We start from the raw sequence: 72089 nt of genomic DNA, 5'->3' as shown, positions 1-72089 counted from the left end.
GAATCAAGGATTGTTATGTGTAAATATTATGATCTATTCCAATGTTAACCATTTCATAAAAAACCTTGAACATGATGTTGATTTTTGCACAGCTTGATATTAGTACATTATATAGCTTGTAGTTAGCTTTCATAAAGCTTCAAATATGTTCATGCATTCTAACAATTCTAAGTAATCTTTAAACCTTCCAACCCTAAGCCAACAATCATAATATCTCATATATTCAAAAATATCTATTGAAGAAACAAGCAGCAACAAGTCTTTCAATTTTATGTAAGAATTTGCTGAATTACCATGAGATTTATACTGACTACCCGACCTTTTCATACTTCCTACTAATGCTACATGATTGACATCTGGTCTATTTCTTGTAGTACTTGAATTTTGTTTAGCCAAATTTTTGCTCTAAAAGCTTTTATTGATTTTCCTTTCATTATTGATGTTCCCCTTGCTTTAAAACTTGTAATATTTGAAATATAGTTGTATTTATTTCCTCAATTTGCATTATTCAACCATACATCCGCTGTAGCATTCACTCTTTTTATACATAAGGTTTCAAAATTATCTTAGTTTGTCCCTTTGATGTTTTTCTTTTTTCACTGATATTAAAACAAAAGGTTTCAAATCAAATATGATTCATCCCTTTAATGCTTTTGTTCGTGATTGTCCTCTACTGCTTCATGATTTAATTGAAAGGTTTTATACTTGTAATTGATGTACATCCCTTTAACAATCTCCTCAAATCTTTAGTCGGCTACTTTGGTTCAACCAAAAGATCCCATACTTGTAATTTATCCCCAAGATCTTCACCCCTACATGTGATGTAACCTAATCTCATCAAAGAATAATTCAGAAATTGACACAAGATAGGTGTTTCAGAATACCATAACTCTTCATTAAAAATTTCATAACTCTACTCTGCTTCTTCAATGAAAACAAACACCTACTTATTAAAATTCTAAAAATTACCATATTTGGCAATTTTTGGGAAAAAAAATATTTTTTTCCATTTTTGGTAATTTTAAAAACTCATCCTATGAATCTCAATTTTCCTAGGAAAAGCCCCCAAATAAGGCAAGATGAATTGCCAACTAATCAACAAAATAAAAAATACGATTTTAGATTTATGACAAACAACTTTCTAAAAAAATGGGAAAAAAACACAAAAAGCCAAATTCAGAGGTCAATATGAGATTTCAGGCTCCTAAAAAAATGTTGCAAAGGCCACCTATTGAGCTGAGCTCATTGGCAATCCAAATAACTCCTTCTAATGCAACTGCCTCTAAAATTTCAGCCAAAACCCACATCTGAGTCAAAAGTTATGACCCCCAAAAGTAAATTTTGACCAAAACCCACATCTAAGTCAACAACATTGACCCTCAGATGCCCCTGCATCATTCTCCCTTGCTTGAAAATAATGCAACTCCTACAAGTTTTGGTCCTCAAACTACTTCCATTTAGGCTCATCTAGCTTCTACAAATCCCATTCCATAATCCAGGTACTATCTATCAGTGCCAACCCTTCCCACTACATGAGATATTTGTTGTAGGCACCATAGCGAGTTTGAATAGTCTTCTTGTCTAGAATCTGTGCAACCTTTTCTCTTTTTTTGATGGGTATGGTGTGTGTCCAGTCTACCACATCCTTTTTTTCAACAGAGGTATCATCACCATGGAAAGTATACAAATCAAAAATATTAAACACAGGAGATATATCAAGACCACTGGGGAGCTCTACCTCATTAGCATTATCATTAATCTTCTTCAAAATCTTGCAAGGACCAATTTTCTTATATTTCAATTTATGATAAGTCCTAGTAGGAAACCTCTCCTTTCTAAGATAAACCATCACTAGATCCCCTACACTAAAGACCTAATACCTTCGAGTAGCATCTGTAGAAGCTTTGTACTACTCATTGCTATCCTGCAACTTATGTCTTACATCTTCTTGCAACTAGTAGAGTTGCTTTGCAAAGGCTTCTCTATCATCACTGACTCTGTCACCCAATAGAAGCTGCACCAAATTGAGAATACCCTGAGGGTTACGTCCATAAATAATTTGAAATGATGACTTACCAGTTGACCTATTCACTGAGCTATTATAAGAAAATTATGTCTAAGGTAATGCCAAATCCCATTGTCTGGGCTTCTCTCCAGCAATACATCGCAACAGATTACCCAAACTATGATTGACAACTTCTGTTTGTCCATCAGTTTGTGGATGGTAAGCACTACTAAATTGTAATTTTGTTCCCATTTTCTTCCATAAGGTCCTTCAGAAATGACTCAAGAACTTAGTATCTCGATCAGAGGTAATTATTTTTGGAACCCCATGCAATCTGACTATTTCAAAAAAGAATAACTTGGCCACCCTAGTAGCATCACTGGTTTTCTTACAAGCAATGAAATGAACCATTTTTGAGAATCTGTCCACAACTACAAAGATAGAGTCATTACCTCACTATGTATGTGGCAATCCCAATACAAAATCCATACTCAAGTCTATCCACTTTCCTATTATAATGGCATGTACAATCCAATGTTCTGTGAGAACCCTTTGGCTACTTGACAAATTTGACACCTCTCCACAAACTTGGTGATATCTCGCTTCATTTTTGGCCAATAGTATTCATCTGCCACTAAAGCTATTGTTTTATCCTTCCCAAAATGCCTAGCCATACCAGTGCTATGAAATTCTTGAATAATATTTTCCTGCATTGAGCCTATAGGAACACACATCTACTTCCCCTTGAATAAGTAACCATCTTGCATTAGATACTCACCTTGAATGGTGTCTATGTGCCTAGATACTGGATTCTTCATCTAATAAAAAACTTCCCAAAAGTCACTATCAGATTCATACAAGCCTTTGATTGCATTGAAGCCAACTGCCTTTGTTTTCATGATGGTCAGAAGAACAACTCACTTTCTCAAGGCATCTGCAACTTGATTATGTTTCCTTGATTTATGCTTTAGAACAAAGGTAAACCGTTGTAGGAAAGAGACCCAAATTGCATGCCTAGTGTTCAATTTCTTATGTGTGTTCAAGTATTTCAGAGCAATATGGTCTGTAAACAACACAAATTCTTTGGCTACTAGATAATGCTTCCAGTGCCTCAAAGCTTATACAATTGCATAGAATTCTATATCATATGTAGAATATTTCTTTTGCACATCATTAAATTTTTCACTAAAAAAGGCAATGGGCTTACCTTCTTGGCCGAGTATAGCACCAATACCCACATGTGCGACATCACAATCCACTTCAAACACTTCGTCAAAATTTGGTAGTGCTAGTATTGGAGCTTCAATGACCTTCTTCTTTAGTTATTGGAAACTCTCTTCAACCTCTTTGGTCCATGAAAACTCCTAACCCTTAGTGTAGTCTGTCATAGCTGCTACAATTCTACCCAAATTACAAATGAACTTTCTATAGAAAGTAGCCAAGGCATGAAATCTTCTCACCTTGGTGATACTACGTAGACTACGCCATTCAAGAATGGCTTGAACTTTCTCTAGATCCATCTTGACACCATCTGCAGAAATGACAAATCCTAGAAAAACTAAGCTTGCTTGCATGAACCTACACTTCTTCAAATTAGCACAGAGCTTTTCTCTTCTCAACACCCCTAATATGATCCTTAGGTGTTGCAGATGTTCTTCCCTTCCCTTACTTAAAAAATGTATATCATCAAAATAAACTACTACAAACTTACCAATGTAGGGACACAACACAATGTTCATGAGTCTCATAAAAGTACTAGGTGCATTGGATAAACCAAAACACATAACTTTCCATTCATACAAGCCATCCCTAGTTTTGAAAGTTGCTTTCCATTCATCCCTCTCTCAGATGTGAATATGATGGTACCCACTTCATAGATCAATCTTAGAGAAATACATCACTCTAGCAAAAACATCCATCATGTCATCCAAATGTGGGATAGGAAAATGATACCTGATGGTTATTATATTGATGGCTCGACTGTCTATGCACATCCTCCACATTCCATCTTTCTTTGGAGTTAATAATGTTGGGACAACATAGAGGCTCATGCTTTCATGTACTAAGCCCTTTTGTATGAGCTTAGTCACCTATTTGTCCAATTTTGCATGTTGTGTCAGACTCATTCTATATGCTTCTTGATTGGGGAGACTTGCTCTTGGAATAAGATCAATATGACGTTGGATATCTCATTTTATGGGAAGTCTATCAAGTAACTCTTATGGAATAACATCTGAATATTCTTCAAATACTGTAGCTGCTTTTGGTGGTATAGTCAAGTCTTCCTCTTTTCCCTTTTGTACTACCAATGCATAACAACACCCTGTCACTTTCATCTCCTTGACAAGTTCCTTTTTAGACAACATACTTTCAATTTTTCTATCACCCTCGAGAGGTAATAAGACTACCTTAGATCCATCCTTCCAGAAGGTGTAAGTATTCTTTTCCCCATTATGAATAACCTTTCTATCATACTACCAGGGACGACCCAAGAGGACATGACATGCATCCATTGGAATCGCATCACACCATAGCTCATCTTTGTAGACCTTCCCTATGGAAAATTTAACAAGGAACCTCTTATCTATTGTGACTTCACTTCCCTTTTTAAACCATGCAATCTGATAAGGATGACGGTGCTTTTCACACTAGACATTTAGTTTATCCAACATTTCTTTAGAAACCATATTCTCACAACTGCCTCCATCAACATTTACTTGACATACCTTTCCTCTTGAGGTACACCTTGTATGAAATATGTTGGTCCTAAGCCATGAATCATCAATGCCTTTCTCCTCTACATTCTCCTTGGCTAGAATAATCATTGTCCTTCTCATCATGAGACTTTCTCCCATATCTAGAGATGCTTCTTGTTTAGATTCATTGTTAGCCTAAGCTAGGTTCACTCTAGATGGCCCTCCTTGATTTCTATCCTACATGTTGAAATTGGAACACTCAAAAAGCCCTGTGGCCTTCTTCTTCGCACCTAAAACAAGTAAGAGGCCTTCTCTAGTTTTCGTAGCCTCTTCCGCTTTTGTAGCCTTGACCTTGCTGAAACCCCCTTCCTCTTTCTTTTCCTCTCCTAGCCATCTTACTGCTTTGATACCAAATGATGTAGCTCGATCTCATCAAAGAATAATTCAGAAATTGACACAAGATAGATGTTTCAGAATACCATAACTCTTCATTAAAACTTTTGCAACTCTACTCTACCTCTTCAATGAAAACAAACATCTACTTATTACAATTATGAAAATTACCATATTTAGCAAATTTTTGGGAAAAATAATTTTCCTATTTTTAGTAATTTTAAAAACTCATCCTACGAATCCCAATTTTCCCAAGAAAAGCCCCCAACTAAGGCAAGTGAATTACCAATTAATCAATGAAATCAAAAATATGATTTCAAATTTATTACAAAACAACTTTCTAAAAAAATTGGAAAAAACACAAAAAGCCAAATTCGGAGGTCAAGATGAGATTTTAGGCTCCTAGAAAAATGTCGAAATGACCATCTATCAAGCTGAGCTCATTGACAATCCAAATAACTTATTCTAATGCAACTGCCTGTAAAATTTTAGCCAAAATCCACATCTGAGTCAAAAGTTATGACCTACGGAAGTAAATCTCGACCAAAACCCACATCTGAGTCAACAACCTTGACCCTCGAATGCCCCTGCATCAACATGACTCAGTTGAAAGGCTTCATGTATGTATCTTATGCATTATCCTTCAACAACCTTAAACTTCATACCTATATCTGCACATGAAACGAACTTATTAGCATAGAATTGGCTTTGCTTTTAGATATTTCTCTTGCCTTTGCATCTTTTAATGCTTTTATTTGAATAATCATGTTGTAGGAACACTAAGTAGTGTAGAGATCATTGGAATGGTTTCCATTGCTTAGTTCGTTGATATGACCCTCCTCTTTACATTTTGCAAGTCTATTCCTAGATTGAGATGTGAGCTCAAATATTCTTCAACATGCAGATCAACGATCATTCCATTTAGGCAATGGAGGCTCTTCCCCTTATTTCTCTAGTACTTTTATGTTTATGCAATGTGTTTATTCATATATTATATTAGGAGTTGCCACGACTTGTGTGGTATTTGAATGCATTGTATAAAGTACTATCTAAAATTTGAAATTTTTGTACCTTCTCAAAATAGTTCTGAAATATATTTCAATAAAGTGTATTATTTTGGTACTTGTATGTATCTTGAATAAAAAATGATCAATTTCTATTGTTTATTGATTTTTGTACTTTACATTCTGCATCCAAACCATTCTGTAATATGTATGATCAACACCTTAAAACACATAACACAGTATATTTAAGCAGACTTAACATAGCAATTTAGGAGGTAGGCTAAATTGGTAATAGTAACATAACAATCATAAATTGCTAAATAAAAAGTATGCTTTAATTTTAATTTTTGTAAGTAAGATTAAATAATTAAATATTTTCTTTTGTTATTAAATAATTAAAAAAATAAATAAATTTATCTTTTATAAATAAACTATAAAATAAATAAACATAAAGAAATTACAATTTAAATATTATTAGAATAAAATCAATCGAAAATTATTAAAAATAAATTATTTAAAATGTCAAAGATAAAATGTTTAAATAATATACCGAAATGTGGAAGATGATTAAAATGCCATTATTGAATAAAATAATAATATATAAAACTTAAGTTTTGTTAATTGCAATAACTTATCTTTGAAACATATTTTTATTGCCTTGACTTTCACATCTCTCTAATTATAAAGTAATGGTCATTTTTAACTTACTTTTCACAAGTGCCCATCCCACTATTTTGAAACATCTAATTTGTTAGCAAGAATATTAGTCCTATATCTATTTTAATTATATTTGAAGATTTCAATGTAAAACATTACTTTGTGTGAGTAAGGTTAGTTGAAATGTGGTATTTTGCGAGATAGGTGACGTGCCTTGTTATGCCTCAACTTTGCATTCACATGGCTACAAAGGAAAGAAATGAGTCTAGTCTCATTACATGGTCATTACACATATTCAATATATTTTGGAGTCTTCATTACACTGTTTGCCTTTTGAACATAGGCTTGCTAGATTTGTTTCTAATTTAATGATATTGTTGATCAGGAAAATAAGGTAATGAATATGATTCAGGAGTACCATATGCCTCCGTAAAAATGCATGGGTAAGATGGAACTCAAAACAATTTACCTTTTTTTTGGATCCTAAATATTATTTGAGTACTATCAGAAGATTTAAATAATTTATCATTTCATATAATAATATCCAAATCTACAAAGATATATTTAGTCATTAAGGTGTTCCCATTTCAAATTCAGAGGAAGCCCTTCAAACAAAGAAATACACAAATAGTTAATGATCTGATTGCATTGTAAGACTCCATGTGAATGAAACTCACAAATGGAACCAATTTGTCTATTCATGACTGCCCATCTAGCATGTGGCAATCTAAGCTATAAAGTATTACTTGGTCATTTAAACTAAGAAATTAAGAACAAAAAGTATCACTCATCATAACAAAAGTATCGACTATAATATTAGTTTGTAAGCAACATAACTATATATATGTGCAAGTCATTTATTCATAATTCTATATCTAGGCTTATAACTTTTATGTATTAAATGATGTTTATCAATACAAAGTGCATGGGATTGTATGTGGCTCAAAAGCATTTTTGACAACTAGTTGTTGTAAAAATACAATCTTTAAACTGGCTTGTAATAAAGAAGGTCAAATGTTGCTTTTGTAGACATTATAGATGATGTCAAATGAAGCAATATGTATAGTTATGCTTGCACTGAAACAAATTACATTATATTTAAATTGCTCTGTTCAATAGAGGGAATTGGGTATTACAAGGTAACGTGAAAAGATCGAGAGGAGGGGTGCTTATATTTTATACACCAGCAGAAAAATCCTACAAACTCTTGTACCTCAAGCTAGCATGTCAGCTAGTTAGAGGACCTAAAATCTTGTATACTTATAATGAGACCCTATCATTTACTCATAATAAAAACTTGTAACAATGCAAAATTAATTTGAATAACTTAAAAGGCATCATATAATTGATTTCTCCATAGTATATATGGTGCCATGGTCTCTATTTGGAATGAAAAAATAAAAAATAAAAAAATAAAATTATATATATATATAGTGCCCCTTTGAACACCTACCAAAACAAAGAATAATGTGAGACAAAATTTGTTTCATTACACTAATGTAATTTAAAAGAAAATGATTCTTAATATATTTGGTAGCAAGTCTATTCTGAGACCTATTATGCCTAATGTATTCAATTTTGCTTCAATTGATAAATCTATTTCTTATTATATTATGGTTTTGAGCCCTCGAGTTATTTATGACAACACTTCACATGGTTCTCACTCTTCTCCAACTCCACCACTTCTTCTTCTTTTTCATAGTTTCACTATCATGCTTGACGTTTCACTATCATGCTTGACGTTTCACTATAATGGGGCTTATGAAGTATTCAATTGTAGAAATTACACATTGGATTTTCCATTTGGAACATACGATAATGGCTACAATGACCCTCCGCTTCAGCTAGGGTGTGATAATGCAACCAAGAGGCCTTTAATTACTATTGGGGACTTTCAATACTACCTACTAGAGCCTCACAATTACTCAACAATTTGAGAAAGATGCATACAATTTCTCAAAGATTGTCTATGATCAGGTACATAGTTCCAAACATTTCCATATTTTAGGAGTGTACACAAATGTGACACTAGGAAAAATATGCAATACTATTGAACTATCGTATGGACTAGTATTAACTAGTTTTATGTGTAAACGAACATCAATACTTTAATGGCATCAATGCCTGCACTATAATTTGGGTGGTTCCAAAAACAATCCAACTTTGACATAACCCATTAAAATATTTAGAGAGAACAATATAGTAAAAGGAAATAATGGCATAATTCTTTAGATCCTGAGAGCTAAAATTGTTTTCTAGTACCTTAAATTTAATTTATCAAGGAATATGATCATAGCCTCACAGATAAAAAATGATTTTTTAAAATGCAGACTTGTGGTAAGGTAGAAAGTTCTAGAATTCTCATAGCCCTGTTGCAGGGTAGAAACTTCGAGAATTCTCATCTGATGACCTGTAAAAGGGCAGAAACTTCTAGAATAACATGGGCGCAAATGTATTGTTCTTGTTTTGATGTTTATAATTTTATATTTTTCTGGAAGCAATTTCTTTTTTCTCATTATTCAAGCCAATAAAAAATCATTAAAAGCATATTTTTAAATAATTAAAATTAAATATTAAATGTTAACTATTGTATTGGGCTCCAACAAATTTAATACTCAATTTCTATTGGTTTGTTGACTTGGCCAAATTAAAAAAGTTGGATTAAACAGTTAAGGGGGGTGACGTTTTATGTCAAAGATAATAGAATTATGTTTGGAGAATGATTTAAATAACTTGTGTAGTATGAGAAAAAGAGAAATGCATATAAAGTAGATCCAACAAATCATTTTTTGATTGAAATGAATGCAAGATCCAATGAACCATAAAAAATAGAATGTATGAGAAGTACATATACAATGATGTAAATGCCATGCAAAATAGATCTAGCCAAGAAGATCCAAATACTTCTAATACGAAAAAGACTAGATACACAAAGAAGCAATCTCACTCCACAAAGAGGATATTATCAAAATAAGTAGCATATTTTAATATATTTATTATTCTCTTGAATTTAAGATCATCTAATTTATATTGTAAAATTAGCTTAAATGAACATATACTTTTATTTGTTAAAATTATTCTACCATCAATCATATTAAATAAGGAATATCTTGCTACCAATAAAAGAGTTAGTTTAAATAGTCTCCCACTTAACTCCGTGAACTACACAAATGTACAATTAACCTCCCACAACTCTTTGCCTACCCATTGTACACCAATTTGCAATTGCTAGCATTTATTAGTTCCTTCCTGGATTCAACTCACTTTCCCAATTAAATTGACCAATTAAATGATAGAATTTAAAGACTTAAATGCAATTTCAAATGTTTATATCTTTTTATTATTTTTCATGATTTTGTAAATTACAATTTTCGGCTTATACTTATTTTGATAGGGAGAAAATTTAATTTCCCTCAACAAAAATGCAATATGTATGTCATGTCATTAATGACAGTTTTATGTCATGAATTAAAAACAACTTTATCTTTTTATAATTACCACAAATTAATTAGATTTTTTACAACATATAAAAAGACGTCATTTCATTTCATTAATGACAACTTTATGTCATTCATTAATAACAACTTTATCTATTGGATTGATTAGATTTCATTTTAGAAATATTATTTTGATTTATGTATTTTTACAATATTAAAATTAATTTATTATGCCGAAGGCATACTATACTAAAAAAAACAACTTAGGATTATTGATCAATGGTTGAAAGTCTATAACACGACTTGCAAGACGATTGAAATGATCTAGTCCATAGATTAGTTCTCTATCATTTTGGTGGGGTCTATTTGTTACGAGCTATTTCCATCCCAATTTTCCTTCCATATGTGACATGATTGATAAGTTCTCCACTTTACGCTTCCACCATATATGCATTCATTGAATATGATTTGGAGACCCATTATCCCAACTACCCATTTTTAGCGATAGTTCAATCTTTGTTTTAATTCATTTTTAATTATAGTGGGGTTTAAAGTGACATTATATGAGGAAACTGGAATGACAAGGAGAGGATTAGGTAGTTTGTATTCATCAATCACCTCTTCTCTTAAGGCTTTGTGTTCTTAATGTTGGTGGTAAAGATTCTTGGACTTGCAGTTGTGTGTCCATGCTAGACAAGGAGGTCCCCACTACTTAAGAGAGATTCAACGTAGGAGAATTCACCATTCTGAACATAACAAAGAAATACAAAACTTACCCAATCTACAACTTCGTGAGATGCCAACAAAGAATGGAGTTGCTAAGCAAGGCCAAGACCCAGAGTCTTAGAAAAGACATCAAGAAAGTGTATAGGGTGATTCGTTCAACAAGGTAGTAGTGAAATATTTACACTACAGACACAAAATCCTTTACATCATTTGCATGGTCTCTGGTAGGACATTGAATCTATACCAACTTCTGTCGAGGGCATCGATGTAAATATATTGCAAAATGTGAATACAACAAGGTCTATTGCGCTCATTGCTATATGATTTAATCTTGCATTTGAGCTCTTTGTGAGTTCCCAAGAGTCAAAAGGATGTCTTGCTTCAAGAGTAAATACCATGGTGAGTACTTCAATTTCTGCTCATAAATTTAGTTGCTATTTCATAATGAGTTTCAACCAATAAGGCATGATAACACTTGATTCATTGAGTTTCTAACGACCTTTGTTATCATTGATGTTTTCTACTTTTAATTTTAATGGCATTTCGAGGTTCTATCCGGGTAAGAGGATCAATTTTAAGGTTTAGGGAAATATTCATTACGAGTAGTGTGATTGAATCACAGAAAGGCTAATGTTTTTAAGAAAACTTTAGTGGCTATTGTAGATTTAGATGCTCAAGTCTTGATTGACCAAGGATTTTTTTGAATCTAAGTTGCGAGATATATTAAAAGAGTTGAAAAGAGTCCAAGGTCAAGGATGTGGTTTAGTGTTTGTGATGATAATGATTTTATCTAGATTGTGCTAATCTCTTTGGGTTGAAATGTCTGCGGCTCTAGATTTTGTCGATTTCATTTTTCCTCTTTTTGGCCTTTCTAACTAATGTATATTGGACCTACATAATATTTTTTTGTTTATATTACAAGTATCAGTCATGCATTCCTCTTACACGCATTAAGAGAAATATATTTATTTAATTAAAAAAAACTTATAGTATACATAATTATAATTTTTGTCTAAAAAATAGTTGACAATTTTTAAAAAAATTGAATTGGGCATAATTGATCAAATTGTTGGCAATGTTTCTATGAGACAGGGATATTATTTTAATTGTGAATGACATTTCTTGTTCTATAGTTAGCTAGAAAAAATATTTTTAGTTCATATTAAGTTTATATAAAATAGATATTAATAAATTCGTTAATGGAATGATTTTATAGAATTGTTCAAAGATGTTTCCCATATTTAGTAATTTAATAGACTCTTTATGCTAGTAAGCTTCGATTGAAATTTATGGAAAATTTTATTTTATTTGTTATAAAAACATATATTAAGGGGAGACGGTATTTACTGTCCCTAAGAGATAAGTTAGTGAGTTAAGAGTCTATATAGAAGGAACATGGATTCTTTTAATTTAATCTACCTAAGATCAAGATGGAGAAAAGCTCTCTACCTGCCTGAGTGTGTGAAGGTTATAAAGAATGTTAAAATTAGAAGGAACTTTATGTATATCTCAATTAAGCTTATGACAAAAACAATGTAAATTAATGTATTTTTTGAAAAAGTAAGAGTAACATGAATGTAAGAATGTTAACTAAATAAAATATGATCAAGTTGGAGTTTTAGAAGTCTAAAAAGAAAACTATTGTTAGCTATACATTTAAAGAGTGGGAGCAATGTTTAGGTGTATTGGGAAAAAGTAATATGATGATATTAATGAGTATTGTGCATCCTTGAAATTGAAATTGTAGTTTCTTAATTGTCAATACATTTCATCTCAAAAGTATACTAAAATTTAGTTTGTGAAACTATTTTAATGTGATTTAGTCATATTATTGTTTAATTTGATTTTTCACAAACATAGTCTAATTTATTAGTTCCTACCTTATATAAGGTAGGGAACTAATATTTCCATTTGCCCTCCTCATTAATTTATGCCAAACAAATGCAGGATATTTTTCAAAGTTTTATAAAGTTTGATTTAAAAATTAATTATTAAATACTTATTCTAGTTTTTTGATTGGTTATGTGGCAATTTCCTGGGGTTTATTCTGAATTTTGCAAGCAAAAAATCTGAAAATTAGGAGACGATTGTATGAGGAAGTTTCTAGAATATGGGGCCGTCATCCATTACAAACAATAACTTTTACCGAAGAAAGTGAAGAGAATGGACAGAGGTTACAGGGAGTGGCGTTTGTGCTGCAAATTTGAAGGCTTCAATGATACATTTGCATCTTGGCAAAAGGCCAACATTATCTGTCATTTCCTAAAATTGTCCATCTGCAGATCACTTTGCCAACTCTTTTATTTTATTTATTATTTGTTATTTGTTCGAGGCATCTATAATGGTCTTCTAAAAAAAATGAGGAGTATTTATGTTTGATATTGATACTTTGTTATTTTATTTTGTTTTAATATTTATCTAAGATTAAATATAAATTAAACAATAAATAATACTCACCTTATAAAACTATTTAAGTAATGCAAATATTCACATATGAATGCAAATGACAAAATTTTTCTTGTCTATTTTTTTTAATAATATGATATTATAACTTATACAATATAAATAAGTAGTTAAAAATTTTCTTACAGTAAATACCTATTTAAATTTATATTATTATTTATTAATATCAAATATCAATTCTAACTAAAAATTAATATAAAAATATTTTAATGAAAACATAACAAATAGTAAGTAAAGAATAAAAATACACATATATCTATAGAATCTATGTCTTAATAACGAGTTCATTATATTTTAATTTAATTTTGATAGAGAATTTTCTATATTTTTGCAACCAAAACTTCCATTACTCAAGAGATCACATACAAATTAATTAAATGATTTAGACTTCATTTTACGTATAAATTATCAATAGTCCAAAGGCAGGGACTCAAGCTCTCCCAAGAGCTCTTGTTAATATTGAGTTCCTTTTTATGTATGCAAAGAGATCCAGCTCATGTTTTGATGAAAGTGAAGTACACAAGTATTTTTAAGAACTTATTGAAACTTTTTAAAAACTAGTGTGTTATGATTAATGCCAAACTTTGTTGATACATATTGCAACTATTTTAAAACAATATATTATATATATTGTGATATTGCTATCAGGGTTTAACTCAATGAGTTTGACTCAAAATCACACAAATAGCAATATCACAATTTGACTTATGTGGAAATTATCTCCTACTTATCAATATATATTGTCAATTTTATGACATGGTCTCACATTATTTTCACATTTAACCTACTTTAAGAAAATTTAGGCAAAAATGAATTAGTGGCCTTGTAAAGCTTTTTGGCTCAATTGATTACAACACTCGCCTTAATTGCTGCTGCAAAGAGCAGCCATGGCAGACATCAATGTCGACTGGAAGAAAACTGCACTCCTTGTCATTGATATGCAGGTGTGATTTCATTTGCAGAGAATCCGTTTTAAAAATTTCAATCTCTAACTTATCTGGGCTTAATATTTGGAAGCTTTGTAATTGGGCTTGAATGACAATGTGTTCTGTAGAACGACTTTATCTTATCAGGAGGTCCCATGTACATTCCTATGGGGGCCTCAGTCGTCCCTGCTATAAAGGAAGCTGTTACTTTTGCCAGGGAGAAAGGGGCTCTCATTGTATGGGTAAGACATTTTGTCACTGTTTCAACCCTTATTTTATAATTTATACCTCATTCTATTTTTCTTGGGTATAGGCTTAATCACATATTCCTATGCTTCCATGAGCGGTATAAAGTTTGCCAAAAATATATAATTGTTTTTAACCCTTCATACTTAGATGAAAATGAGGACCACGTGTGGAAAATGACTAGATTGGAAATGTGCACACGTTGGGGTAGACTTGTTAGGCTTATGTAGCTATATATGGTATGGTTATTTGTAATAAAGTATGGTTATTTGTAATAATATTAAGGCTTGGTCATCTCCGGGTACGACGTATAATTGTCAAAAGTGTGATGGACTGCGTGATGTGTTCGTAGAGCTCCATGTCTAGATTGTTAGAGTTCAATATTGGGGTCTGTCCTGTGCAGTTGAAATCTGATCACATGTATCTCCTTTTTAAATTTGACAAGATTACAAATGGTATACATTAGAGTGACGAACCAAAAATTGCACAAGAGAGTCCATTCTCATTGTAGGAGTTTTATGAATCTAAGAAAATCGGAAGCTCTTTTCTGGTGCACTCCAACAATATTTTTTATTAGCAAGAAACAGTATAGAAGGTAAAGAAAACAGGGGATTATATTTGCAGCAGTATGATAATACCTTTAATCCACAATTCTTTAAAGGTGTATAGGAGATCCTGACTTATGAAGGGAGTCTTAAACGCTTCCTTGAATCACCCTTGGTATGTCAAAGAATGCAAAGTGCATCCCGTGAAGAGAGAGACAAAGTTTAATAACATGAAAAGTATAAAAAGCTGATAAAATATTAAAAGGAAAGTTATGTAATTTCAAGGAGAAAGAAATTAATTTCTTTGGGGAAACAAAGCATAAAGGTTTTTGGTGGGAACTAACAAATAGAAAACAATATCATGGACACTTACTGGTTGGAAGTGTTGAAGTTGATGAAAGATCAATCCCACAACTGCCAAGAGTCACCTGCATGCAAACACCTGCCACAGAAAGAGAGAAGCAAAAGCTATGGAGGTTGGAACTCCCAGATCCATAGATGAGACATTTTTGATGAGCAAAAAGAGAGATTGCTATTATCAAAAGTGAATGAATAAAATTACAAAGAGATCAGTCCATATAAAAGGAGATCAAAACCCTAACAGAGTAAAACCTAGGTTGCATGATAATAATTAATAAAAGAATTAATTATTATATGCCTAAAGTTTAGCTTAAGTAATTTAGAAATAATAAGTGACTTAATAATTAAATCAAAATGATTTAATTAATAAAGCAATATCTTATTACTCTAACAAGAAGCTCTATTATGAATGAATACAAGAGAAAAGTGGCCCTCCCATAACTGGTACTACATTTTAGCTACTTATCACTGGAGGATATCAAACAAAGCAGAAAGGATTAGTCAAGTGGCAAAGCTCAAGACATTGATTGGTTGCAAGCATAATTTTTAAAATGGGGTGTTAAGACCTTGACTCCACACATTAAAAGAATATTTAATAATGTCACTATAGAGTTGAAAATGGCATACCCCCATTTGCAATTTAGGCCACACTTTTGTAATTGCTTTAGTGTCAATTCCTCTAGCATGTGTAGGTCTAGTTCAGCCTTGCATCATCCTTTTCCCTCCTAAGATGCTCAAACTCCTTGTCAAAAACTATCTTTCAATGTCAACTTCTCATTAACCGTGCATTGTCCTTGCTAGCTATCGTGTTTGAGTTTGATTTGTTTGAACACTAATGCACCATGCAGACACCGCCTACATCTCAACATTCAAATATCAGTCCCGTGCATGCTTTCCACCTAGCACTTGCTTTTCTTAGTGAGTCTTCTAAAACCACCTGGAAGCCTCCTTTTCCCTCTTCTTGCCTTTAAATTTACCTCTTTGCTTCATTCAAGGGATAGGCTGTCTCTTTCTCTCTCTGGAAGGTCTCTCTCCACAATCTCAAATGTGATCTTGCATTTTGCTTTTACAACTCTCTTGCTCTCTCATTCCGTACAACAATCTCATGTAACAACATAGCTCTTTTGGCTTTCTCAAGCCTATTTGGCAATACCTTTCCTCTTTCTTGGGTCTGTGATCATCTTGGGATTCATGGCACCCCTTATCCATCATTTATCTTGTGCAATAGGGGCTTTCCTGCCTTAATTGAGGTTTGTTTCTATTGCTTGTCTTGTGTAATTGGAGTTTTCCTCTGCTAAGTAGGGTTTGTTTGTATTACATTATCATTTATCATTTATATTTTAATCTATGTGCCTAGCTACTGTGGAGGTGGAAACACCAAAACAGGGACTTGAGTAAGGATAGTCTTTGAACAATTCCAAACAATTTTCCCTCTCTTACATGTGTAAGTTCATTGGAAGCATTCAAGCGCATGAGAGTTTGCTTATATTTAATTTATTTCATTTCCATTCATTTTTGTTATTTAATATATATTTCATCGTATTTCTAACTTCTACATTTTGTTGGTTAATTTGAAGTACAAACTTGGGCTGTCATCATATTCTGGGTGTTTTTTGTTTGATTTGTACAAGACTACTATAGATCTTTGTGGCAGACATCAGTGGACTGCACTGATGTTTCTGGCCAAGGTGGCTAGGTTTAGATTGAGGACTCTTTGTTGTCTAGTCCTCCCACTTCTTCAACTAAAATATTTCTTCTTTATCTATAATATGATATTTCCTCTAGTTTATCTAGTTTGGAGATATTTGAATGTATGTTTTGAATTTGGCTCTCAAGGGAATCTAGTATTCCTTTGATGTGGTCAAATTTACACTATTGCATTGTCGTGAACACCCCATAATTTTTAAAGAATTCTATATCATTCCTATGGGTAGTTCTTATCCCCGTAAAAAAGGAGAATCAAAGGGTTCACTTGAGCACCTCATGAGCACCACATGGGATTCATGAAGATTCATTTTTTGTTTTAAGTTGTTTATATTTTAATAAGGTTCTAAGGATCATTACATGCCAATTTGTAAGGATTTGAATCCATTTGGTAAGGCAAACAAGCCACTTAGTCTTGTTTAGGCCAATTTGGTCAACTTTGGTCAAAGACCATTACCATTAGGAGCATAGGGAAATGATAAATTTGGACTTTGTGGATGTTAAGTGTCATGTATGACCTTTTTGCAATGTAATTTGGTTGATATGAAGTAGGTAGGTACAAAGTTGTCAAAATTGCAAAAATTGCTCAAAAAGTTGCTTGATAAATTATTAGCAATTTTTACACAAATTACCTCCCAACAACCAAAATGGTTCAAAATTTGGTTAGTGTTGGTTGAGGAAGTCGAAATATGCTTATTTATGTTTAAGAGGTCAAGTTATGAAGTGTTGTTGAAGATTTTGGTTTTGGAGCAATTAAAAACTACTTTCATTTCCTAGCAATTTCACTGTTTATTGCATTACACAATCTTGTACTGTTTCAATGATTGATTTGCTGCACATGGATGTTTAGAGCATTGAGTTAGCTTTCAGGTGCAAGTGGTTTGAGGTTGATCGATTTAGTTTTGAGGTAGATATTGCTGTTTTTGTGTAGACAGTCCTTAAACCCTCGTCTATGGGTTTTTTATAAAAATAATGTTGATATCTTGACTTTCCACCATAGGAAAATTCGGAAAGTTAGGGCCTTGAATGTACTTTAATGTGCATTTGGTTTTAGACTAGGTGATGGAGGTAGATGGGAGAAAAGAGAATTGTTAAATCAAGCATCTTAGTACAACTGGTCACTGGTAAGAAGGAAACTTGGTTGCAAAAGTGCCATTTGGTGGACTAAGCACAATCTAATAGCAGATTTGATGCTTTGGAATGTGTGCACACTCAACACAAGCATTGGTTTCAGGAGATCAATCCTTTTTCTAGAAGTTGCTTTGTAAAATTGACCTAACTCACCAATTAGTTGTGTGGTAGCAGGCAACATTTGAGATCCTTAATGCGGAGACCGAAAACCCAATTTGGGATATGTTGTGAGGGGGCTAAGGGTACTTGAAACTGCAATTTATTTATATACTTGTTTGGAAAGTTTAGGAGTTGTTAGTGAAAAACTCCTCAAGTAGGGCTAGTAGCAAACTAGGTCTCTATAGGGCAAGTACCCCTCAAAGGTGTGGTGAAAACAGAAGGGTGGATGCTTTTGTTGTATTCGATCTCTAGAGTCCAGGGATGATGCTTGCACATGTCTAGTCCATCTTCTACAATAAAGATGTGTCATAGCCTTGTGAGTCAAATAAATGATTTGGTGATGATGGTGTCTTAAGGGGACAATTGATGTGAGAAGTTGTATTAGAGGGTTGTTGTAGTTGTGCAAATTGGTCAGAAGGAGTTGTGATGAGTTGATTAGGGTTCCTTGAAGGATAGTTGTTTTGGGAAACAAGATTGCCTTGGTAGGAGCAATATTGTGGTTTGTGGGTGGGAACCCTACCTTCCTTGTGGGCTCTAAATCACTTTTCTTGAAAGATGAGAAGAAATTTTAGTAAGTTAAAATGTTGAAAGTCCCAGACTACCTTGCTTGTTAAGGTTTAGGGACTTGGAGGAAGTCAAATGAAGTGTGGTATTGGCTTGGCCAACATGAGAAGTGAACTTTAGGGTATCCCATTAGAAGTGAGTAAAACAAAACCCTCATTAGTGGGGAGAAGGCCTTTTGGAACCATATCATTAGCTTGAAGCGATTCCTTGCTCACTGCTTTAACCTCTTAATGCTACGAAATGAAAGTCTATTGCTCAAGTGTTGTTCTCTTGTACAACCCCTTTCAAACATTTTAACAAATTCCATTTTTTTTCAAACTGGGATCTTAACTAAATTGTAAAAAAACAACTCATATTATTGGATTTATAAATTTTTATAATCTGACTTGAAATTTCAATCATAATCGATTGAATTTCACAAAATATGATGATGAAATAATCTTCCACACTGTAGAAACCTTTTTACATTCATAATATTTAAAATTTCAAATAACAATAAATTACAAATAATTTTATAGATTTCTTACCAGTCCAATGATAGAAGCTAAGTCTTGAGTTTGGCTTTACAATTTACAAAATCGAGAATATGTAGCAATTTGAAGCCTCGTCTAAGGTATCATGGTATGGCACTTGATGGAATAGAGTTGTGGTGTGATCTCCAACCTTTATATTTCATGGCCTTGTTCCTCCTTAACAAATTCATGACATCCTTTATTGTCTTGTACAACTCTAATAAATAATATGATCTTTATAGAAATGAATGAATAATTATCAATGTCCATGACGCTAAGAATAATCTATGGAACAACCAGCCTTGACATTTTTGTTTTTTACATCTCAAGCATTTTCCTATTCAAGGCGATGATGAGCTCCTCAAACTTTTGAACGGTTCACTTGTTGAATCAACTATACCAAGAAACAACTCTCAAGATATTGGTATGTTTTCCCCTGGTGTCCCTGAAGGCATCACACTCCATAATAAAGAGTTTTTGTTTTTTTTTTGTACCCGAATAGTGCAAAAGATATACACCCTTTCTTTCTATGCTTCTTTAGTTTTTTTCATTTGTCTAATCTCACATTGGTGTTGACCAGATTTAGTTCTTAATTAAGTAATAAGAACTTGGCTCTCCATGGAATACTAGCCCTTGTATATGCTTTTTGTTGATGATCACATGTACGGTTAAACTCCTCAAGTTTATATTTATTTTTTCTCCTTGTGTTTTACCCAATATATGCTTGCAGAACTTATCCATAACAAAAGTCTTCATCTCTTTTCTATTTGCAGGGCATGCATTCAAGGAGATATTTCATTTGTTGTTTTGTTTCGTCCATGTCTTCTTTCTTTTGCTCGTGATTTTATTGAGAACAACTTTAGGCCATCTACCTACTTCGATTTGTTCAATTCTTTTTATATATCTAATGAGACACTTCATAGCAATTACTTCAATAAGAGCTGTCCCTGTTTCACTCAGCATAATTTCACAAGGATCCAAACATTTTTATTTTGAACACGCTTGTGATCAAGCACTCTTGAATTTTCTTGAGTTGTTTTCATATCGTTTCCAAGTTGTTACTAGGACACAATTGCACCACCAGAAGTACTAGGCTAAAGAAAGTTATATTAGTTTTCAAATATCACAACTCAACCCCATTCCATCTATTTTGAAGAGTATATAATGCTTTACATCGTCCCAAAGTTCTCTTCTTTCTACAGTCCTCCCAACTAATTTGCTTGTTGAAGTTAATTCTTTGGTATTTGTACCCAATTACTTCTTCTAGAGTATTATCTCTAAAGTAAACTTTATGGTGCTTTTGCTTTCTTCTATTGGAGAAAGTAATGATTTTGATCTTGTTGGTATAGGCGTGCATTTGTATTGCTCTAGATTTTTTTTAAAGGGAATGTAAGTACTCTTGCAACCTATGTGATGATTGAACAATCAAAATAAGGTCATATGCACATAAAACAAGCTTTTCACAAACTCTTCCAAATAAACATGTAATGACCTCTTTTTTGTCAAGGCCATGCAATTGATGAAGTTAGCTCATCGTAGCGACCCTCGTGAGTTGATAAGGTGTTTTGGGGGTCCCAGTTGTGGATTTACTATTTTTAGTAAGTCTATTTTTGGCAGTTGCTTTTTTTGGCAGTGCGGTGGGTGGCTTTGGCAGTTGGTCGTCACCTACAGTAAATAAGGTCAATAATTGCATGAGCTCCTATATATTCAATAATTATCAAGTTGCATTATTATAATGATATTTATATTATTATAATAATAACATTAACAAATATTTCTAAAAAGTATGTTGGAAAGTTTCAAGTGTTGAGTTCTTTGGGGAAACTTCCACAATTTGTGAAGTGGAGTTTTTTAGGAAACTTTGGCCAATGAAAGATTATAAATGAGAGTTCATTTCATTGGGAAAAACATGCTTGAATATATATTTGCTTTTGTTGCCTTTGTGGCTTTTTTCTGAGTTTTCTAAATAGTGTGCCCTTGCTGAAGTATAAGGATTTGGTTCTGAGTTGTGTATTGATTCCACAGCTGAGGTATCGTGGATCAAGTTCTAAGTACTTTACCAATTCTCCTTATTGTGCTCACTGTATCTAGGGAGAGATTCGTTCTATGGTGTGATTTGAAGGAAGATTATTTGCTGGATTTTGTATTGGATTTGCTGTGAGAAGTTTCTGTGAAACTTCCGAGAATTGCTTTGAGTATTGTTGCAACTGGTTGCTGAGGTATAACTAATTGCAGAATCTCTTATTGTTCTACTGTGCCTTGGTGATTGGTTATTTTGAGACACTGATTGATTTGTAGAGGAAGTCGAAGAGTATCTTTACATACTGTGAGACTGCAAATTGATGTTCGAAATTGATCGGGAAATATGCTGTTGCTTCCCACTAGTGGCGTTGGGTATTCTTGTTTGCATTTGTCAATTACTACAGGGCTGGGTGGCATTTTATATTGAGTCTGCAATTAATAACAAGCCGTAAGGGATTTTCTTTATCAGTTGTGGGTGAATTTGCAAGACAGGTGACCATCATTTTGTACCTGTGATCTACTTATTGGATGTGCCATCCCCCTATTCAGATCAGCATCCAGTTGCTACCACCTGCGATTTGACTTTAAGGAAAGAATATTGCATAGTTGGCATTAACGTGGAGCAAAGAGGTGACTGAATATTTCTTTCGAAATTGTATTCTGCAAATTTGAAGATCAGATCGAGAATCTGGAGTGGAGAACATTGCCATTCAGTTTGAAAGATCAATTACATTGCCCTTACAAATTAGGTTTCAAGTGCTGCATTTTTTGCTACCAGTATTTCATGCAATAAAATAAAGCAATCGTTTTCGCTTTCAAATAAATAAAACATTGTTCAGTTGCATCAGCATTTGGATAGAGATAAATTCAGAATTCAGTAGATTGGCTTGTCCTTCATCATGGTTATCTAAATAATTGCCTCTATCTTATTAATTTTTTGGGTGTGGTACTTTGGAATTGAGAAAATTGTGAATTGACAAACATTTGGAGTTCCTTAATATTGTTTGCTAAGTGTTTGACTAAATGCCAAATCTCTGATTAGTAAGGGAAGTTGATGTTTGTTAAAGCCATAATCGATAGGGGTTTTTACAAGACACCATCTTTGCCATGCAAATTAAGCATTTTTCAAGTTTGTCAATATAAAAATTGGAAAGAGCAAGGGATAGGGACACCCTTGCTTGATCTCAATGTCACTCCTAAAACTCTCTGGTATTTTTGCCAAAGTTTTGGTTTTGATTATAACCTCTTCATAGAGAATATGGACAATTGCCCTACAATGCATAGGAATGCCAAGTTCTTCCATTCTACACCATCACTTATCCCTGGGGACTCTGCTGAAAGCTTTTTTGAAGTCAATAAAATAACAAAATGCTTTTACGCCTTTCTCTCAAAAAGTTTCAATGGTGTTTTTCAAAATAATTCCCTGATCAACCAATGCGTACTTAGGTCTTGTTCTGTCGTTTGGTTTTCTTTTCATTTCACCTACTTGCTGATTCTGTTTTCATCCATATTGCCAAAATATTTTGCAAACATAGGTTGATCATTATGGTCCTCTAATTGGAATGATTATTGATGTCACCACCACTGAAAAGAAGTATTGCTAGGCTAATTGTCTGATCCCTCTCAAACCCTTGTTGAAAGACGTTGAATATTCTCATGAATATTCTCATAATGAATGGTGTGAGAGTTCTCATCTGCCATTTCAGATAATCCACTTGGTGTTCAATAAAGTCCTTTTCTTTTCATACCCCCTATTTCTTACCAGTCTCAACCTCTTCGAAGGTGAAAATCTTTGACGTTGTGTTGATCTGGGGGAAGGTGGGTCAATAGCTGATTCTTGCGCATCAAGTTGTCGTGCATATTCAAACCATTGATTAACAATATTATTATTCTCAAATTGTTTCTTCTTGGTTGATGTTCCTTCCCAAAATGGCCCGAGTTTACTTTTTCCAAGGTAGATTAGCTCGTCTTCCCTTGCGTTCATGATTTCAACTTTCTTCTTTCTTAAAATCTGCTTGTACAGCTTAATATTTTTCTTCTTCTTGCCTGACTTTTCCAAAGTTGACTTGGAATTTTGCATTCCTCATTCAACCAATAGTGATTTGGTTTTGATTTCTTATTTTTTGCTCTTTTGCACTTCCCAAGTGCTACTTGAATGATATTTGTTAACTCATGATTGTTAAGGCCTTGAAAACGAGTTTTCTCCTAAATTAACCTCTTTAGCATTGCGTTGAAGATAATCTTTTTTTTTTTTGTGTCAAAAGAATTCTGCCCTTTGAAGTTGGTTACTGAAGACATTTTCTCCCACGTTCATTTTATTTCTAAGATAAGCTTTACATCAATTGGGCTATTCCAGATGTTTTAAATCCCAAATATTTTCATCAATTGTAACTTCCTCTATCTTTTTAATCAATCTCTCATAGCAATTCTATAATCAATGATAATTACTCCATTGTTTGGTTGTACGTAAACTTTCATGACTTCTACCCTTTATCCAAAGTTCAAGTAATCCATCTCTTTGAAATAAATCTTGGGGTACATCCTATCAAACTTTTCAATATGCCTTTGGTTCAATTCATCGAATGAATTAAGCAAACTATGTCTTGAGGTAACCAATTCATGGTACCACTACATGCCTTTAAAAAGAATGGTTGCAAATTTAATAGTATCTTTTTTATAGATTGGGTTAAGTAAACAGTATGAATTCAACTTTTGACACAGGTGCACATTTTTTTGATCCATCATAAGAGGGAATGGTAAACTTAATCTTAGTAGTTGGTCTACTTTTCATTTTTAGATTGCAGAAATTAGTGAGGTGTCTTACTTCTAGTCTTTTTGTATTCATCAATATAAGCTGCAAAGCTGTCTTTCTTTTTAGTCTTGTTGTTCCTCTTTTTTAGATTCTACTTCTCTTTTAAAATTTACTTTGAAAAGGCTTAGATGTGGAACCACCAACGGTTCTGTTATTTGTAAGAGTAGTAGCACTACCTTCACCTATAGGTTTTGGGAAGATTTTGGAGCATTTAAGTTTTGCATTGTTTGTAACAACTATTTCAAAGGATTTTTCATTTGTGGTCAACCAATCATATATGATGTTGTTATATTGGAGAGTTAGAGCCTGCTTCCCTTTTTCATCTATTTCTATTTCTTCAAAATTTTCAGCTTGATCATGCAATTTTCTTTGCTCTCTCATAAAATTTTATTTTTTAATCACTAGGTTGCATTGGAATTTGTTAACTTTTAACTTCGCAAATTGGCAAGATCATACTTTGATACCGTTGTAATGATCTCTTTCTAATATGTTAAACAATTTTTTTTTCCAAATTGGAATCTTAACAAAATACTAAATCTGTGCTCCATGGGGATGTGTCCCCAATGAATTTTGACCCATTCCCATTCCGGGAATGGAATGGGGATACGAGGACATTTTTTTACCATCCCCCATGCCATTCTCAAATTGTCCAAATTGGTTATTGTCCGTGAAACGTAATTTTTGAAGCCAGAGGAAATGGGGGTACTTGAATTAGTACTGGGACAACATGACCTTTCCTCGCCTGTCCTCAGTATTGATTCCCATCCCCTTTTTCCCAGCTGACACGTGGATGACGACTAAGCCAAAAAAAACACTTTATTTTTTTAATTTGTGTTTCATCGCGCAGGTCCCACATTGTTTCTAACTTATAATAAAATAATCTAAATCCTATTTGGACTATTAAAACACTAAAAGTGCAAGTCTTCTCATTTGTAGTATTATCAAAGTTTTTAAGAGGAAGAGGAAAACATAGAGCAGGAACAACAGCGAGGAAAGATTGCATTCTAGAGTTGCATGAGGAATTTTTACCTTCATATCTTCTTCATTCTAGGTATCTATTTCATTTTCCTTTTGTTTGTTTCAAACTTTGTTGCCATTTTTTATTTTTTTTATCACATAGACAGGGCGTTTCAAATGAAACATTGAAATATCTTTTTTTTTTAATAACTTGCAGCACTATATTACATGTACTAGTAGCAGTGGGAGTGACTACGAGGGAATTAGTGATAGCATGGATGTTGCTATGCAAGAAACTCAAATATCACAAAGAAAAAGACCTAGCTCTAGGGCAACCATAGGGGACTCTTCAATTAATATGGATCTTCATAGGGAAGATGCAGCAACAATCCATTTGAGTACCCTTCCCAAATCCTCAAAAAAATGCCATTCCCAAATTCTCAACAAAAAATGCCAAAGGCCCATTGAACCCCAAGAAACCTCTCCTACAATTTGCCTCAAGAGAATAAGGAAAAACAAATGGGGATTTAGTAGGGAATGAGAGTAGCATATATGTAAAAAATATTGTTTTGAGAGCTACACTAGAGTGTATTGCCATATGGAAAAGTAGGCAAGGAGTCATAAGATGCAAAATGATTACACAAGAGTAAAAAAATGAGGCCACTAGATTGCCCATGGAGGCGGGGGGGATTGAAAATGGGGAGTCCAATAGAGAATGTGCAAGCCAATATGCCTATGAGTTGCTAATGGATAGGTAGGCAAGGAGTCAAAAGATGCAAAATAATTACACAAGAGGAAAAAAATGAGGCCGCTAGATTTCCCATGGAGGGACGAGGGATTGAAAATGGGGGTCCAATAGAGAATGTGCATGCCATTATGCATATGAGTTGCACAACCTCACAACCACTACCACTCCCACTTGTAGAGGAAAGGGAAAGAAGACCAAAAGAGAAACCAATGTTTGCTCATATGTTTAATGTGCAAGCAAAAGAGAAGGCCCAAGAACCTATTGGTAGGTTTCTTTTTGCTCATGGTATATCACTCCATATGTTACTCTCCTCATTTTGTAAACAAATGTGCAAAGATAAATATGCTGCTGGTCCGTCATTTGTACTACCTGGAGAGACAAAATTATGCACCACTGTGCTTGATAAAGAGTATTTAAAAGTAAGCATTTTGATGGAGGATATGAGACAATCATGAATGTGTGATGGATACACTATCATCATGGATTGGTGAACCAATATCAAACATCGACCACTCATCAATCTTATTGTCACCAGCACAACAAACTCTCATTTTGTTAGAGCTATTGTTTGTTCAAGGAAAAGGAAGGATGCATCCTTTCAATTTTAGATTTCGAAGGATGCTATAGAAGAGGTTGGATCTTCAAATGTTGTGCAAGTAGTCACTGATTCAGCCCGAGTGTGTAAGTTAGCTGGATTGATGGTGGAGAGTACTAATAGACAAATGTTTTGGACCCCATGTTGTGTACATGTATTTAATAATGCCTTGAAGGACGTTGGAAAAATTGATTGGATAAAGGCTATGGTGTTTGAGGCTAGAAATGTGCAAATGTTTATTTGCAATTATTACACATCTCTTGCATTGTTTAGGACATTTTCCAAGAAAGAATTCGTCAAGTACATGGAGACTAGATGTGCTAGCTACTTTATTTTGTTGGAGAGGATGCTTGAGGTCTAAGAGTTTTTACAATCTATGGTGGTCAATGCAGAGTGGAATAGATGGCATGAATCAAGCACCTCAAATGGAAGACATGTAAAACAAAGAATTCTGGATGATAATTAGTGGAACACAATTAGGTAGGAAAATTAAATAATTGTGATTGCTGATTTAATAAAATATTGATGATTTTAGCATTTGCTTATTTTATTATTTAAGAATTAACAATCTTAAAATCCATTATGTTTCTCTCTTGTAACTTGCTTGCATTTGCAGTTACATTTGTTCATTTATTGACCCTTTTGTATAGGTCATTAGATATGTTGATGTTGACTCTCCTAGCCTTGGAGAGATTAATGAGACCTTTGATAGCATGCTTAGGCAGATCAAACGGAGCCATTCATGCCAAGGACCCCAATTTGGGGTTTTATGAGGCTCATCTTAAGCCATTGTGACACAACGGTGGGACATCATGAACATCCCGCTTCACATGGCAGCCTATATTGTCAACCCTAAATGGTATGCGCTAAGACGTAGGAGAGTGGCTCCATCTAGGGATGAGGAGGTGAGTCTCAAATCTAAAATTCCAAGTTTTACTTTTCAATTTAAATGTGTAATAGAAAGCTTCCAAACAGATCTCTTCAATCTTCAATGTTCATTAATCATTATTTGACAATTGCTAATCTAATATGTTTTTTATTTGTTCAACTTAGGTGAAGGAGGGCTTCTTCATGTCCCTTGCAAAAATATACTACAAAAAAGATATTGGTACTTTTTGAGAGTGGTAGCTTGACTTTGCCAATCTTCATGGTCTAACTTTAGTAGGTCAAAAGTGAAGATGGATAGAGTTACGTTAGCTCAAAGGGACCCTATTAGATGGTGGACGTGGCATGGTAAAGATAAATCCGAGCTGAGAGTTTTTGTCGTTTGTCTTCTTTCATAGGTTGCAAGTTCCTTTGTTGTAGAGAGGCATTGGTCCACATATAGCTTCATCTAATCAATCAATCAAGAGGAACAAGCTTACCTCTAAATGTTCGAAGAAGTTAGTGGTTGTTCATAGTATATTGCGGCTACAAGATCGACAAACTCCTCATTAAAATTAGACTCCAACATTACGTTGGGATATTAATCCTAAGGATGCTATGTAGGTTAAGGAGGATAAGACACCTATAGTGATGAAGGAGCATTCTAGGCTTGCTTGCAATCCTGCATGATTGGAGTTATTTTGGCTAAGTGTTGTGGACTCGGTCACCAAACAGCGGTGCTCGGTTGTTGAAGGGGTGTAGTTATGGTCGAGGAGCTTGATCATTGAAGGGGCTCGGTCACTGAAGGAGCTTGACAGATACAGATGGCTCGGCATGTGTTGGTTGCTAGGCACTCTCTGTATGCACATGTGTTGGTTACTCAACATGTACTGGGAGCTCGGCATGCTTGGGAGTTTGCTAATGCTCGGCTTGGTCTTTTTGACGCTCGGTTTGGTCTTGGTTCCTGTAGGTGCCGAGTTGCCTATGAGCCAACTTTGGGTATTTAAATCATGTTGTAGTCAACTTTGGGGTATTTAATTTGTGTTGTAGCTGACTTGTGGCTCAACATATATTTAATGTAAGGGATTTAATTTAATTTGTAATGAACTGAGCCAACTTGTGGCTAAGTTTGTTTACCGCATAGGTTAATTAAGAATTGCACATAGATAATGAACACACACACGAACAACAGAACTCTTCTTATTATTATTCGCATATGCCAGAACATTACATTATGCTTTCCTGATAAGATCTGATGAATAAAATGCTTCTTGAAGGGGTTATAAATACTTTCCGAAGAACTTTCCCGAAGGAGTCCGTCGGCCACATACAACATGTCGCTACATAACAAAAACCTTTCCGAAGGGACCCGTTGGCTACATAACAAGAACCTTTCCGAAGGGACCCGTCGGCTGATACACAATTTTCTTCCCGAAGGGATCCTTCGGCTGATACACAATTTCTACCGACGACATCATCCCCCTCAAAAAGAAAAGTCGTCTCCTGACGACTATTACAAAATCTCTGAGACAAATTAACAACCAAAATACATTGACTGACTAATTGGTCTTCAACACTGTCACCTTAGCCAATCTAAAATTTGACCCTGATAGCCACCTGTTCTGCTTTTTGCCTTCCAATTTCGAGTACACTGAACCAAGTGTCGCTGCACTGCCTCCAACTGGATGATCAGCTCCTCCCGAGCTCTCTACGCATCCACCAAGACAGCCTCACGGCCAACACCTACTCTCAGTGCCTTTGGTACACAAACACTCCATGCCTGCAACAGCTCTAAGTCTTCTCAACTGGTTAGACTCCCACGACTGATATCTGCAACGACTGGGGGTCCAGCGGGCAACGCCCTCGGCGGGGTCGAGGGGCAGCGCCCCTCGCCGCCAAGACCAAATTCGCACTCTGAAACCCACACAAAACTACACGGAACACACCATTTCTGTCATTTTCTGCCGATTCTACACTCTTTCTGGCAATCGTTGGTTCTTTCTCTACCCTGTGGCATCATCTGATACTCATTTTGAGCATTCTTGATTTGTCGACGTTTTTTCTTTTGTTTTTTTTTAGAAAACCTCCAGTCACCCTTCTGTGCTACCAATATACAGCTACACCATACATCCTGCCACTGTATCGACTCCTTCCTTATGCAATATCCTGTAACGTCCTCCAAAGTCTGAATGCAATAGCAAGTAGAAGCCGTACACCAAAACCCCAATCTTCAAAATCTGTAATCTTGCAATCCAAATCCGTACACATGATATGCTTGAAAAATCCGTACAATTACCTCACATTCCAAATTGTAATTTCTGTACACTATCTTTACTTCAAACTTCCTCCAAATTTCGTACGCCGTACGGCCAAAATCTGCAGTGTCAATGGCTTTCCTCAAAAATTTGTACAGAGATACTGTACGGTAATTTCCATAAAGTCTGTACGGTGCATGGTTAAAATAGCTTTAAAAATTGTACATTCATGTGTGAAGGAAACCGTACAATTTTATGCCAATTCCAGACTTAATATAAAATTCCGTACACTCTTGCCAAACTGAAAAATCCGTACGGCAACCTTTACTTAAAAAACCGTACACTGCATCATCATTTTAAAATCCGTACACAGGACTGGAAAATCTGTACGCTTCCTTCAAAACCGTACGGTGAACATTTAAGAATCCGTACGGTGCATTTTTTTCTTCCAAAAATCCGTACAGTATCTTTTTCATCACTCTCTTTAAAAAAAAAAAAAAAAAAAAATTTATTTATTTATTTTTCTTTTTTCAATAGCAAAGTCAGTTTTCCCTTCGATCGTCCGCATTGTCGGTCTGCAACGACGAAGGGGTCGCCCGAAGGCCATTCTCTGACGTAGAAGTCTTCCGGCCGTGGTATACCTTCAGCTTCGAGCCATTCACCGCTTGAAGCACTTCCTGGTTTGATCTCATTCCGGTCGTCGTACTTCAACACCCATTGTCCGAGTTGAAACTTGCTACGCTTGTTCCGTGTCATCTCCATATCGCCTAGTTTGTTCCCGAAGCTCGCTACCATGGACTCCGTCAGTTGCCCCTTCTGTCCGTTAATAACACATTCACTCTGTACTGCTACAACTTTTATTGAACCCTTCCTCTTTGTTGCCTATGCAGACTGTATCGTGTGTCTTCCTTGCTGCCGGTACCTTTCTACTATATCTGTGGTTCGATGTAATACTTTCTTCCTGCGCAGTTGTACAGTAGAATCTTTCCTTCTTTTGGGTATGTTCTTTCCTTCAGCTTCAGTCATACCCGTGTTTCCTACTTCGGCTTCTCTGTGTTACTTCGAACATTCATTTTCTCCATCGGCTTCTCCATGTTCTTTTGGACATTCATTTCCTCCGTCAGCTTCTTTGTGTTCCTTCGGACATTCATTTCCTCCTTCGGCTTCTCTGTGTTCCTTCGGACATTCCTTTCCTTCTTTCTTACCTTCGTCGATCCTTAGCATATTACAACTTGAAAAGAGCTCGTAATCCTCTATCTGCCAGTGGTAAAGACCATTTCTAGAATCCAGATCGTCATCTCCTTCCAATCGTAGGATTCCCTCCTGATCAGGTTCCATACTCTACCTCCTCTCATCATCTTCTCCTTTGGAATTTGACGATAGAGCTTCTTCTCCAACCATCTGAGTGTGTAGATTGATGACATACTTCCGGCCTTTGCTTTCGAGTGATAAAGTATTTTTCTTCCAATCATGCTTTGCCTTGGCTTGTATCAGCCACCCCCGGCCCAGAATGGCATCATATCCTCTCCGCTTCAGTGGGATCACGACGAAATCCAACAAGAATGGCTGTGTTCCAATCATCACTGGTTGTGCTGTCAGGACTCCCAATGGCTTGATTCCATGTTGATCGGCCGTTAGCAGCTGGAATGTAGGCGGCCATAACGTTGGCTGTCCCAACTTTTTCCAAGTGTCTTCAGGCAACACATTGACACTGGACCCTCTGTCCACAATTGTTTCCGTCAATACAGTCCCGAGAATTCCCATTTCAACGACTGTCGGATGGCGTCCGGATGATAGAGCTAATAGCATCGGATCTTCTGCACTTGCGCCACTTTCCTTCCCCTTTTTCTCTGCTGTACTTGCTCCACTCTCCTGCTCCCTTCCATGTTCTCCTGGCAGTTTAGCAGTGGGAATGATGTTTGTGAGTGCCGATTAGAGCTGAGGCATAGTGAGCAACAGATCATTTATCCTAACGGGTATCTCAGCTTGCAATATTTGCCGTACAATGTTCTGTTCTGCGCAGTTCCGTCCGGAGGTACTCGGCGTGTCCTTCAGGTGTGCCGTTTCTATCTGTGTTGCTTGCTGAATCTCTGCCCGTGCTTCCTCCAGTCTCTTCTTTTCCTCCGTCGGATTGGGGTATAGCCTTGCTTGCTTCCGAGTGATCGCCAGAACTTCTTCCTCGTCCGTCCCGACAGTAATCAAGTTTACTCCGGACTTTGGGCACTTAGCATCGTCATGATTGTTGGGTCCACACCATCGGCATAGCAACTTCGGTGTGTTTGCCGTTGTGCACTCTCGGGCAAAGTGACCCCACAGATTGCATGCGCGACATTGAACTATCAGCCGACCATTCGCATCATACTGAATTCGACTCCTTCCGCCTGTATTGTTGTTGCTGCTATTGTTGTTTTTTTGACTGTGCTGGTTGTTTTTGTATCCGCCCGATGTGGCACCTTCTGTACTGGTGTTCCCGCTCCCTCCTGCCGCAGACGCTTCTTGCGCGAGGAACACTTGCTGTGGTGTTCCTGATTTCAAGTTGAAAGGACATTCCTTTACCGAGTGTCCTAGAATCTGGCATATCTCACAAAATTGATCTTTTGGGCAGGATCCCTTCGTATGGCCTTCTTTCTTGCACTCCGTACACCATAGGTCATTGCCTTTAGTCTCCTTGTTCATGTTTTTGAACTCTTTCATCATCCGAAGCATGTCCTTTTGAAGAGAACGGACTTTCTTGCTGCTGCCTTCATCGTTGTTGCTATCTTCTCCTGAAGGCTTATCGTCATCTAAATTGGATGAGCTGGTCTTCTTCTTCTTCTTTGTCTTTTGTTCACTTTCGAGGTTCAATGCCCGATTGTATGCTTCAGTATATGTCGATGGTGGCACGATCTTCATCTTTTTTCGCAGCTTCGGGTGAAGGCCTTCAATGAACCATCTTTTCTGGAGCCCATCTGCCGGCTTATTCTCCATTTTATTGATTAAGTCCTTCAACCTCCTGGCGAAGACCCGTACTGTTTCATTCTTCTTTTGCTTGGTATTGAATATCTCTGCTACAATTTCGTTATCGTCACGTAGAAGTTGAAATTCTACGATGAACTCCTTAATGTTATCCTAACTGTTTAACTTTTGTGGATCAATATCAATAAACCAATCAATCGCAACACCCCGTAGGGTAGCGGGAAATTGTCGGATCCATTCGTTTGTATCTGTTATGCCATTTGCCCTCCAGATCATTTCACATGTTTTACAATGTCGAATGGGATCAGCTGTTGCATCACCATCAAATTTAGGCAACTTTTTTTTCGGACCTGCCATTATCACTGTATTTTGAGGGTTTTGTTGTGTACCTACGCTGTTTTGCACTCCCGCGTTGTTTTGAGCACCCACGCTGTTCTGAGCTCCCGTGCTATTTTGAACACCCGTGCTGTTCTGCACACCCGCGTTGTTTCCAACACCCGCGCTGTTCTGGACACCCGCGCTATTCTGCACACCTGCGCTATTTCCAACACCCGCGCTATTCTGGACACCCACGTTGTTCTGCACACCCGCGCTGTTTTCGGCTTCTGCGTTGTTTTCGGCTTCCACGTTTTCAACACCCGCGCTGTTTGCAACACTCGCGCTGTTTGCAACACCTGCACTGTTTTCAACACCTGCGTTGTTTTTGACTCCCGTGCTATTTGGTGAAGAAGAGGGTTCGTCAACCGAAGCTGTTCGTTCCAGAAGTATATCTCGGACGAAGAGGTCACTCTACGCTCATGCTCCTTTGGCACTTCGAGCTGTGCGAGTCAATCTCCTTCCGTCAGGATTCTCTTTCCGTGGCGTATGCAGGTTCAGAAACTCCTCCCTTGCTTCTTCCACCAAATCAAGCCGCTGTCGAGTCTCTTCCAACAATTTTTCAGTGCTTTTGTGTCTGTCGGTAACTTGCTGAAATCTCCGTCTGCGTTCAACCTATTGTGCCAAAATTAAATTTTCTTGTGCTACACGTAATTCATCCATTTCCTTCAATTTATTCTTATTCTTGTTCAACTGATTCGGCATTTAATCTTCATTTGCCTGTCATCGTACCAGGTCCATTAGGCAACAGCGCCAAATGTTTACCGCATAGGTTAATTAAGAATTGCACACAGATAATGAACACGAACACAAACAACAGAACTCTTCTTCTTATTATTCGCATATGCTAGAACATTACATTATGCTTTCCTGATAAGATCTGATGAATACAATGCTTCCCGAAGGGGTTATAAATACTTTCCGAAGAACTTTTCCGAAGGAGTCCGTCGGCCACATACATGTCGCTACATAACAAGAACCTTTCCGAAGGGACCCGTCGGCTGATACACAATTTACTTCCCGAAGGGACCCGTCGGATGATACACAATTTCTACCGACGACAAAGTTTGGTATAAGTAGGGGGTCTTGAGTCTTTACTCATTATCATCTGTCTTGGAGAAGAGGATGCGAACTTCGAAGAGCTGGTAGTTGCGGCTTGAAGACTAGGAGATTGCTTGGTGGGTTTGTAAGCACAAGTTAAGATTTCCTTGGGGTTCTCTTCTAGAGTGTGGATCTAGACTAGCTGAGATTAGGATTGCGAGTTGGATCTTGTGGGATCTTGCATAACTATTATTGTAATTGCTGTTTGTATTTGGCCTTAACCTAGAAGGCCTTACAGCTGGGCATATTGCATGTAATTAGTTATCTATGAGTAAAGAGTTGTGGTTTGGTATTAGATCTTGCATTGTTGTGTGGTTATTTGTTGGGGGCTAGGACATCTCCTTTGGGAATTCTCCTGCCTTGCACTACATTAGGTGGTATTAGAGTGAAGGTTTTCCTGAGTGTGTAGACAGATCGCCAAAGCTGAGGCAGTTTGCACCAGGACTTGGGTGAAGACTGGAAGGGAAGGTTGATCTAGTGGAGTTGATTGATCTTTTGGATTGGTGGATCTATTGTTTAGGGTTTGTGAAAATTTTGGAAGATGCCTCCAAGAAGATTGGACCCTAGGGCAATTAATGATCTTAGTGATGTTGTAGAGGAAAGGATCTCAAAGAAGATTAGAGCAAAATTCAGATTTGAGATTGCATTGATTAAGACTGGCATGATTGTTGAAATTGTGAGTGCTTTAGGTTGTGTACCTAGGCATGTGGGTACTGATGATGGTTATGAGGAAGTTGCTGAAGACTTTGAAATTGTTGGATCTAATGGTGAGGACAGAACTAATCGTGTGGAGGGACCTATTGGAACCATGGCTAGTCAGTTTGCTAGATCTAGATCTTAGTTGAAGTTGAAGCATAAGATGGAGGTTTCTAATTTCTCAGGTACTTTGACTCTTGAAGACCTGATTGATTGGATTGGTGAATTAGAAGACGACTTTGAGCTTGAGGATATTCAGGATCCACTCAAAGTAATGTTGGCACAGACTAAGTTGAAAGGACATGCTACTCTTTGGTGGAAAGAACTGCAAAGAGACAGAGAGGAGGAAGGTGAAATAAAAATCACTAGATGAAGGTTGATGGTGACTAAGTTGAAGGCTAATTTCATTCCTGCTGATTATGAACTTGAGTTGTTTAAGAGGTTGCAGAATTTGAAATAGAAGGTTATGTTTGTGAAAGATTATACCGAGGAATTCTACAAGTTGACAATTCGGTCTGGGCATAGAGAATTGCTAAAAGAAAAGGTAGCTTGGTACATTAATGGTTTAAGATTCAATATTTAGGATGAGGTTGGTATGACGAATATTTCTTCGGTTGAGGATGCTTATCAGTATGCCTTGAAGCCAGAAGATAAGTTGAAGAGGAAAAGTCAAAGTAATGCTAGAGGAAAGGAGAAGCATGATAGCTTGACAAAGGCTAAACTGAGTGCAAAAGGTGAACCAAAACCTGTTGATCAGAAAAGGAGGACAGGTGGAGGTGGGTTTAGTGGTAATTGTTTCAGATGTGGTGAAGAAGGGTATAGATCTTTTGAATATTCCCATGGTAGGAAAGCTACTGTTGTGAATGAGGTTGTAGTCCAGGACAGTCAGCCTGAACAAGGAGAGAGTTTACTGGCCTAAAGAGTAGTGTTTAGTCAGAGGACACTGGGTTGTTGTTAGAGGACTAGTTTGTTCAAGACTTGTTGTAAGTCTGGTGGTAAAGTTTGCAAGAAGATTGTGGTTGGTGGCAGTCCTAATAACCTTGTTGTTGAGGAGATTAGAAACTTAGTTTGAAGAGAGTGAGATATCCTTATCCTTACAGGATTAGCTGGTTGCAAGGTGAGCATGCTTTGGAGGTGAGGGAGCAGTGCCTTGTTGATTTCCAGATTGGGTTGTATAAGGATCAAGTGCTATGTGATATTGTGGACATGAACAATTGACATGTGTTGCTTGGTGGACGTTGGCAATATGATTGCAGGGTTGTGCATGATTGTGTCAAGAATGTGTTTATTGTTGTGAAAGGTGGCAGGAAGCATTCCCTGATTCCTTTGTAGAATGAAGAGCTTGATAAGAGGAACCTGAGTATTGGTTGCCGAGTTGAGTTGGCAGATTCTGAGAAGGTTAGAGATCAGCATGGAAAGTAGGCCTGGTGCACACCTAGGATGGATGTGAGGAAGCAAAAGAAGAACAAAATAAAGAGTGTACAAGTTGAAGACTTGGAGGATATGTATGTGAAGAACCAGTTTGGGATTTATGTGTTGAATCCCAGAAGATGTTCTTCCAGCTATTGAGAACATCTTTTCGAACTTGGGGTCTCTAATGCAGGAGCATCCTGGGCTTGCTTGCAATCCTGCATGATTGGAGGTATTTTGGCTAAGTGTTGTGAACTCGGTCACCAAACAGTGGTGCTCGGTCGTTGAAGGGGTGTAGTTGTGGTTGAAGAGCTTGGTCATTGAAGGGGCTCGGTTGCTAAAGGGGCTCCACAAATACAAATTGCTCGGCATGTGTTGGTTGCTCGACACTCTCTCTATGCTCAACATGTGTTGGTTGCTTGGCATACACTGGGAGCTTGTCATGCTTGGGAGTTTGCTGATGCTTAGCTTGGTCTTTCTAACACTCAGTTTGGTCTTGGTTCTTATAGGTGTTGAGTTGTTTGTCCACCGATTTTGGGTATTTAATTCGTGTTGTAGCTGACTTTGGGGTATTTAATTTGTGTTGTAGCCTATTGGTGGCTCAACATATATTTAATGTAAGGGATTTAATTTAATTTCTAATGAATTGGGCCGACTTGTGGTTTAGTTGGGTGTAAGTAGGGGGTCTTGTGGAGTCTTTAGTCATTATCATCCATCTTGGAGAAAGGGATGCGAACTTTGAAAAGCTAGTAGTTGCGGCTTGAAGACTAGGAGATTGCTTGGTGGGCTTGCGAGCACAAATTAATATTTCCTTAGGGTTTTCTTCCATAGTGTGGATATGGACTAGTTGAGATTGGGATTGTGAGTTGGATCTTGTAGAACTGTTATTGTAATTGTTGTTTGTGTTTGGCTCTAACTCGGAAGGCCTTACAGGTGGGCATATTGCATGTAATCAGTTATCTATCAATAAAGAGTTGTGGTTTGGTATTAGATCTTGCATTGTTGTTGTGTTTCCATTGTGTGGTTATTTGCTAGGGGCTAGGACATCTCCTTTGGGGATTTTCATGCCTTGCATTGCATCATCTAGGATTGCTTGAGGTTCCATTGGACGAGGCTGACTCTGATTTTAGTTTAGATTCAAATTCATAGAGGAGAGCCATATATTTGGCATATACTATATTCAGATACATTATTGATTTTGATTATTGTGGACATCTGATTATGAAGTTGAACTTAACCTCTATGTTATTGTTTATTGTTTACTTTTAGTATTTTAGTTGGACTCCGCTTTATGTTATTTTGATTTCATGCATGATAATTGGAGCCTTTGGGCATTTTTCCTACATGCTAAGTCACAGGATTCGTTGAATTTCATCCATGAAGTTCGAATTTCAGGGAATTTTTACCCTTTCCGATCTTCATCCGAATTTTATGATATTTAATATAATAATATTATGTATACTGATCTTATTTTATTTTAATATAATATAGAGTTATTAAGTTTAATTATTTAGCAATGTCAAATTATTTTTACAATTTCATGGGTATATAACTTATATTTAAAAATAAGTAAATTTATATAAGTTAAATTTAATGTCGATTTTTTTCCGAAATTTTACCCTTGCCGAATCTCATCCGAATTTTATGATTGACCAACTCGAATTAAAATTTGAACCTTGTGACTTAGCCTACATGTACGACATATATTTTACAATGAAAGTACTTAGTATTTGAATTTTGTTAATTTCAGTTTGCTATGTATTGAGCTTCTAAAGTGTATGATTATTGGTTGATGAATATTATGATATGCATATTTGAATTCTCCCTCTATAAATAAAAAATCTCCTATTTTTTGATTGCCGCCCTTGAGGTCCCATCTCCTAAATTTTGGCTCTGACTTGTACCCGTATGTGAAACATGTCGTCCTCCCCTAAAATGTCCCCGTCCTCAAAACTCAGTGGATTATAGTACTAAATTGCAGCACATGAGGCTAAAATTGTTTACTCTGCTAAGAGATACTGAAATTATATTTAGTAGTAATATTAGTATGATTTCTACCAATAAGGTATGATTGGAATATGGACTGGTATGACCAATAAAGGTACAACTAATACTAATATTGAATATGAAACATTGAAATCCTTTAACTCACTGGATATTCAATCACCAAACTGAAACTAGAATGGTTTCTAACTTTCAGCACAGCTGCAATCCTCAAGTGGAATTACCTGAAATGGATAACATGGTTTTCATCCTCCAGTTTGTAAGAGAAACTGAGAAAATTTTGGTCCTTCAAATAGAAATGGAAACTTGTCGTTTTGTTTAATTTTTGTTCTCTAGATTTCTACACCAACGGATTTTTGTCCCTGGATATGGAGATGGAAAAAATTGCTTAAGCTGTATAAAAAGGGTTTGATAACAATGGCAATGAATCCTTTTTTCATGCCCACTCTTTTGATTTTCTTCTTTTTACTTGTGTTTTTTTTCCAACATAACATTTCCTCCAAAGGTGCTCAAAATATTAGGCCCACATCATAAATTACTAATAATACACAAGTTGTTACAATGTTATAAGAAGAAAGTCATTGGACAACCTAAAATATTATTCTTAAATTATCTCATTTACTTTATTCCTTAGCCTAAGCAAACTAAAAAATATTAATAGGCTATGGGCCTTCCCAGAAAAATCAATTTTGAGAATTGGACATTACACACTTTGCATATAGGTCGAGTTCCTCTCCCTAATGGTTGAGAGCATAAATCGTAGCTATCCATTCCACCTTTATCAAACAAAAGTTAAATAGAAATTCCATCTCTTCCCTTGGTAACGCTTATTAACTTTTGCTTGCATTGGATGGAGCATGGGGGAAGACTGTTGGGAATACTATCAGTAGACCATTAAGCTGTTCTTCATTGCCTTAACTTCTATGACATGTAACTCTGCTGGTCAATTCCAAGTGCCCTCCTGTTTCAATATAGACAGAGGTCCTGATTGTCTCTTCCTAACCATTGAGAGAATAAATAATATTCAGCCATCCCATTCCATTTGTTCCAAAGAAAAATAAAATAAAAATTCCATCTTACGCTTAGTAACTCTTTATATTTTTTGTACCTGCATTAGACGAACTTTCTGTTAGCCGAATTGTTTCCACTTGGGGAAATAAGTGTGCAGTTAAGGGAAACCTTTAGGGATGGGTTTGTTTTGGAAGTATAGAATAATAGGAGGATCAATTGGAAAAAAACCATAAAATTACCAGACATTATTTGGAAAGAATAGATTTTTATGTCAATATATATTTGTTTTGTCAAATCCAATGAACACTTAAATAGATTTTACATAAAACCTTAACTATGGTCTTACTTATGAACCTTGGCTATTTTAAAATTTGACCAATGTTTTGCTGGTGCAGCCACTACTGGAAATTTTATCCAGGATCTCTGGTGTACACTCTGCGGCTCCATTTCCAGTGACAAGCTGAAGATGATTGAATGTTTAAATTGTTGTAACTAGTTAGATTTGTTATTTTTGGGCAATGGAGTTTCTATATTCATATTATACATTTGTTGATCCTTGTTCTTGACAAGGCATACTTGTGGAAGACATGTGGATGAACATGAATTGTTGCAAAAGTCAGGCATACAATTAAGTTGCCTACCATTGGCAGCTCTTCAAGATAAAATTTATGGCAATTTTTCAGTGAGTCAACTCTCTGACAAGTCAAGGGAGTTGAGATTGTTTTGGAAATGTAATGTCCCCTTGATGAAATAGGATTTAATAATACAATTTAAATATAAATAAATAAATAGATAGACAATAATAGAATACAACTTAATTACAAGTTAATTAAGTTAATGAAAGGTCAAGATACCTAATGAAGAGTTGTGACTTCCTCAACATAAGATATAGAGGGAGAGAGTTCATCTGAAAGGGAATACAGAGTAAGGGAGACAGAGGAGGACATAGGAACTAAAGAGGACTTAATGGAAGAAGAAAGGAACATGAAGAAAATAAGGAAGTGACTCTTTCTAAGGGCAGCAATGATGAATGGTTGTAACTCTTTCAAAGGAATGTAATTATGAAGAGTTGTGACTCTTCTATAGGGTTATGATTATGAAGGGGAGTGACTCTTCAAAAAAGGTTGTAATTATGAAGGGTTGTGACTCTTCCAAAGAGCAAAATTGTTGAAGGGTTGTGACTCTTTTGATGGGTGGTAATTGTAAAAGGTAGGGACCATTGCATAGGGGTAGACATGATGAAGTGGTGTGACTTTTTCCCATACTGAAAGATCTAAAGTGAAGAAGGTTTCATTTGAGAAGGACATCCAAGCGATATCAATATGGGGAATGTTATTTTATTCTCAAAGGCAACAATGAAAAGTGGTGGCTCAATCCTTGGAAGTTGGTGACTCTTCCAACAATAAAGTATAAAGGAGGATTCATTCTAAGCATTGCAAGGGATACACTGTGCTGTGAATGAAGTGATAAATATTAACAAGTCAATCAACAATTGGTACTCATGAAGGACATCAGAATATACGGCATGGGTAGATCATCCAACAATTAGTACATTTAATAGACCCTTGCATATGTTTGATATTAAACAATGGAGATGAAGTCTCGTTAAATAGGAAAGTAAAAGACAATGGTTCTAAATTAAACAATCATTAACTGAATATAAAAATAGAAACCAACTAATAAAAATAAACTCACTAAAGATGACCATTAGAAACATTAGATTATAATTATTTGTACCCTCCTTGATGATCATTGTACTATCTTATTGAAGACATTCTGCAAGTCTTTTGGTAATGGATGCATAGAAGGCTGCCCCATTCTCATTAGGACAGTGTACGACATGAGCCTTCTACTGAGACCCTCCCTGAATATGTAGAACTTCTGGAAATGACCAAGATAACCACAAGCCACCAACTTGATGTTAGGAAACAAAGGTATCACTCCATTTAGTCAAATACACCGAGATGAAATTGAAACCACGATTTTGAAGAAAATTTTGTAGACCGTTGCCCTGGCAACTCTAGGCAATCCAAAATAACTGCAAGAAACCATGTTTTTTGTGGAAAACATTGACTTGACGTTCCAATGATTTTTGTTCTCAGGAAAAGTCCGAAAATTCAAGACTAGCAACACCAGTCATGATTTTTGGGAAACAATTTGAAAACCCGAAACAAATTTTGAGGACAAAAAATGACCAAAATCCAGGACACAATATCTGAGACAAATCATAATATACAACTTCATTTTTGAGGAAAAAATGGTAAATCTTACAAAAACAATTTTTTAGGAGAAAAAATTGCAGAAAACCCATAGTAATTTTGTTATGGACAAAAATTATAAAACTCTCCCAGATTTTTTTTAGGAAACAATTATGAAAACCCATTAGAATTTTTTTGAAAGGAAGAAATTATTAAAACCAGCCCACTAATTTTTTTGAACAAAAATTTAAAAACCCATGCAAAATTTTTTTAAGGAGAAAATTTATTAGAAACCCAAGCTCTAATTTTGCACGACAAAAATGACACATGGTATTTTTTTTGAAAACCCCATCATGATTCTTTGTGAAAAAAAATCAGAAAAACTACCACCATGATTGTTTTGTGAGAGAAAAATCAGAAAACCCACCACCATGATTTTTAGGACAAAATCATGTAAAACCCTCACACTATAGAAAAATGGGTCACAACTATGGCACATAAAACCACTTCTCATTGAAACCTTTATGTGCCAAAATACTGAACTCACGTGGTAAAACACCCTAGAAAATTGCCAAGCTTCATCATGTTGTAAGACAAGAAAACATTTTGTGAGGAAAAAAACACATGCAAGCAGCATGCGGCTCACAAAAAGCACTTGCAAGCTACATGCAAGAATGTGCAACTCACACAACCCTGGGCTTCTATGATGGAGTTATAGATCCAAACCTGCTCTGATATCATGTTATAGAACTTGATAGTTTGATATTAAACATGGAGACAAAGTATCCTTAAATAGAGAAGTACAAGATGTTTCTAAATGAAAAAAATTGTTGATTGAATACAAAAATAGAAACTAATTAACAAAACTAAACTAAACTCACTAAAAATGACCATTAGAATCATTACACTATAGTTTAAATAGCATCAACAAATATAATCGTCAAGAATTATCTAATTACTCAACATGAAGAGCACAAAAAAGGACTAAGATTGATCCACAGAGATTGATCAACATTTGCATCCAAGAAATTATCTTGAGATCGACATATTGATATTATATTAGACCAGTCATCTTTGGCATCTTCTTTTTACAAGTATTTGTGGTAAATAATACATATGTGCATATGAATAATATGTGATGCTTAAATGAATGCTCATAGTAGAATATAGGATGTGCTTGATTGTATACACCCATCTCATAGCAAGGGCCTAAGATGAAAGAGAAGGATCCTAAGGGGCTAGTGAGGAGGTTGTTCTAGTAGGACCATTGTGACCTAGGACAAGAAGGGACTCGCTAAGTCAAGTCACTCCTTTGGGCCTCTACTTGACTCTAGAAGATGGCAATTGAGAAAGTTTTGCATATTGTTTGAAACCCACCTTGAAAAGGAAAAAGCTTGAGGTGTAAAAGAAGGGTTGGGAGTGGCTGGTGAGGAGGTTGTCTTAGGAGAACCATTGCATCCTAGCAGAAGAAGGCCCTCACCAAGTCAAGTCACTACTTACAACCTCCACCTAATTCTACAAGGTGGTAATTGTTGTAGGGAGATGAGATATGATTGGGGAAAGTAGATACAAGCCGCCAAACAAAGGGGTTGTGATATAAATCCCTCTTAGGCTTAGTTTAGAAATGGCTTTGGGTGGACCCATCATGTCTCTATCCTCATTTGCTGTCGAATATAACTTTGATTGAATGATTAGATAATGGTTGTACTTGTACATCTATTGCATATGTATTTCTTCATGTTGTTTTGCAAAATCCAAATCTAGGATTGCCATATTGAGGTAAGCTTTATTTTGTGAGCCAAAACCCTAACCCTAATTTGTTACAATTATGTTTTTGGGGCAAATTAGGCAAGGTACATCACATGCAAGATTTAGTAACTTTGTTGAAAGTATGTTTTTGTGTTGCATAATGATGTTGATCCTATGTTTCTTTAGCACAAGCGATGCCCTCATTCGCTACTTTTATAGAGTAGGAATTTACTTATAGTCCTTTGGTAAGCTGATGCATTTCTCTTGCTTTTTAGATATGAACTAGGATGCATTTTTATGAAAAAGGAAAGTAGCCTTTTTCTAGTTTATTAGTGGTCATGTACTAATTGGTGGTCATTAGATATTTCGTCAAAAAATGAATATAATCTTCTATTCCATTGGCAACAGCTAGCATGGTACAAATTTAGTGGACTTTCTCAATAATATCAGGCATGGGCTATACGTATACATTGTGTTTCTTTATGTTGGAAATTTATATCGAGCTTAGTCTTCTATGAAACTTTTGAGGACTTCCTCTTTGCTTACGCAGAGCATGGCTGACATGGCTTCGCATAGAGATTCTTACACATAAACAAGGGTTCTCTCTTGCTTATTGACTCTATTAGATGGACACCCAACCTAGGCTTCTTGTGGAGATGTTATTGCTCCTTAGGGGTTTCCACAAGTCTTTATGCAACTTTGGTGTTGTGACTCTAGAGACTGCTTTCCATCTTGAAGTCCTTCATGGATTCTTTCGATCTCAAACCAATTAGCAATATTTGCGAACCTTCTTAAGATGATGTACATGAATAGTATATTTTCATTGCATGCAGGTGGACAGTAGAGTCAAAGAAAACAGGGGAAAATAGAATTTACATTTACATTACATTTGCACAGCCTTCAGGATTCTTCTATCTTTCGTTCTAGAAAAATGCTGGAGCATAAATACCACAGGTTTAACTTGAAAAAACCATCTTACCTATAGAAGGAAGAGAATTTTGGGAGTCCGGAGAGCATTTTTTGCCTTCAAAATAGGTGCAGACAGGTGGAGCTAGGGGATTGTAAAAGCACTCGGATTCTACTTAGGCTGTTAGTAATTGGTGGTTTACGGGGTTGAAATATGGGCTAACTGCACTTCGGATTATAAATGGAAGCAGATAGAATTAAAAAATGCATGATCACAAGCAAATTTAAATTAAAAACTTTGGTTCCACATGAATTCTTCTAGCTGAATTGTGCACAGTTCCTTTTAATGCCATTTATATTGTCCGTCTTTTAAGATATCTGAAAAAAATCTAATTGATGGCCCCAGGCTGTCCTTAAAGATGTCTTGAATGAGATAAAGAAGTAATATATGAAGCAAAACTTCTAGTGGATGGGCCAGTGGCATATCCACTTGAATGCATGTCCTAATTATAGCAAAGAAATAAAATGTTTGTTGTAATTAAGTTTCAAAAGTATATGTGGGAAAAGGCACAAGAGAGAAAGAAGGAATATTATTTTAAGGAGTTCAATCTCACTTCTGATCATCAACAAAGGTTCTATGTAGAGGCTGATATCCCTTGGAGAGAAGATTCTCATAGCTTAGTTAAGGATTATCCCATGTCTTGTGTGTGAAATGGGTAGATGGAAAAGGCCAAAAGAAGTATGGAAAGAGAGAGCTTCTGTATTCTGCACATCTGGGGCAGTGGAAACAGAAAAACACTTTATTTTGGAATGTAAAGCTTATGATGACATCTGGGTCAAGTACAGAAGTATTTAGTGGCAACTTTGTCACAAGAATAATAGGGACTGGTTGAGAAAATGAGTGGATGGTTGAGAAAATTGGGGAGTTCATTTTCAAATTGAATAGCAGGAGGTCAGCAATTCAGAAAGCAAAGATAAGAGGGGCAAAAATAAGCAATTCATCCCTATTCTTGTTACACATCTCTGTGATAACTTTTACTTGACTACTCCAACTATGATTCTCAATGCTGCTTAGCATAGGTTTACACATCGGGCAGCTTTAGTGATGCTAATGCTTGTAACTTTTAGTTATGTTGAGATGTTTTAGGAAGTGAAATTAATTTCTTTGTTAAAATAATTCTGTGTTTTCTTTTAGTCAAGGTTTATGATGTTAGAAGATCCCTAGGCTTCTTGTGCTTTCTTTCTTGATTGGTATATACAACTTCTTTCACAGATCACATCATTCATGGTTCTTATGGCTGTTTGTATTAAATAAACATAAATTATTTTTAAGGTTGTAAGTCAGCAGGTTGTATTTTATGATTAGAAATCTTACACTTGCTTGACAATGAAACGATATCACAGATAGACTACAGACCTTTATTTTCTTTTAGCAGCTATTTATGATGGCTTTCAATTTTTTTGCTGTTGCAAAAGTCAGATCTTTGAGGACGTGTTCTAAAGAAATAGCAAACTTCACTAAATATAGATGTTATTGATTGTTTTCATTGTCTTCTCAGTTTTCTAATATTTTAATTCCAATACATCAAAATCTCAGATGCTTATTGAAGATACTTCACAGTTCTGGATTTCATTTTTTTTAGATGCTGCTTTGATATTTGTTGACATTTCAAAGATCTTTGAAACCACCATGCAGGTGGTCCGTGAACATGATAAATATGGAAGGGATGTTGAACTGTTTAGAAGACACCTGTATGGAGAGGGAAAGGAAAAACCAACCACGAAGGGAACCAAGGGGGCAGATCTAGTTGAAGGTCTAGTGATTCAAGAAGGAGATTATAAACTAGTGAAAACAAGGTTCAGTGCGTTCTTTGCAACACATTTGCACTCTCTTCTTCAAGGTGCTGGTATCACAAGTGTTGTTGTTGTTGGTAAGCTGCGAATGAAGCGTGGATATTACCTAAATGATATATATTTTGAATGATTAATAATTAGGTTGTTTAATATATGTTGGATTCACACATTGGTTCTTGGATTTGTGCTTGTAAACACTCAAATTAATGTCAAAATTGATCAATATCAACCTGTAATAGATCATGGATGTAGAGATATTTAACAATCATTAATACACTCTAGGGAGCATTTCTGGAAATCACTCGAGTCTTATAGTAGAGTGCGTAGAACAATAATTCTTCTAAGTAGTACCAATGATGAAGGGGAACAAACTTCAATATGAATTTTAAGTCCTTTTTAGTACTGGATATCATACCCTTAGTTTTTGTTCCAATAACATAATCTTTGGAAGGGATTTTTGTAATATACTAACTATAACTACCCAAAAAAAGATTGGAAGTTAAAATTCTCTTGTGAGGGAAAGAAATATGCTTTGACCAACACAGTGGAAATAACTGTTTTCCATTTCCCATTTCCCATGAAATAACAGTAATATTAACTAACTAAAAAGGAATTATACATCTAAGTTCACATGAAACTGATTAGCTAACTTATCGTTACATGCAGTGAAACCCGAGGACTTGCAACCCCCCCGCCCTTTCCAAACCTTGAGGGAAAGAAATATTTGACAAACACACAATGGAAATAACAGTTTTCCATTTCCCATTTCCCATGAAATAAAAGTACTGTTAACCAACCAAAAAAGAATTATCCAACTAACTTCACTTGAAACTGATTAGTAACTTATTTCGTTACATGTAGTGAACCTGGGGACTTATACCACCGCAAACCTTGGAGTACCCGTCCTTGAGATGTCCCCGCATTGGGTACTTGGAGTACCAAGTCTCCCCACCTCTGCCATTCTGCAACCACACCACCACCAAGATGACTACTTGAATTTCTATTTGAATTTTGAATGTTAATATTGGGTATGTACCATAGCTATACCATCCTAGGGGACAGGGGGAATAGAGGGGCTTCAATTTGGGGAGGGAGGGGGAATGACGGTGGGAGTCGGGTGGGGGTAATATACTATATACTGTACATGTGATACTTAAAATGCTACTTATGGAAAGATGTGTAACAATATAAGACATAAAGATGTAAAACAGTAAAATAGTAAATTAGAATTACTAAATCCTTGAACATTGTACTAAATATTGATCATTGAACAATCAATATTAAAATTTAAATACTCGAATCAGAAAATGGAAGAGTTTTAATCTATAAATAATAATAGTCAAAGTTATCAGAAGTATGAGTATCTCATCATAAAGATGATTACATTGAGTAGCATGATATGATATTCAATCTTGATATATCAAAACATGTACAAACTACAAAATCAAAATGCCAAGGCCCAAAATGTAGTGAAGAAGGCCTCTAATCATCCCTCGGAAGGTTGGATACGAACGCACTTGATTGCTTACATGCTTACTTGGAGACTTGAAATGAATCAATATATATACCAAACTCTCGCCATAAACTTGTCGGCCAAAACATACTTAAGATGGGACATGCCACCTTGAGCAATACAACAATCCTCTGTTGGAAACAATTGATTAATTGTGTATTGTCTTTGATGTTACACAAAATGTCATATCATTGCCAGTCAGTGTATGTCGAGCTCACTCAGGCATTGAAGACAGTTTTCTGTGTCTGCCGAGCATTCTAGAGTTTGCCTAGTTCAAAAGACAGTGTCTACCAAGTTCACTTGGGCGACAAAGGAAAATTTGCAGAGGTTGAATGTTAATCGAGCTCACTCAGTTAATGAAGGAAATGTTGGATGGAACCAGTATTAACCGAGCTTTCTCGATTACCAATGAAACTTTGTGAATATGCAGTGTTAACCGAGCTCACTTGGTTGACATAGGAAAATTGCTTTGAGTTAGTATCTACCGAGCAAGGTCGGCTAATGAAGGATTTCTTGCTTTGGCGTATTGAGTTAAATAGTTTTTTTTGTTGGTTCTAGCCGACTAAGAAGATGAATATTAATTATTCTAAGTTGTATTCAAGCCGACTTGACAATGTGTAAGATATATATAAGGTCAAGTTGAGGATTGAATGTGTGGAACATAATTGAAGATTTGATGATGCTTAGAGGAAGCGAATTAGAAGGATAAGCAAAATATCCTTATTGAGATGCAAAGTTACATTCGATCAGGAAGGATGTCATGTCCCCAATTTCTGCCCTTCCTTAGTGACAACATTTCTAGCAGGGTTGGTCTATTATTTGGTTCCCATAGGCTAGCAGAGCATAGAGGGAACCAAATCAGGGGCTTTGAGAGTCATGCATGAGCTTCCCAAGTAGTTTGGAGCAGTAGACAACAGTTTCCTACAATTTAGGAGGGATTCCTAATTTGTAGGGATTGACTAGGAGTGGTCTAGGAGGCATTTGGAGACCTTGGTGAACGTTTTGGAGACTTGAGTGCATCTCCTATTTTTTAGGAGGAAATCCCAGGTCAATGACAGTTCTCTTAGAGGTGCACACAGTAGGGGAGAGTCATTGGACTCAATTTTGGTTGATTGGGGCTGTCTCCTACTTTTTAGGAGCATCCCTAGATTTTAGGGATGGACTGCCAGTTGACCCATCTTGTCCGGCATCAGTCACAGACAGGTGACAAGGTCAGATTCATGTTTGATTGGTCATTTTGAGCCTTTTGGGACCATTTGAGAAATATTTTAATATATTTAAATATTTCCTAAGTTGGTGATAAAATAAATTAAAATAAGGTTAATAATATAAACCATTTTGGAGTAATAAGGGGATTCTGGCTTCAGTTGATTAGGTACACCTATGTGTTATAGCTCGTTGGAAAGGTCTCAAATTATTATACATGATTTTTACCATCTGTAGACTTTTTGGTGCCTTCAGATATGGAATTTTAATAAAGTAATGTTTTTCCTATAGCATGGACGACTTTAATTGGGAAAATGTTATTTTATTATATTTTATTTAAAGGGCAAAGTGTAATTTCCCTTTAGGGTTCGATTTATAGTTAGAAGGGGATATAAGGAGATGGAGACCTAATTTCTTATTATCTTTTGCATATTGAAAAACTTGTTTTTGTGAATTGGCTCTGAGAGAGCAATTCTTTATCTGGGACGCAAACCCCAGGTTCTGGATTGGCTGGGACGTAGCCCTCAGCAGTTATTGGCATTGGATTTTTCAGTGGTATCAGTTGCTATCAGGGATAGAGTACGCCATTGTTTATTGTGGATTCAGGTTGCAGATTTATGGTTTCAACGTTGCAGATTGATTCTTTCAGCTGGGACGTGATCCTTGCAGTCTTAGGGCCGCCATTTGCAGTAGATGTAAGCTCCTTGGAACTGCATTGGATTTATTATTGGGCTTTATAAATCAGAAATCTGCCTGGTATGATTTATAGCAATTCTGATTTGGCTCTATGCTCTTATTTATTTTCAGTCTCCTTTCATGTTTATTGTTCATTATTCATTACTATTGTGAAAACTATCAAAACAAAAACAAAACAAAAGCCTTCTGCAACTTCTGTCTATTCTCAAAGACCATCAAAGAAGTCACAGGAAAATATTGTTGTTGGTAGAAATTGTGTATTAGCCGACGGGTCCCTTCGAAAAGATATTATTGTAGCCGACATGGTATGTGGCCGACAAATACCTTTGGGAAGGTTCCTTGGAAAAGTATTTATACCCCCTTCGGGAAGCATTGTAATCGTCATTGGAGCATAATGTACTGTTTGGCATATGTGAATAAAATAAGAAGTTCTGCTGTTCGTATCTGTTGTCTATGAGTTGATTTCTTTACCCAGTACGGTAAACATTTGGCGTCGTTGCCCGATGGACCTGGTATGATGTCAGGCAAATGAAGATTAAATGCTGAATCAGTTGAACAAAGATAAGAATAAGCTAAAGGAAAAGGATGACATACACGTTGCACAGGAAAATCTAATTCTGGCATGGCAGGCAGAGCGCCGAAGAAGATTCTAGAAGATTGCCAACGAAAACAAGAGCGTGGAAGGATTGTTGAAGGAGACTCGACAATGGCTTGATTTGGTAGAAGTGAGGGAGGAGTTTCTGAACCTGCATATGCTACGGGAAGAGGATCCTGACGGAAGAAGATCGACTCACACGACTTGGAGTGCCGAGGGAGCACGAGTGTGGAGTGACCTCTTCGTCTGAGATATACTTCCGGAATGGAAAGCTTCGGTTGACGAAACCTTTTCTTCACCAAATAGCACGGGTGTGCAAAACAGTGCGGGTGTTCAAAACAGCGCAGGAGCTCAAAACAGTGTGGGTGCTCAAAACAACGCGGGAGTGCAAAACAGCGCAAGTACACAACAAAACCCCCAACATACAGTGATAATGGCAGGTCCGAAAGAAAAGTTGCCTAAATTTGATGGTGATGAAGCAGTTGATCCCATTCGACATTGTAAAACATGTGAAACGATCTGGAGAGCGAATGGCATAACAGATGCGAATGAATGGGTCCGATAGTTTCCAGCCACCCTACGGGGTGTTGCGGTTGATTGGTTTACTGACACAGATCTGCAGAAATTAAACACCTGGGATAACATTAAGGAGTTTTGTGCAGAATTTCAAATATTGTGCGATGATAATGAGATCGTCAATGAGATATTCAATACCAAGCAGAAGAAGAATGAAACAGTACGAGTCTTCACTAGGAGGTTGAAGGACTTAATCAGTAAAATGGAGAGTAAGCTGGCAGATGGGCTCCAGAAAAGATGGTTCATTAAAGGCCTTCACCCGAAGCTGCGAAAAAAGATGAAGATCGTGCCACCATCGACATATACTGAAGCATACAATCAAGCATTGAACCTCGAAAGTGAACAGAAGACAAAGAAGAAGAAGACCAGCTCATCCGATTCAGATGACGATGAGCCTTCAGGAGAAGATAGCAGCGACGATGAAGGCAGCAGCAAGAAAGTCTGTTTTCTTTTGAAGAACATGCTTCGGATGATGAAAGAGTTCAAAAACATGAACAAGGAGACTAAGGGCAATGACCTATGGTGTACAGAGTGCAAGAAAGAAGGCCATACGAAGGGATCCTACCCAAAAGATCAATTTTGTGAGATTTGCCAGATTATGGGACACTTGGTAAAGGAATGCCCTTTCAATTCGAAAACAAGAACACCGTAGTAAGTGTTCCTAACACAGGAAGCTTCCACATTAGGAGGGAACGAAAATGCAAACATTGATGGTGCCACTTCGGGTGGGTACAGGAATAATAGCAAAGGGCAAAATAATAACAATAGCGGCAACAACAATAATGGCGGAAGGAGTCGAATTCAGTATGATGCGAATGGTCGGCCAATAGTTTAATGCCGCACATGCAATCTGTGGGGTCACTTTGCCCGAGAGTGCACAACGACAAACACACTGAAGTTGCTATGCCGATGGTGTGGACCTGGCGATCATGACGATGCTACGTGCCCGAAGTCTACAGTAAACTTGATTATCGTCGGGATGGACGAGGAAGAAGTTCTAGCGATCACTCAGAAGCAGGTGAAGCTATACCCCGATCCGACAGAGGAAAAGAAGAGACTGGAGGAGGCACGGACAGAGATCCAAAGAGCAACGCAGATAGAAATGACACAACTGAAGGACACACCTAGTACCTCCGTACGAAATTGCGCAGAACAAAACATTGTACGACAAATATTGCAAGCTGAGGTACTGGTCAGGATAAATGATTTGTTGCTCATTATGCCTCAACTTCATACGACACTCACGAATATAGTTCCAATTGCTAAGCAACCAGTAGAGCAAGAAAAGGAGAAACAAGGGGGCGCAAGTGCAGAAGACCCGATGCTGTTAGCTCTTTCATTCGGACGCTATCCGGCGGTTGTCAAAATGAGCATTCTAGGGACTGTACTAATAGACACGATCGTGGACGGAGGGTCTGGTGTCAATGTGCTACTAGAGGATACCCGAAAAAAGTTGGGACAGTCGACATTGTGGCCACCTACCTTCCAGTTGTTAACAACCAATCAACATGGAATCAAGCCATTGGGAATACTCACAGTGCAACTAGTAATGATTGGAACACAACCATTCCTGTTGGACTTCGTCGTGATCCCATTGAAGCAGAGAGGATATGATGCCATTTTAGGCCGGGGGTGGCTGATACAAGCCAAGGCGAAGCACGATTGGAAGAAAAATACTTTATCACTTGAAAGCAAAGGGCGGAAGTATGTCATCGATCTACACACTCAAATGGTCGGGGAAGAAGCTCTATCATTAGATTTCGAAGAAGATGATGAAAGGAGGCAAAATATGGAACCAGATCAGGAGGGAGTCCTGCGGTTGGGAGGAGGATTGATAGACGACGATCTGGATTCGGTGAACGGTCTTTATCGTTGGCAGATAGAGGACTACGAACTCTTTTCGAGCTGTAATATATTAAGAGTTGACGAAGGTAAGAAAGAAAGAAATGAATGTCCGAAGGAACACAGAGAAGCCGACAGAGGAAATGAATGTCCGAAGGAACACAGAGAAGCCGAGGAAGGAAATGAATGTTCGAAGCAACACATAGAAGCCGAAGAAGGAAACGCGGGTATGACTGAAGCTGAAGGAAAGAACATACAATACGAACTCAAAAGGAGGAAAGATTCTACTGTACGACCGCGCAAGAAGAAAGTATTACGTCAAACCACAGATATAGCAGAAAGGTGCCAGCAGCAAGGAAGACACATCATATGGTCCGCACAGGAAACAAAGCGGAAGGGTTTAATAAAAGTTGCAGCAGTACGGAGTGGACGTGTTATTGACAGCCAGAAGGGGTAGCTGATAGAGTCCATGGTACCGAGCTTCGGAAACAAACCGGGCGATATGGAAAATCGGATGGAGAGATCATGTATCCTAAATAAACTTGATGAGTGACGATTGCATGATAGACACTTGAAATTGAACAGGTTTCAACTTGGATAGTGGGTGTTGAAGTACGATAGTTGGAATGAGATCAAACTCGGGAAGTTTAACGTCAAATAGGTAGGACCATACAAGATACGGAAAGTTGGTGATAATGGAGTGATGAAGTTATCGACACTAGACGAAAAGGAAGTGGCCGACGCAATGAATTGGTCGAAGTTGAATGTCTACCATGGAAGAAATAACGCACCCCCGTGGACGAACAACTGAGAAAAGATTGTAAGTACTGTATATATGTAAATATTGTACATAATTGTTCCAAAAGTGAGATTTAAAAAAAATAAAAATAAAAAGAAAAAAAATTTTAAAAATAAAATTGAAATAAGTGTGAGAAGTCACCGTACGGATGTCTCAGGCATTGATGTAAAAATCGCCTGAGGAGATTAATTGCCTAGGCTTGAAAAAGTTTAATCGGGAAAAATTGGGAAAAATCGGGAACTAAAAAACCACTAAATTTTAATAAAAAAATGCGATTTTTTTACAGAATTCAATGTTTTTTTGCATCTAATGACTTAATTACTAACAATACATAAGAAACAATCATGTTTAGATATATATCAATGCAAAAAGAGTTATTAATCGGTAAATTACTAACAAGTAAGTAGTGACAAGTTGTAAATTAGTAAATTACTAACAACTAACAAGTTCACAACACATGAGAAGTATTCTCATAAATAAAGTGTCAAATGTAAAGAGTTCAAATAAGCACATCAACATGACTACAAATAAGTACAAATGTCAAATACAGGACTACATCTTCCTCTTCCCAGTCACTTTACTAGCGAGTGCGGGAGAGGGTAAAGCTCTAGAACTAGAAGCCCGCAGGGTTTGTGCCCGTGTCTGTGTCTGTGCCAATGTAGGAGATGGTGTAGCTATAGAACTAGATGTCGGTATCTCCACATTCGCTGCGCGCAAGATGTCAAGGTCCTTTGCAGTAAGCTCAATGTCATCATCCTCATCATCGCCCTCCTCGATGTCATCCAAATCGATGTCATATCCAGTTCCACCCCCTTCCTCCTCCGCAGCCTCCTCCGCGGCCTCCCTCTCCAAATTGGAGATGTCCTCCTGTGTAAATAAGGGAGCCTGCTCCTGTGCCGTCCAATCATAATAAGGATCTATCTCATCCAAATCGATTGGCCCAGGAGGATCTTGTTGCGCCTTTTTCATGCGCAATTTAAGATTATATTGCACATAGACCATGTCATTCATCCTCTTTTGGGACAACCTGTTTCTCTTTTTTGTGTGGATGGCCTCAAACAAACTCCAGTTGCGCTCACAATGTGATGCGCTACAAGGCTGTGATAGGATTCTGAGAGCAAATTTTGCAAGATTTGGAGTGCTTGCACCCCAAGTGGTCCACCAAGCCACTGCATCACAAAAATTGTACAAGTTAGAAAATACTAATAGACAACAAAAAATGAAACATAAATATTAATTTAGCATTTGAGATTCAGAAGTTTGCAAATGTATTACCTGGGGTTTGTGTAAGCCTTGCTCTCTTGCAGAGAGAAGTGGAGAACACCTTGCCTCCTGTTGAAGTGAAGATCTCTTGCTCAGCGATGATTTTATCTCTTGTTTCCTCGCTGGTTACCATCTTTTCGACGCACTCACTTAGGCCTCTGATGACCTCTCCATCAGGATCTGCATATGTACCATCAGCCCTAAAACCAAAAACCAAAAACAAATAAGTCTTCCAATTTTAGTACACACCCAACACCCTACGAAAGCAAAATGAACTCAAGTCTTCGTTAACTTAAATTTGAGTAAGAATGAGCTTACAGTATACCTAAAACGTGGGTTGAGGAAATATCCTGCTGCATGAATGGGTTGGTGAAGCTGATTATTCCACCTTCTATCAATGATCTGCCAAATGGGTTCATATTTGATGCTTTCCCCCTTGTAGTAATTTTTGACAGATTCTTTGGCCTTGTCCATGGCCTCATATAGTTCACCCATTGGCGTTTGGTCTCCATGAACCAAACGCAAAACTCCGACTAAAGGCTCAGACACCTGCAATATAAATTTGAAATTAGTTGACAAGTTACAAAATTATTATTTACTTGAGTTACAAACTTAGTATGTTATAAAGTTGTTAAGTGTAAACTAAAACTTAAAGTTTTGTAGTTACCTTTACTATTTCATCAGCCTTATCTTCAAAATATTTATCAAACACAATCCGCACAACATTCTCTCCTTCACTCTTCTTTGAAAATGTGGAAGCAAGCCATTTTTTGGAAACAAACATTTGCTTCAAAGAAGCCAAATTATCGAGAATGCTTTGCAATGTCAAAAAAATCATTGCAAACCTTGTGACGGCAGGCCTGACAATTTCTTTGTCATCAGTGTGCTCTCTCATCAGGCTAAGGACCCATGGGTGATTGTATATGTATTTTGTCACCCGCCTTGCATCCTCCACAATTGGAGTGACCCACTCAAGTTTGCCCATGTCCTCCAAAAGAATGTCAAGGACATGTGCTGCACACGGGGTCCAAGAGAGAGTGGGGTGCCTCTGCTGTAGGAGTTTTCCTGCCAATTGTAAAAGCAAATACTAATTAGTTTCCAACTTTTCAAATATATCAAACTATTAAAAATTCTTGTTGTGAAATTCACAATGCACATGCAACATAAAATTACGGTTTACCTGCTGATACATATGCAACAGCATTGTCTGTGATGATTTGCACCACATTTTCAATGCCAATCTCTAAGACCATGTTCTCCAACATCAATGCTAATGTCTGAGCATTTTTTACCTTGTTGGAGGCATCGATTGATTTCAGGAACACCACATTATCATTACAGCAGGCCAAAAAATTAATTATGGTCCTGCTCTTCCCATCCGTCCACCCGTCAGAAAGAATGGTGCAACCAAATTTTGTCCATTCTTGTTTCTGTTCCTCAACAAATGCTTTGGCCCTCTCAACAACATTTCCAATAAGCCTACAAAAACAAAATTTAGTTATGTCTTAGATTCTTAGTAATTTAAAATTGATTTAGACTTTAGTAATCAACATTCTAATTTCTAGATAAATTAATTAAAATTTAGAACTAAGTAAAAAGTTAAAAATTAAAAGGAAATTGAGTGTAATAAAATTATTCGCTTACCTGCTACCCAACACAAAACGAGAAGGGGACTTGTACCCCTTTCCTGCAACTGTCAACCCTGTGGCCAAAGCCTCCCAATAGGGACTGTCAACAACACTAATAGGAAGGTTGTTGAAAACCCAGAAATCTGCTAGTGCATTGTCCAACTGGTCATGGACCTCCTTATTCCATCTAGTGGCCTCTAATGAAGGTTGTGCACTAGGTGTGTGCCTCGGCACAAAATAGCTCCCTATCCCAGAAGCACCTGCTGATCTTGATGGTGCGGAAGTGCTAGGAGGTGTAGGAGTGGGAGTGGGAGTGGGAGTGGAACTCGTGAAAGAAAAAACACTCTGTTTGCGGACACGCGGCCCACGATAAGAGCCAGCCATGCTCTCAATGGCTGCCTCCTCCTCCTGAACATCAACGAAACTGCCCTGGGTCTTTGCTATGGCTGCCCTGACATGCAATTTATTCCGCTCTCTTTGCAATTTTTTTTGCTCTCCAGCTGCGAGCAAGGCATTTGCAAACCTTTTTATTTCTTTTGTTGTATTCTCACAAGGATTCGATGTTTTGAGATCCCTGCGATGTGATAGTTGAACCGGTAAATGCCCCCGGATATTACTTTTTCACATTGAATGCAAATCACTTTGGTTGGTTCATCAGGTGCTTCATAGGCATATTTCCATGCTTGATCTCTCGCATTCTTTGGCACCTCGCATTCTTTGGCCTGGTGCCAATGTAGCCTGAGGGGCATGGAGTCAATGGCCATTTGTCTGCCATTTAAAACTGCTGCGGGCTGCCTACACATACAAATTTAAAAAAAAAACTATAAATAAATTATAACAAGATCAAAGTTAACAGTTAAACAAAGAATTCAAGCAACATTCCAATAACAACACCAATAAATTGAAATCCAAATAACATTCAAACAAACTAGCTGCTAGGGTTTCAATTTTTTTTTAAAAGGGCAAATTTTTAGCATAAATTCGATCTAGAATGGAAAAAAATGCAAATGAATGCATTTAATCTTGCTTACATTCATCAAATGCATTCCTAACTAATTAGGAATGTATTTTTATCCATTTACATGCAAGAAAAAGAAATACAATCTCTTGCAAAAACAAAAAACAAAGATTCAAATCACTTACCTAGTAACGAAGAAATCGAATCAAAAGGCCTCCAAATGCACTTGATTCTGCCTATTTCTTGCCAAGAACTCTTTCTCTATCCTCTCCTCTCCAAAACACCCTAAGCAATGTAAAAACATAATGAAAAAACGTGTTTTTTCGTCACTTTATGTGACTACCGGGCGCGGGCGATTTTTTTGCAAAAAATTGCGATTTTTAGGCGATTTTTTAGGCAATTAATCTGCGATTTTTTGGAAAAAATCTACAAAAAAAAATCGCGATTTTTGGGGCGACTAAATCGCCGGCCCCAAAAAATCGCGATTTTATCTTGTATCGCCGATTAATCGGCGATACTCACATCTATGGTCTCAGGTAACCATACGACTTTTCTAAAGTCATTGTACGACTTGTAATTGCTCATCGTATGGATTTTCTAATGAAGATGCAGTGTACGGGTTTTAAAAGGCTACCGTATGGTGTTTAGCAGGTAGGCTATGTACGGGTTTTATGCAATCACCGTACATCTTTTGAGTCCCTGTCACCGTACGGACTTTTTAGATGCAGTGTAACCATACGGATTTCTCAGATGCACTCAGATAGGCACCGTACAAATTTGGAATTTCTTTGCAGGGCTATGCACGGATTTGGGAGCCAGTCATCGTACGGATTCTAAGGGTAAGTTACCGTACGACTTTGTTAAAAAGCTTGCCATACGGATTTCCTCATGTATATTTTATTTGCTGTACGGAATTTGGGAGTCTTAGTGTGGATTTTTTTAAAATAGCCATCGTACGGATTTTCCAACATGGTCATCGTACGAATTTTCTAAAGCAGCCAATGTACGGATTTCTATGGTAAAGTCACCGTATAGATTTCAAGATTGTAACACAGGAAACAAGTCTGTGTACGGCGTACGGATTTTGAGAGTTCTCTTCAACATACGGATTTTGGCGAGTTCCCTTTAGTGTACGGAGATGAAGGAGAAATTCATATAGTTGGTCATACGGATTTTGAAGAAGACATTGAATCCAAATTTGGCATACGGCTTCCATTCTCAGCACTCGACATACGCCTTGGTGTACGGATTTTTCAGTGTAGCATTAGCATATTTTGGTGTAACGTTTTTTTTGAAGGGATTTGTCGTACGGATTTTGCATATTGTGGTGCAGGGTTTTTGCATAATGTGGCGTATGGATTCTACAGGTTTGGGCATACGGCTTTTGCATGTTATTGTAGGTTATTTGGCGTAACATGGCAGAGGGTGGCAGGAGGTTTTCTGAAAAAAAAAACAAAAAAAAAGTCGACAAATCAAGCATGCTTAGAATGAGTAACAGAGGATACCAAAGGGAAGGGGAAGCATTAGTGATTGCCAGAAAGAGTGTAGAATCGGCAGAAAATGACAGAAATAGTGTGTTTCATGCAGTTTTGTGTGGGTTTCGAAGTGCTAATTTGGTCTTGGTGGCGAGGGGCATTGCCCCTTGACCTCGCCGGGGGTGTTGCCCCCTGGACCCCCAGTGGTTGCGGATATCAGTCATGAAATGTGACTAGTTGAGAAGACTTGAAGCTGCTGTAGGTATGGAGTGTCTGTGTACCAGAGGCACTGGGAGTAGGTGTTGGCCGAGAGGCTGTCTTGGTGGATGCACAGAGAGCTCGGAAGGAGTGGGTCATCCAGAAGGCAGTACAGCGACACTTAGCTCAGTGGACCCAGCATTGGAAGCAGAGAAAGCAGCACGCGTGGTTGTCAAGGTCAGCTTGAGGAGACAGAAGCAGATTTTTTTGTTTTAGTTACTCTGTTAATGTATTTTGTTTGTAATTGTCGTCCGGAGACGACTTTTTCTTTTAGGGGGGATGATGTTGTCAGTAGAAATTGTGTATCAGCTGATGGGTCCCTTCGAAAAGGTTTTTGTTATGTAGCCAATGGGTCCCTTCGAAAAGATATTATTGTAGCCGACATGGTATGTGGCCAACGGATGCCTTCGGGAAGGTTCTTCGGAAAAGTATTTATACCCCTTTCGGGAAGCATTGTAATCATCATTGGAGCATAGTGTACTGTTTGGCATATGCGAATAAAATAAGAAGTTCTGTTGTTCGTATCTGTTGTCTATGAGTTGATTTCTTTACTAGTACGGTAAACAAATATAATTTATTAATTATAAAACTACAGCAGATCAGCAAGGGCATCCATCAAGGATCTTTCAAAGGATCAAGTATATAAATCAGAATTGAGATCTGTAATCAGCAATTCAGTTGCATTAGAAAACAAGTTATCTCATTGTTACTCTCTAACCATTGTAGCAATGATTTAAATCTCTTAACAGAGTTGGCTTAACAACTATTTGTAAATCCTCTAACAAGGTGGCATTTCTATTGAATTGTCTAAAGATCTCTAACAAGGCCACTCCTAATAGGGTGATTAAATCCTCTAACAGGGTCACACCTAACAGTGTGTTTTGTAACCTTTAATAGAGTTGGCTCCTAATAGGGCTCAATTCAGAAGAGTGAAAATCAGTAACTAGTTGCAATTAGTGGTTTTTCCCAAATTGGGTTTCCACTTTAAAATCTTGGTGTCAATTGTGTTCATGCTATTTCTTACATGTGTTTGCAACTAAGTTAAAGCAACATCAATCACAGATAATAGCTTAAGATTTTCATGTTAAGAATTTGCCGAGCTATTTCAGTGTTTACCGAGTTACAACATTTTTCTCATGTCTACCGAGTTGCATCAGAGTTCAGTTTTGATTTATATTGACATGTAAGGGATTAAAAATTTATTTTTGTGGTAATTGATTCACTCCTCCCCTCTCAATTATTCTTCTTAGATTTCCAACATCCTGGAGCACACCAACTTGCTGCCATGATCTTCAGTGCCAATGGATATGATGAGCACGCTAGGAAAAACTGCTGGGACCAAATCATCCACACGCTTCACAAATAATTGACCCAAAACATAAGATCCATGCAATCACCAAGATGATCCAAACAATCAACGAGGCATGAATTTTAAAACAATTAATGCTCACCAATGGTCAACAATATGTGAAGCACAAGTTATCGGTGAGAAAGGTAATTAATGCGTAGCCAACCAATACACCTCAACTGCTTAAAACCAAACGGTTTACAACCACCAATGCACCAACGAACTACCAGAGGTTGGGATAAGGATGTTGACACTAATGACAACCATGTCAACATCAATGACAACCAAATGAAAACCATCAACCTCACATTCCAACATAATGTTCTAACTAAACTTCTTCATTTCCATCCTGAATTATTGTTATTATTCGTATCATCTTCAATCTTCTTCCATATTCTGGGTTTACCTTTGGCCTAGTTTCTAAGCATTATTTGTATTATAAACATGCAGACAGCTTTTGGACATTTTCTGATATATGCCTTCAGTGACACTTAAGGATAGCCTATATACACTTAACATTTTTCTATATGAATGATCCTCAGGCCATGTTGCTCAGTGTTGATTATATTGGTCAAGTAGTTACTGGTAGATTTAGAATGCTCAATACTGGATCACTTCGGTTCCTTGTCATCTGAATGGCTTCAATGATCCTTTGGAATTCTCCAAACAGGCACCCTCTATATTGTTATTTTCTTGTTAGGCTAAGCATTCTCTTATTTTGTCCTTAATATTCTTTGCAATTTGTACATTGTGTTTTACAAACACTGATATATCCTGGATACTGAGCATGGGCTGCTTTAGTTTCTTGTTTTTCAGTGGCCTTGTTGATACTTGCGATTTAAAACGGATTGGTATTTGTATACGTATATTTGTATTGCATTAAACAAGTCTCAAAAAACAACATTAAATATTGAAAAAATCAACTCAAGACTAAGAACACATTAAGAGACGTGGTGAAATCTAGAAACCTCATCAAATATATATATCCAACTCTGCATCATCAAACCTTAAGTACCCCAACAATATACCTGAGGCATCAAGGGACCTCTGGGGTCATGGTGGAAGTTGCAGAGCTAAAAAATGATGCACATAATGATAAATTATCAAAACATTAATTTCCAAAATGGTGATGACCTGAAAGTTTAGCAAGGCAATTTGTTTGGCCAGGCAGCACATCCAAAGGGACTCATACACCTTCTTGACTTGTCCTCCTAGGCTAAGAGCATGTTTTACATACATTTTAGTTTTGTAATTGTGTTAGCATTTCTTGTTCAACCTGATAATTTAGCATCTTTTGTGCATGAAATGCATGTTTCAAATGTTGTAAAGGGTTCTTTCTATAGGATAATGCAGCATTCAACATGAAGAGAGGTTTGTTGTAGTTCAGCTTGCAGAGCAGAGTTTGAGGCATTGGAAGTCATCAAAGAGTGCAGCCCTAGTGTTTCTTGCTCTTATAGTGAGCAATTCTTCTGCAATTGGCTTGGTGTTGGCAGAAAACAGAACTTCTAGCCTTGCTTTATGCTGGAGTTTTCCAGTTATGAATTTCTGCTGTGTAAACATTGATGCTTGTTTCTTTTTCCTTTATATGGTTTGTCAATTTCTGTTTTCTGTAGATCATTTGGGGTATGATTTTAGCTAGTTAACATAATAATTCTTAACATACATTACTGGATAAGCATAATGCAATATTAAATTTAGAAAAGGTCTGTGTTGTTTAATTATCTGAGACTCTCAAGATATCTTGAGCAAGTCTTGGACTGGCTATTTGCACCAGCGACACTCCTCTGTGAGGGGCCACAAACAGAGCAGGGCCTTTACTCATCGGCATACATATCATTTAGTGACTGACTTATTTTCGCCTAGAAAGGACTCCTAGTCTCTCTCTTGGCCTCCTTTCTAGTTTTTTTGTTTGCTTTCTCTTGTTGTTGTTTGTATTTATTTTTGGACACCTTTGTGTGCTCCTGCTGCTGTCAGCCTCATTGATGTAATCCTCCAGTCCCATAGACCTTTTGTTGGTCTTTTGTTGGACATTAATATCATCTTATCTTATCTTGTTGTATTATTAGGTTCCTTTGGTTTTCCTTTATTAGATCAAGCACTCTTAATTTATCCATCATAATCTTCCATTATTGAGCATCCATTCAATCATCATTTTTGCTACTTGGGTTTTGATATAAGCTACAAATGTTGCATGCTAAGTTTAGTGTCTAGGATTTATTATGCTACTGGTGCTATAAGAAAATGTTTGCAATCTGGGATGCTTGGTATGGCTTTACCCCCTTTTGAGTCTGGAGCAGGAGGAAATGTCGAAGAAAATTAAATTTCAAAACTCTTTTGGGCTGAAGTTAGTTGATGCTTTCTTTCTACACTTCTACACCAAAAACCTTCACATGTTATGTGATACCTCGTTAGTGGATAGGGTTTGAGACCATTCTACATGAAGGTTGGCTATTGCAGCATCCATGGTGTTCTTAGTAAGACTGCATCCACCATAAGATTTTTTTTTGTATCAAGCCATCAAAATGGGATCTCTTTTCTAAGCTTTGTTTGGTTCTCTTGTACCATCTTTACAGATACATGTGGATGAGTTGTAGCACCAAAGGGTCCTTTAGTTTGAATTTTCTTATTTTGAATTGTTTTTTGGTGAGAACCCTGGACAGTCAAATTGGGTTCAGGTTCGTGAAATGGTTCGTGCTGGGTCTGGGCAGGGTCTGTGCCCAGCTCTGTGGGTCCTCACGGGTCTGTGGGCCAGGGCTGGGCACGGACCTTGCCCGTACCCAGCAGAAACCCAGGTGGACTGAGCAGGGACCTGTGCAGACCCATGGCGTCCAATTCAAAAGTTGGTTCAAAAACAGTATAAAAAATCTCTTTTGTTCTAACCCTAAAATGTCCCATTATGAAGCCTCCAAAGAGACCTTTTTTTCACTTTTCCTCTCTCATTTTGCTCTCTCCGTCTTGCCAGTCTGAAGTGAGGTGATAGTATTCGGTTGTGGAGTGCCAAATACCTTCCACAAAGAAGATTTGACATTTCAAGTATTTAAATTTTTAATGTTTATCTTTGACGTTTGACATTGATCAATGAACAAGTATCATAGATTCATACTTTGAAATGATCTAGTTTAAAAATTATGTATGTTTCTCTTATAATTTGGTATATATAATGCACACACACACACGCATGAACCCATATGAACCATAATGAATTTTTTTTTTCATGAATCCCCGTACCGGGTTATCGTATCCACACCGGTCCCCTATCCTGAATTGGTAACTTAGGTTTTCTGTCAAAATTGAATCTTACAGTTGTATTTTTCTCCTTTTTCCCTTTTTGTGGCTGAATTCATTTTGTTGGTTGGACGCTACTTTTGGATTTTATGGTCATGATGTTGGCATGATAATAAATTTGTTCAATTGATTTTTTAAGAGAAGTTTTTATGTACAATGCTTGGTATTTTAGTTTTTATTTCTTGTATCCATCTGTGATTAAATCATTGGAAATTTACATTTTTTAAAATTGTCGCTGCAGGTGTACAGACGCCAAATTGTATCAGGCAGACTGTGTTTGATGCTGTTGCACTTGATTATAATCCTGTTATAGTTCTAAGTGACGCAACTGCTGCAAAGACACCTGAAGTACATACAGGTGTGCCTTTCAAAAAGCATACTGCTAAATATTTCTTTATAACATTTTACGCTTTGAAATACATTGGGCAAGCTCTTTCATCTTTTATTCAAAGCTATTTTGAGCTGTAAAAATGTCATGTGCTGCAGCTCAAGGTGTGTTTCGATTACATGGTTTTGCATATTAATGTTCATTTCAATTATGTCTATTTGATTTCTCCTACCGATGGAATTTGGCCCCTCAGTAATGAAATTGGTTATGATTCTAAGTTAATTGCCAAGAGAAACGAAGGATCTCCCTTCTCATCACAATAAACCTCAGAGATCTATTTTTGCTTTCCCAAACTAAAATGTTTATATATATTTAGTTACCATCACACTCTTTTGCATTGAACATTTCATGTTATATGAACAGCAGGGTATCATATAGCTACTTTACTTGTTCCACTTGCCTTTGAGTATATTTCTGAAGTTAATTATTCAGAATTCTTTTTGGCAAATCTAGACAGTTTTATTTTTATTTTTGGATAGGTAAAAGGCCATGAGGCCCAAGATTGTGTTTAGATTTAAAAGACCATCTCAATTGGGTACCAAAGATCAGAGATGGATAGGTATCCTTGGTGTTGCCCTAAAATAAATATCTCAGAGTGATTTATCCAATTTTAGTGATTGTTTTTAATTTCCAAATTTATAATATTGCTCTTGATACTTTCTTGTGAATATAACCTGAAAATTAAACTTGGCTATGATCAAGTTGTTAGAAGTATGCTTCATGATCAAATTGAAACTTATCTCTTATTTAGTTTTAAAATCAAATGGTATATAAAGAAAGTTTTGAATAACCGAAAATATGTCGCTTATTAACATTAAACTTCCATAATATAAATTAAATTTAACATGTTTATTTTGACAGTAAAAGTTCTAAACCAATTTCGCTACAAGGACAAATGTCTAACTTATCATATTAGCCTGTCTTATTAGAATCTCTTCTCCATTTGCTCCTTTGTTAGTGAGATTATTTGCTTCTCTATTTCCTTCCCTATAAATATGTTTTATGATCATTTCTTCGAATTGATCAACTATTGCTAGGGCATATTCAAGTTTAGAGTTAAGGATCCAGTTTGGGGTCTTTCTTTTTCTTAGTGCATTTAGGATAATTTGCGAGTCTCCTTCGATAATTTTTCTTTTAAATACCTATCTCTCTACTTAGAGTTAAGCCTTCTATCAGGACCTCTAATTCAGCTGAGTTATTAGACATTACTCCTAAAGGTTTGGTGCGTTTAGTTAGGCATGATCCGTTATCTGAACAAATAATACATTCTAAGCTTGCTGGACCTGGATTACCTCGAGAAGCATCCTGCACGAGGAGGTTCCCATTTACATTCATTTTTTGTCAATCTTGTTGGATATTGTGTATATCATTGGTGGGTTAATTAGTTTAAACCAATTTTTATGCATATCTGCATCCCAGTCTGAAAATGACCCTTCCTCCTTATATGAGTTTCTGAGATTATTTTTAGCTATCTCAAAAAATATTAGATCCATCTTTTCATTACAAAAAATTCTTGTATTCTGTTCTTTCCATAATTCCCATAGGAGTATGGAAGGGGATATTTTCCATAAATTATTTTCTCTTACCAATGAAATCTGGTCCCTCTCACTGATGAAATTGCTTATGATTCTCAGTTAATTGCCAAGAGAAATTACCATCACTCTTTTGCATTGAACATTTCATGTTATATGAACAACAGGGTATCAGATAGCTACTTTACTTGTTCCACTTGCCTTTTTAGTATATTTCTGAAGTTAATTATTCAGAATTCTTTTTGGTCAATCTAGACAGTTTTTATATCAGAAAAAGTTTATGACTTAAAATAACAGACAATTCTTTACTCAAAATAATGAAAAAGAAAAGAGTTTCATGATCCATTTTCATGTATGGAAACAATGGAATCAGGACTGAAAAATAACTTGCTATATGGTTATATTACAACTCAAATCAACATGAGTTTTGATTTTGTGGCAAGTGTCACTACAATCGAGTTCAAGAAACATATTCAACTTTGATTTGTTTTCTCATTTGCTAGTTAATTGATTTTTCTCTAATTGTTGCCCTCGTGAATATTTTTGTTCTCATATGATATGTTTGACTTCGTGTTACAAGCATTCAGTCGAAGTTTTCTTATATCTGACAGCAAATCTGATCGATATGTGCAACGTGGGAGTCCAAACACCAACATTATATGCATGGAGTGGGAAGGATGTGCAATGATCAACTACTGAGTCATGGGTCATGGACCGCAGGTGGTAAAGAATTTGGCACCCAAAAAGTATGATTGGTAATTCTAGGTGATGGGCTTTTCATAAATGAGAAGGTCTTTGGAGACAAATAAAACTCAATGGTCAGCTGGATGCTGGATTTTTATTGTTTTCCTTTAGAAAAGATCAAAATCTCTGAAGACAGGTTTAGGATTTAATAGCCAAGGGCCAAAACATCTGAAATAAAAGAGTTTAAAACACAGTTGAATCCATTTATATTTGCAAAAATGAATACCTGTGGGATTTGCTAAGATTTCAAATGTATGCTCTTCTATTGACTACTAAATTATGTTCAAACAAGTAGTAGTAAACTCCAGTACATAACTTATCATCCATCATTACTTCACAGCTCTGTTATATTCATGTTTTACTGTAAATATCAACATTTCATGAGACTCTTATTGAGTTGCAACTCTGTTAAAGTTTTACCACATGACTAAAGTTATATACGCTTCTTCTGTGAAAGAATAAATTTGCAGTAATCAGGTTAGGCTGAGTAAAGTCAGTTTTCCTGTCATTTACCAGTGATATGTCAAAGTTGAGATATTTCCTCCAGGTCATGTCTGGTACTCTATAATTCAATGGCATGGAGGATCACAGTGGTATGGCTGTGGACATACTGAAATTCATTTTTGTAATAACAAATATGTTAATTGAGCAGCTGACTTGCAGGGCAGAGCTGTAGCATGTTTAGTAGCATGCAATTCATATTATTTCTGACTTTCGTATTGGAGAGTTTCCTAAAGCCATTTTACAGATTTGGGATAGAAATTAACAGAAACATTTTATTTTACTTCTATCTATAGATTTGTGATTGGATATTACACAGTGGATGCTATATTTGCAAGCTTGATGCAACCGTTGCAGGAGAGCCAGGATTCAGAAATCTTACATGAATTTTGTGCATTAGCATATATTTGCTTTAACCTTCATATATTTTAAATTTCTTTCTAGAAAGAAAGAAATAATCTTCACCACAAAAACAGGCTAGCATACCTTGTTTGAAACATCAAAGTGTTCTATGAAGTCTCAGCCACTCAAAAGACATTTGCAGACCCTGTCCTCTTCAGTTATTAGGTTCTAAGTGGTGTCAATTGATTGAAAGGATTTATAGACAGTTAAAGGCAATAAAATTGTGGAAAATTAGCTGCACCCAGACCTGCACAAGGGTCAATGCCCCTTGAACCTGCCAGGAGCTGCACCTCTATATCCCCAAAAGTTGAGGTTTATAAAGAGAAAGACAAAATCTTTTGGGCAGTGGATGGAAAAGTAGAGTTTCCCTTTTTATTTGGCTTCAACATAAAAACAGTCCTTTTCCCATATATTAAGAAAAAATCAGCAGTTTTTAGTCTTCTAGTAAATTCCTCTGTAACAGAAACTCATTTATATTTTGGTTTGCCAAGGCAATGCCAACATCAAGTAACGCTTCTATGATTAGAGTAGACTTGGATGTTCTATAAATTTACTCTGTGTCTCATGCATTGTACAAATCAGTTTTATGTATTTATATGACTTTTTTGTTTGCTGAAATTTGGCTAAGTGCCTGTCAGAGCCAAGTCTGAGTTTTGAACTTCGTTTTAAATATCATAATGTGATGTTTCCTTGCCTAAGATTTTTTGCTTAGCTCACTTGCTAGCCCAAATTTGAGTCAGCAGTCATTTAATCCTATAAATTTGTCGACATAAGCACTGCAAACATGTATGAATAGATTGGTTGTTATCCAAAATTATACTTAAAACAGTGACTGGAGCAAGTACATAAGTGGATAAATAAATGCTTTCTCCGTAGATATATGCAAAGCAATTGACTTTGTGCACGCTAGCGTACAACTGATGTGGCCGCATTGATATGCTTAGCATTGAAGGGCTGAAACACTCCAAATAGTTTGAAAGCACTTAACTATTTGCAACGCTAGTTTTTACAAAATATGGTCGATGCATGTCCAAGGGGTTTAGCTTAGTTGGTTGAAACAATGAGTTCTCATTGTGGAGACCCTGGCTCAAATCCCAAGAGGGACATCTTTGTGGAATTCTAAGTTGTGACTCTTGGTCTTCAATTGGTTGTATTTGTCTCTGTTGGTGTAAATACGTATTTACTATTTACACTTAAGTTTATTTAGGTTAATGCATTATTTTATTATTTTATTTTGTGAGACACTTAGGAGTTTGTGCACCTTTTTGAGTTGTTGTGTTGACAACACAGAAGTACGCAACTCTAATTCAGCACATGGTGTCTACAATACTGGAGTTTGCATCATTCACTGAGTTGTCATGTAGACAACACAGTTATTCACACTCCCTTTTTAACACACGTTGTCTACAACATTGATTTGTGTGTTAAACCCTTATAGGCTTATCTTCTCATCATTGCACTTACTTTCGTACTTAATGGAGGATAACCCATATCTGGTGGACATGTGCCTAGTTGTATGACTTATCATGTAGCTAATTACGAGGCATTCTAGATGTATCTTAGAGGCTTTTATATACAGGCACTCCTAGTGTACTCTCAACAACACATATTGAATAAATATAGTCATTCTGATCATACTTTCCCTTTCTGGTCTACAATTGTGCTTGTGTTTGAGTTCTTAGTTCCTGGGGGAATTTTGCCCTAAGGCAAATTCTTACATGGTATTAGAGCTTGAAGATTTTCTCATCACATAGTCGTTCGAGACCATTGCTGTTTCAACACCTCAACCCGAATTCGGAGTACTGCAGAAATTGGGAGCATCTAGAGCCAGATCTAACCTTGCCATTGCGTCCGTAACACTGATTCGGTGAAAATCAACTATAAACTCGGCTACTTTGGCCCAAATTTGATCGCGAAGCAAATTTTTTTTGCAAATCGAAACTCGGAGGCCCTGATTTGTAGTTCGGGTATAGTCATTTGCAGATCTGTTTTATTATTTTTTGGGTCTATAATTTTTTCTCTGTATTTTTCGACAATATTTTTGGAAAAATAATTTGCCCTTTGGGTAGCCAACAAAGATTTTTTTTTTGGTATAGGAACTAGGCTGTCAGATCTTGGCCCTGCACCCTGCGCAAAGGAATATTACTTTGTTAATCGGTGGGCGCATCACAGTCAAAGGCCGTACATAGTAATCCGGCAGCCGAATTATCTCCCGGCGGCCTCAACTTACCGGACTGGCAGCCCAACCAGCCGTGCATCATATTTGTTTTAAACTCTTGGCGGTATTGTTTATAAACAATGCGCTAAGCATTCAACCCTTGAATGTGGGATTAAAGATTGCAATTGTCGGCAGCATAAAGCATATTCCAACCACGCGAAGTTGTGTTTTCCGACAAGTTCAAGTCTCGACATTTTTTCCTCTAGCTTTGGCTTTTGCACGTCTTCTCGACACAGTCATCTAAGTTTGTGACAACCCTTTCTTCCCGTCGCTTTGGCAGTTTTTGATTGCCCGTGCAACATTTTGGGTTTTCCGACACCACCTTTTGAGACTTCGAGCCCTCGCACATTTGGACAATCCGGTGACGTCAAAAGTTTTGCGACCGTCGCATGTTTGGTGAACCCAGCGACGAAATTCAAAACTCGGCCTACAACCCTTTTTCCCGGTGGATGCCACCTCCTGCTGACGAAAGTTGATCCCGATGTCCTTTTCTGACATTGCTCACGACAGAGTGACACACAAACAAATAGCGCCACGCGTACAACTTAGCGACAACAAAACCTTGTGACACGTCACCTGCTAGAGAGCTTGCCACGTGGACCAAGTCCACATCATCGATAGCTGGACATTGACACATCAACCGTCTACATAAGTTGTCACGTACGATTGCCATGTCAACGTGTACACTGCGAGTTTTTCTACAATCTGAGTGCCATGTAAGCATACAGATGACTAGTCACCCTGCCACGTCAACCAAGGGGCCCATTTTTTGCTGATGTCACCTAGGCACGAGGTTAAATTTGACGGTCGTCAGACCATCATTCCTAACCAATTTTGAACTGCTACAATGGTCGTTTGACCGTCAAATTTAAGATAGCAGTTTTCCTGCCAAACCCCTCTCCAGATTGCTTTTTACTTTGGTAGCCTGACTTTGCGAGCCCATAACTCGGACATTCAGACTTCGATTCAGGTGCGATTTTTTTTGAAATTAGGTAGAATTTCCTAAACTTTTCAGTGGTGTTGTTCTTTTCTGGTTTGGTGCAAGGATTTTTCAAAAATTGCATTTTTTGGTGATTGTACCTAAAAAATCCTACATTTTGCAACTTCAAACGCTTCGTATGGGCACATCTGGTCACCTTTTCTGGTTTTGTTTTATTAAAGTGCATTATTTTCGTCTACTTTTTAGATCTGTAGTTAGATTCTAGGGTTGTGTGGACAAAATTCTCACTTTCAGAACTAGGGCTTTTTCTGCATTGTAAAGCTTTGATTACTTCTCAGAATTGTTGTACATTTGAGTTACAGTGCTTAGTGATAGATTTAGGCCTCAAAAGGCAGTTGTAAAAACAAAATTAGAAAGTCCACTTTGTTCATTTTGACAAGTGGCTTATTGTACACACACTACTTATAAAGTGCCAAAAGCATCTTTTTTTTTTTTTGGGGGGGGGGGGGGAGGGGGTCTTTTGACTGGGTGAAAAGGGGGCGGGGTGTACTATGTTCTTGTGTCTCTCTTTTGTGCTCTTTTCATTTTCTGCATCATAGGTTCATTTAAATGTCCACCTCTAACTTCACGCAATTATTCTACATGGAAAGATATTGCATAGAGTAGATTAATAGAAAAAGGTTATAGTCTTTATGTTGATGGTACAATTACCAAACCTACTGATGCTAAAAAACTCATTTAATGCAAAAAAAAACGAGAGCAACAAGCTTTAGGTGTTATCAGGAGTTGTGTACATAGAGATCTCTTCTTTCACATTGCCAGTTTCACGGAATCCAAACCAGCTTGGGAGACTTGAATTATTGTATGGTAAGGTGGATGAAGAAAAGAGATTTCAGATTGAGGATGATCTACTTCTCTTGGATCCGAAGAACTTTGACACAATTCAAGATTACATCAACAAAGCCAATGAGTATAGGGCACTACTTAAAGATTGTGGTAATCCCATGAAGGATGAAAAGTTGATTCATCACATCCTGAAGAGGCTACCTTCAGAGTATGCTTCGTTTGTTTTGAGTTTTAATACTCACAGGTTGACCATGGGAACTGCTTACCAGAAGCCTTCATTTGATGCATTTGTAGAGATGTTGATTGTTGAACAATCTCAGTTGATGGATTTAGGACTTCTCAAGTCATCAAAGATGAAAGCCTTGGTGGCTAGTGATGAGCACCAATCAAGTCAAGGAGGGAAAAGTTCTAGCAACAACAAGAAGAAGTAGTGGAAGCATAAATCACAATCTGAGACACAACAGTCCTCACAACAAGGCAGTTCTTCCAACAAGAAGGAAAGTAATGAAAAGAAGGACAAACTATTTTCTACATACTGCAAAAAGCCAAATCATGATAAGCATCATTGCAAGACAAAGAATCGATGGGTTAGAAAACCTACTTAGGAAAAACAAGATTCAAGTGCCAGGTACTTCCAAGGATTCAACTCCAACCTCTTCAAAGGGTAAAGGGCAAGCACTTATGGCAAATTCAAGTTCTTCTTCGAAATGGATACTTGACTCAAGTGCCTCCTATCATATGGGTTCTTCAAAGGGAGACTTTTCTTCATTGAAGTAGTCAAAGGTACCGCACATCTTCGTGGGAGATGATACTAAAATGGAAGTTGAAGGAAAAGGACATTTGGAAATGGAAAATGGGGAGTTCAAAGATGTTCTCTATGTTCCAAATCTTAGCTCCAATCTCCTATCAGTTTACCAAATCACTCACCTTGGAGATGGTCACAAAGTTGAGTTCCTTCCAGATTCAGTGATGGTGCACAGTCTTAGAGATGATTCATTGGTTGCAGTGGGGAAAGTGAATGACAACAAGAGGCTTT

The 72089-nt window shown here is 36.7% G+C and overlaps 2 protein-coding genes across 3 annotated transcripts; one reads left to right on the top strand and one right to left on the bottom strand.

The window, feature by feature from the left end:
* Positions 1–14001: 14001 nt before the first annotated feature.
* Positions 14002–66568, top strand: LOC149551288 (Isochorismatase family protein). Of its 2 annotated transcripts, none has more exons than XM_089786845.1 (5): positions 14002–14325; positions 14436–14549; positions 45883–46117; positions 63724–63840; positions 66014–66568. In XM_089786845.1, exons 1-5 carry the CDS (start codon positions 14269–14271, stop codon positions 66088–66090), a joined length of 600 nt encoding a protein of 199 aa, XP_089642971.1. In that variant the 5' UTR covers positions 14002–14268; the 3' UTR covers positions 66091–66568. The 2 variants fall into 2 exon arrangements, with proteins under 2 accessions (XP_089642971.1, XP_089642970.1); XM_089786844.1 differs by having other exon boundaries at positions 14143–14325; positions 65990–66568.
* LOC149551289 (uncharacterized) lies at positions 53713–55036 on the bottom strand. The gene is made up of 3 exons (XM_089789653.1): positions 54856–55036; positions 54543–54730; positions 53713–54436 (listed from the first exon to the last, which is right to left on the bottom strand). Exons 1-3 carry the CDS (start codon positions 55023–55025, stop codon positions 53820–53822), a joined length of 975 nt encoding a protein of 324 aa, XP_089645779.1. The 5' UTR covers positions 55026–55036; the 3' UTR covers positions 53713–53819.
* Positions 66569–72089: the final 5521 nt, after the last annotated feature.

This window comes from Cupressus sempervirens, chromosome 6, assembly GCF_028749045.1.
Source record: "Cupressus sempervirens isolate cs-2001-9-10 chromosome 6, ASM2874904v1, whole genome shotgun sequence".
In the NCBI taxonomy this organism is placed as follows: domain Eukaryota; kingdom Viridiplantae; phylum Streptophyta; class Pinopsida; order Cupressales; family Cupressaceae; genus Cupressus; species Cupressus sempervirens.
The sequence above is the reverse complement of the archived record's forward strand: the minus strand, read 5'-3'. Positions and strand labels throughout refer to the sequence as shown.

Excerpts from the sequence above, each read along its gene's own strand:
- LOC149551288 (XM_089786844.1), top strand. The coding sequence starts at position 14,269 with ATGGCAGACATCAATGTCGACTGGAAGAAAACTGCACTCCTTGTCATT. Across the intron at positions 46,118-63,723 it reads CACAAGTGTTGTTGTTGTTG|GTGTACAGACGCCAAATTGT; the intron begins GTAAGCTGCGAA and ends TTGTCGCTGCAG. Across the intron at positions 63,841-65,989 it reads GACACCTGAAGTACATACAG|TCGAAGTTTTCTTATATCTG; the intron begins GTGTGCCTTTCA and ends ACAAGCATTCAG.
- LOC149551289 (XM_089789653.1), bottom strand. The coding sequence starts at position 55,025 with ATGGGTGAACTATATGAGGCCATGGACAAGGCCAAAGAATCTGTCAAA. Across the intron at positions 54,731-54,855 it reads TTCCTCAACCCACGTTTTAG|GGCTGATGGTACATATGCAG; the intron begins GTATACTGTAAG and ends TTTTGGTTTTAG. Across the intron at positions 54,437-54,542 it reads AAGGCTTACACAAACCCCAG|TGGCTTGGTGGACCACTTGG; the intron begins GTAATACATTTG and ends TTTGTGATGCAG.